The following is a 72,089-nucleotide window of genomic DNA, read 5'->3' as shown; positions in this document are numbered from 1 at the left end:
TGGAAATGCATTTCTTTCATATGTGTATATGAGTATGTTCCAGGAAGTCAGGTCATCAAAGGAATGACTGACAAGGGAAACCTACTATGTGGTACAGTGAGTGCACTGTATGTTTACAAATATCATGGGTCAGATGAAATCCCAGGATGCTTTAATTAGCTGTTAACATGGGATTGCTTTTGAAATCCAGTAGAGGAAGTGTGAAATTCCAAGTTGCTTTACATAGACTGAAATTCCTTTAAGCAGAAAGGATGGGACACATGTTCCCAAGTGGCAAAGCTGATCTCAAAGAGATCAAAAGCCCAGATTCATCCTCTTTACACTTTATAATATGAAAAGAGCTGATGTGGAATAAAAGTTGATTTGTTTAGCATTGTATCTCCTAAATGTCTCTTCTTTAAAAATTATTGAATCAGACTAAGTGATGTAGCTCACTTGTGCAATAGGTCAGAGATCGAGTTGTTGGAAGTCCACACCTGCATGTCTACAATCCCTTACCCCAAACCCCTGGGGCAGACATATTTCTGCATTCAGAAATTTTCTTTTAGAAAGGTAATATGGTGCATGTAATGCGGATTATGCAATATCTCCAGCTGGGTCTGGGGCAGCACCCTATAATCAAACATATTCATGTTTCTTCATTGCAATGTATGAATATTCACACTGAGTGGGATAAATAAAGATTCAAAATAATCTTCTTGAAATTAGTTCAGGTCTGGTTTTGCTGCCACATGAGTTATGAAAAGCCTTTCAGAGCTTTTTGTTCTCAGAGTTGCAGATGGGAGATTGTGGACCAGTATTTCTATACTCACTCAACCCTTCCAGTTACCTTGGGTGTCATAGTTTCTTAAGTTTGATTTCATTTGGATCACAATATATTGCTGTGATTAGACAGGCAAGTACTGTCAAATATGGCAATAAACTGGCTGATAGACCCATTCTTTTTTTCTTTCCCTTTCTTTTTCTTTCTTGTGCTGAGGATCAAACCCAGGACTTTATACATGCTAGGCAAGTGCTTTACCACTAAGCTACATCCCCAGCCCTGGCCTCATTCATTCATTCTTTCTTTTTGTTTAATCAAAAAAATATATGTATATATATATGTATATATACATATATACATACATATATATGTATATATAATATATAATATAAATATATATTAACAGATAATGAGCCAAGAACTATGCTTGGTGCCTAGGGATATGCTGAAAAAGAATCATGGTCTCCTCCCTACTAGGATTTATCATGAAATTATGCACAGGAGGCTGTCTCTTTTCCATGTACACACACATACACAGTTGCAGAATAATTCCAAGAAGTATATAAATAAGTGCTAAATTGAGTGTTCCAAAGAATATGTGCTTTAAGTCAGCAATGGCACATAGGTTTCAAATCACCTGCCAAATCCTATTGATTGGCAGTGGCTGTTTCTGGTGTATAGTGAGACTTCTGGGATAAGCCTGAGATTAGCTGCAAGAGTCTCTTTATTGATTATCAATTGTATGCCAGGGTGGCAGGAGAGTGGAAGGACAATAAGCATGCCATATATTTGCCATTTCTATAGATACAGGTAGTCAGAGTCCAAGAAAGATTTTTTTTTGAAGAGGGATAGTGTTTGTTGTTGCTGTTGTACAGTTATTAATATTATTTAATTGTTCCATGTCATTTAAAATCATAATCCTGTGGGATTTAGTTATTTTTTAAAATTGCAGAGCATCTTTTAGGAATTATGACCCATGGTTATAATTTAAAGACCCTTATGTAAATATAGCATCTTACTTTTTTCTGCATAATTTGATATAATTTTAGGTATAATAATATTTTTTTTCAGTGAAATTCAGTGTACTACCCTGGATTGTACTCATTGATTAGTCATTGAGAGTCTCTTCATCTTAACTTTTTTGTCTCATGAAATGCAGTGATGCTAATTAAATGTGAACCTCTCTTCTAAGAAACAATCATTCATTTTGCAGTTGTTACCTTAAGTATTATCTTCTTTTGTTCCTTTTTTTTTCTGTCTCCTCATTATTTCAGAAGCCCTGCTTGCATTTGTTGCATTGGAACAGGGGGGCTTTATAATCCTGCTGCTAACATCCTTTGGTTCCTTAGTCCACTTTCTGAAATGTTTACCGTAATTATGTTGAACACAGGATATTGGGGGAAAAAAAACCACAGTCCAATGTACTGGCTATAAGACATTTACATGTATAAATGTGGCAGATATTCCACTAAGAGCAAAGATGTAACTCTCCACATTGCTTCTCCTGTCTGCCTCACCTCAAACATTCTCCTATGACCTAATCTCAGAAAAACGTGTCAGATTTCTCCTTACTTTGGAGTTTGACCTCTTCCCATAAGAATTGGGCTTTGATATAAGATTTCTCTAGTTCTGCTGATAATATCCTGAGATCTTATTTGAGAGATATTTGTCTTGAAACTGTATACTCAGATTCGAGAGCAAAAAGATTCCTTTAGCCTTGTAAATTATTTCTGATTTCTCAGGTCTGTGGAAGATTCTGCAGTGATGCAATTGTATATCATTAACAAATACTGAGCTGAATATTTTTAAATGCATTCTGAAAAGTTCAAAGTTCCCTGCTGCTTGTGTGAAAGGTTAGGCCATCACATTTAAAATAAGACAAAATGGAATAATAGGAGAGCCACAGGCGTCTTTTATTTCTATATCTTGGGGAAGCAGCAGCAGGGATCAAACAGTTTAACTATGACAGTGCCCTCCTAACCTGCCATGTACCTCCTTGGGCATGGGAATGGACAATCCAAGGGACCTGAAAATGTGCTCATCCAGACTCTTTGAACATCAAACTGGGCAATTGCATCTGTACTCAGGGGAAGCTGATTCATGGCTGGCCACAGAATGGCAATGCGGGCAACCAAATGAAATGGATTATAAAATTTGATTGGTATAACAAATCCAAGTTAAAATGGCCCCTAGTGCACTTAATACTGATCTGGGGATAGTAATGAGATAGTGTAGAATTATAATTTATTTTTGCCAAAAAAACAGAATATTGACTCATTCACAAAGGAGTTTTAGAATAGATAAAACTGTCAATTTTTATCAGATATCAATTAACAAAGAGACTTTTAAATCAATATGATATATAAAGTATAGATACTTTTAAATCCATCCTAACTTAATGATAAAACTAGCAGATTTATGTAGAAAGTAAGAAATGACTGTTATTTGCAGTAAAAATAGTGCATAAATGAAAGTAAAACATAAATTATTTTAGTTTTGAGTTTATAGGAAATTCATTCAAAAAATTATATTGAACAATGTAAAACATATGCAGATACAAGAACATACAACTTCTATAAGATAAACACAAGGACCATAACTGATTTTACAAAAGAAAATCAAGTAAAACAAAGGTTTCAATTTAAGTTTTTATGTGGATTAAGGTATGTCATTTTCTTTTTTTGACTCATGCATTACATAAAAACAACCTCATGAATCTCAAGTGCTATCATTTGACTGAATGGTACAATCTGTTAATGCAGAGCATTTTAATATATTTTCCTTGCATCAGATTACATATGGTTTTATCAAGTATTGACTGTTACTGATGTGTTTGATGATGATGAAGACCATACTTGCACTCTATTTTGTATGGAGCTGTCAATTAGAATATTCTTTAAATATATTCACACATACGATTGTGTCAAAAGTCTGTAGTAGCCCCATAGTGTATCAACACCTAGAAAGTGCCCGTGGGAGCCCTAAGGATGTACTTGCACACTCCAAATGCAGAAAAATGTCAGTTTGCGCCAAGGCCACGCCTCCCACATGCCTCAGCCAGTCATTGCGCTGGGGCATGCCAAGTCAGGACTGTTTTCCCAAACCTTGGATCTCTGCTGAGAGCAGAATCCTCTATGCCAGCAGGCTCTTCCTCAGCACAGCAGGCTAGGAGGCTTCTACCCTGTTCTCCTTCCCTCAGGTTCACACTGCATGGTGGTCTGAGGGCTAGCCCAGTCTCTCCCTTGGTATCTGCATCTCGAAGGATCCAGGCAGACACAGTACTTTCAGTTTATTTTATTTTAGAATTCAATTATTTGTCAACCTCATTTTTGTCTACTCCAACAGACTGTAAATCATGAGGCTCTCAATAAATATTTAATGAATTTATGAATGAATATAAGACTTTTTGAAAGTGAACAAGATTCATAGTGAAATTCAATTATAATATGGTTTTGTCAACTGTATACCCCCAATTTTAACCAATTACTATTCTTATATGTTTTTGACCCTTCAGATTTAAATGATTTTCAAAATGAGTTACTCCTGTAACTAAGCAGGGGTAGGACTATACCTTGTATCTTGGTTGTCAACTAACTATTCATGCAACACACATGTTTGTGTAACAACCATGACTACTACTAGCTGGGGGAAGAAGAGGAAAGAAAAGGTATATAAACAGTACTTTTCCTCAGGATGCTTACCACCTCAGTTGACAAGCAACAAAACTTGCAAACAACTTAGACCAGTTTGTGAAGTGAAATGAGACAAAGAACCCTTTCACACATAGCCAAGGGTACTTGCAGATAAACAGACTGCTTGTGAGCAGATAAGCTCTAAACCTTGCTTACTTGGTTTTCCATGCTTGTAGACCTGTAGTTACCAATGTAGAATACTTTGTGTCTTGATCAGAGTGCCCCCTGTCATTGGCTATCTGCCCTTGCTATTCAAGGTTTTGCATGAATGCTGCTGCTGACCAGCAGCATTAGCATTACCTTAGAGCTTGTAGCAAATGTACCATGTCAGTCCTAACCCCAGGCCTACTCCATTAGAATCTTCATCTTTAACAAGTGATTCACATGCACATTAAAGGTCGAAAAGCAATGCCTTGGAATTTAATGCTTGGACTATTGACTGTCCTGTTGCTAGGGTGAGACTTAGAACTTAAAGGCCCACAATCACCAGGAATCTTGTCTAAGTAGCAAGACTTGTCAACAAAGCACTGGATCCCAAATCTGATAGATCAGCCCTTCATCACTAACTCTTTAAAAATTGTATTTATTTACTTTCTGTATCCTGTGTCACCACCAAAAAGGTTTAAGATAAATATATATATATGCATATATATACATATATATATGTGTATGCATATATATGTGTATATGTATGTATGTATATATATGTATATGTATGTATAGATGTATATGTATCTTAAAATTTTTGTTGGTAATACAGTATATATGTATATACACATACATATATGTATATATTTAACATATATACACACTTTGTTATATATAATTATATAAATATATATAAATAGTAATTATATATATAAATAGTAATAATAATAAGAAAAATAATGATAGTATTGGAAATAAAGATGAAGAGAAAATAAGCATTAGGAACAGTAGCCATAAATAGGATGGTATACAAAATCCATGCAGAGAGTTCTAGTACTTGTGTTTTCTTTTGGAGACTGGGGCTATAGCTCGGTATTAGAGCGTGTGCCTTGCACATGTGAGGCACTGGATTCAATCCTTAGCACCACATAAAAATAAATAAAGGTATTGTGTCCATCTACAACTAAAAAAATATTAAAAAACAAACAAAACTTGTTGAGGGGTTGGGGTTGTAGCTCAGCAGTAGAGCCCTCGCCTAGCACATGGGAGGTGCTGGGTTCGATCCTTAGCACCACATAAGAATAAATAAATAAAATAAAGGTATTGTGTCCAACTACAATAAATAAATAAATATATAAATGAATAAAATTGTTGAGGATTGTCCACATTATATTAGCCAATGCTAACTGCATAGTATCCCCTATGATACAAGTTCTCAAAACTTTGTGTCAAAAACATCTTTGTCTGATTTGAAGAGCTTCAGTGTTTTTTTTTTTAAATGATAATAAAATTTGTAGAAATCACCATGTTTCTTTTTTCCTTAACAGCCAGGAAATATGGGGCCAAATTTTGTGGCAGTTATGGAACTATTTTAACCTCTAAAACTGGAATATTTTTTCTTCTTTCTTTGAATACTTTAAATAATTTATTATAATTGTATATGTGATCTATATTGTAAACAAGTTCAATTCCATTTTAGAAAAGATGTTTTAATGAATAGTAATTATTATGTCACCACATAATCAGTCAACACATTTTGTTTTCATTCTAAGTAATGTTGAAAGGAATGGACAAATACTTTTCTGCACCACTAGGAAAAATAGGTTGCTTATTTCCTCTTAATCAAACTCTGATTCTGCTGGTTTGAGTATCTGGGACATATCCAGGCAAAGGTGAATTCTGCAGGTAAACAATTTAATTTTATTTTCCAAAGTATTTGCCCTTAAAATTTTTGAATTAAAGGTACAACATGTATCAACACTTTAGGATTTATGGTCACGTGAATTAGTTGTGAAAGGGATGTATAGCCTTTTTCTGTATGTTTTTTATTTGAATAATTTGTAGTACGTACATAGTAAATTTTAAGTAAACTGGCTTTATTTTATTCCAACTACCATTACATTGTAACAATCTTTTTCAACTGTAGAGTTTTAATTAAATTTGGTAACATTTTACTAAAATTCCAGCTTTAACATTGTTTTTGTGTGTTCTATGATATTTAGTTTTCTTGAAAATTGTAAATAAAACTGTAAGCCAAGTCTATATGGACGTCTCACCACTGTTATTACTTCCAAGGTTGAACAGCATTTATTTTGTAATTGATGGTTGTCAGCCTGTAATTTCTTGCCTTGTTATACCTTCAGCATTTTACAGTTTTCATTAATTTCTGTGGTATTTACACCCTGCCCTATCATTGCATTTTTTTAATTGATGAAGTACGATGATATTTCTTTAAGTATGTTTCACTGAATGAGAGGTTCTCAATCTTGGCTGCACAGTAAAAATACCCAGGGAGCTTTTAAAAATCCAATTGTCATTGCCACCCCCAGGTGAATTAAGTCAGAATCTCTTGGGTCAGGACCCAGGTTTTGGAATTTTTCTGAAACCTCCCCAACGTAATCCAACCTGCAGCCAGGTTTGAGAACCCCTTGATAGGACAGAAAAGCACATCTCTTGAATGCCATTCCTGATGACCTCTGTAGATTTTGCAAAGATTCCCTGTCTTGGGATTCATGCCCATTTGGTGTGTTCTTGTCTTGCTTCCTTAGTCAATTTCCCAGTAGAAATAGCTCAATACAGTGGAGAAGATAGGGAAGTATTTGTGGCAAGTTTTGCCTAACAAAGTCACCATCAAACTTATTACACTATGAACTATTCCAAATCTTGAGTCATAATTGATTTGTGTCTGAAGTTCATGATAAATGCTATTTGTGAAATGCCTAATTGAACTAGCCACTCAAATAATTTGGTCTCCTATTAAAAAATCATGTATGTGAACCCACAGAGCATGTATGTATGTGTACACACAGACACAGACACAGACAAACACACACACACACACACACTCATACACACTCACACAAATTCCTTGAGCCCAGAAGAATTAGCTAGTCTATGTTGGTGTTAGGAGCTCTCAAACTGAAGGCAGGAACCTGAACTTTCTCCCTTGCTCTATATCTGCTTCTGCCTGAAAATTCTGTCATTTTTATTGTGGAGACAGTTAAAAAATGTAAAATCAAGTAAGATTGATTTTTCCTCTTTTCACCGCCCACATTTTTTTTAAAGTGCAGAATCTTGGGATAAATATCCTTAAGTAAGAAAGTTTAAGTGCCTATTCTGACAGTTGCAAATAATTTTATACAACAGTCAGACAGACAAATTGTGCTGATTGTCTGTATTTCTTTAAAAAGAGAGAGAGAGAGAGAGAGAGAGAGAGAGAGAGAAAGTCTGGCCTGGAGACTAGAGTAAATCACAAAAGTGATCTCAAGTGAACAGAGATGGATTTCTGGAATACGGTGTGCAATGAAACCACTGACCTCTTATACATGGGTTCATGTCTTTTTCTACAGAAACAGATGGGTAATAGCATAATGCCGAAATCATGCTCTACATAATATGGACCTAGTGATTGCAGACCTGATTGCTTGCCATATGGTTGCTGAAGGGTTGAAGAGAAAATGGGATGATATGCAAACCCTTAAAAGCAACATTTTTATTGAATGGCCATTACATTAAAACCCAAACTCTGCAAATGAAGGCAAGAACTGTGGTGAATAATGATGAAATAACAAAGCAATAAAAGCCGCAGCAGCATTGTATGTATTTTGTTTTCGATATGCAAACTCAGGGCAGACTTATTTTTGTCACTTTGCCTAGCATTATTATAAGCATTAGGGGGGAAGGTGGTGGGACACAAACACCTTCAGGGCAGAGATACTCTGTGTAGGGCATTGCTGCATTCACTAGGTCAGAGAGAGAAGAAAATCACTTGTCCCATAGGAACTGATTTTGACTTTGAAGCTACTTACAATATATGACTAACCTCTGTGAAGTTCAGTATATAAGCAAGAAGCTAGCAGTAAAAATCTGTTTGAGAGTCTAGAGTGATAATGCAAAATGAAGAAGCATGTTTACCTTTTCCTTTGCATTTCCTCATGCAGATTTTCCTGCTGCCTCTCTGTTGGCAAGCAGGTGTATGGGATAAGGTGGATGCTGTTTCCCAGAGTGTATTACAGTTTAGTTGAGCAGCTGGGATCTGTTTTTGCTTGGAGTTTTGTTTTCAGAGTGTTGCTGGGAACAGATAGGTTTTTTTTTTTTCTTTAAAGATTTTTTTATTAGCTTGCTTCAGATTTGCATACACTTCATTTCCTGTGTCTTTAATGAATGTCTTTCAATCATGCAAAATCATAAGAGTTTGTGCTCTCAGAAATGGAACTCAAATACATTAAACTAAACCTACTCAGAGGGTGTGGAGGGTAATGAAGTGAGAGGTAAAAACTCAGTCATTCAGTGCAAAGTCTGAAGCACTGAATTTTATTTTAGTGTGTAAGAGCTACTGATCAGCACCAATATTCAAACAGTATATATTATTATGCTAACAAATCTAAAGGACTTGGGGAATTTATATTCCCTAATGTCTACCTATGAAAGTTCATTCTTTAAGATGTGTGTGTGTGTGTGTGTGTGTATTTTAAAGCCTACAAATGGCACCTTACTATGAATTAACTTTCTTATTAAACACTATGTAATTTTTTTCAATTCCTAGGGGTTAAACCATATGATTAGTGAGTATTCTGTGCAGTGTGCTTTTATTTTCTTCATATCTTATTTCTTCTGAGCAAGTCCACTGCTTTAATTCATATTTCCAGAAGCAGACAAATCCCCTGAGAGCTTTTAATATGGACCAAATTCAAGTTGGCCAGGATTTGGGGTCTTTTATAAACATTGTACTTGCCCATTGTTTATAAAAAGTTTATTTGGAGGAAGAGGTTGACTTTGGCTTATATGAGATTTGGGGATACTCTTTAATTTACCTTGCTTCTGGTCCGTAATTGTTAAGGATAATTAAGAGTTATTTGGTTAAGTGGGAACTGTTTATATCCACTCTCAAGCAGAGTAATGAATAGCTTAGTTCAGGGGTTCTCAAACTGGAGGGTCAGTCAAAACACAAGTCACTGCACCCAAATTCCAGAATTTCTGATTCAGTAGATCTCAGTTGGATTGTGATTTGCATTTCGAATAATTTCCTAGTTATTGTTTATGGGGTTACTTCCTGAGATCACATTTTGGGAAACATTGTGTTTTCAGAGCCTTGTGGCCAAGCAGAAATCTTAGCACAATAAAATCTTATTGATTTGAGCATGGAAAGAATTTTAGAATGTTTTCTAAATAATGGCTTGCACACCTTTGGCAGCTAAGGAAGACACAAGAAGCAAGAACACACCTTTGTCCAGAGTACAGGCAGAGGGATCGGTGAAAGACTATTTGTCCCTGATGAGATATACAACTTTCTACTTTTCATCCCTGTTAAAAGCAATCAGGAAGGTCTGCCTCCTGTGAAAATATGCATCACTTTGGTTTGGTAGCTGAGACCTACACACCTTCAGAATTCCATTTGCTTTTGCTGGAAGAATAAGAATTTCTATAGCAGTGTTCAAAGAACTCCCATCCACGTAAATGAATCCCAGAATTGTTCAGCATTTCATCAGCCTCATTGCTTTTATTACTTTCTGTGGCCTAAAAACATATGACAAGCGTAGTATAGTATTTAAGACATTTTATGTATGGCCAGTTTTTTTTTTCTTTTCCTTCAGTGATGAGAAACATTTTCTTCCTGCCTAGAAAGCTGATTTTTATATAGCTTGACTAGTGACATATCTCCTGTGTGGCAGAAATAAGTTTTGCATAACTTTTAAGCGCCCAGGCTGACCTATTTAACAGACACCCAGTGCTACATAATGTATTTAGGTCAAGTATTGTGTCTGAGCGTCTCATCACTCTTGTACTAGTCTTGCTTTCCATGAAAACCTCAGGAATATCATAGATAACAAATATAGGCTGAGGGATGTGGCCTGATATCAAAATGTAATAAATCTCAATATAACATAATTATCACGTTACCTGATTGTACTACCAAGTTAAAAAGGCTTCTAAGATTTTAATGAAATATTTGCCTTACTGGTTTTACTTTCAAGTGTTCCCAATGCTACTATTAGCAGTTTCTATGATGGAGAGAACCTGAAAAGAATCAAGTGAAGTTAAAATGCTTTTTTATGCCTTTTACTATATGAAATACTTACTTGTCTTTAAAGATTAAAGGAAAAGGTGGTCTGCTATAATTTTGGGGGGTAACTTTTTACTTGAGAAGTTGAATGATGAAGTTTTGACACATGTTGCTCAGGGTTGGTTTCTTTTCTTGTAGAAATTTCTTGTGTAGAGGTTGAAGCCTGAATACGGGCAATGTCATTATCCTACCATGTTGCAAGAGGAACTATCAATCTTAGAACAATACTTCATTGCTTCTGAGATTCTTAAATTGTGTAAAGTAAATGTGGATTTGAAATGAAATTCAAACATGATTTTAAAGATGCTGTTAATAATATTTATCAAATATATTTGTTCTTCCTGTCTAAATGGAGAAAATTGATTTTTTTCATTTTATAAAAAAATTGATGCTAATGATAGCCCCCTTTTATTTTTGTACCCATGCCCCACTTTCCCTTCTTTAAGATCACAAAACAATGCTTGAGTTTTAGGTCACCCCATATCTGGAAGGGATGCGAAAAAGCCTTCTAACTAAATTCTTTAGCTCGGTGTGTAATATGCTGTCATTCCCATATTATTGCTTACAAAACTAAGATCTTCTTACTAAGAGCATAAATCCATGATGTACTGTAGGTTAAAAATCGACTTTCCTGCCTAGTCGTGCAGGAATATCTTGGCTGCTGTACCCAGGCTGTAAAATCAGTGGGTCTCAACCCTGGCTGAGCATTAGAGTCACCTGGGGAGCTTTTGAAAAAATACCAGTGCATAGGCCCCACCCCAGCCCATTAAGTCAGAATCTCCAGGGATGGGGCCTGGGCAAGGATTTTTTTTTTTAAAGCTCCCCAGATGATTCTAATTGTGCAGCCAGGGTTGAGAACCTCTGTTTTAAATTAAACAACATCCACGTTTGTCCTTTAGTGTTCACAGCACTAGTCACAAATGGCCAAATGAAAACTAATTGTACACGTGGAGGGAAAGAACGTCCATGTTATGAAATTCCTGTTTGTAACCCCCATACACAGAGAGCAAGGCACTTTGCTGAGACTTGATAGCAGAAGCTCAAGTGAGAGTGATGAGCATGAAAATGGACAGCCCTGGGTGTCTGCCCCCTGCTGTTGACTTCCCACAAGAACCAGTGACATGGGTGAATGCTCAAAGCCTGGCAGGTTACAGACCCACTCTGTTCCTTCCTCATCTCTAAAATGGGGATCCTAAGAAGATGACTATGAGAATTAAATTTAAAACACAACATCTGACATACTGGAGGCGTGAAAAAAGTGTTTTAAGATAAAGAATTAAGAACCACAGTTCTTCCTTGAGGCCAGATAGCAAAGCAGTCACTTTGTCATGGGTTTTGTTTATATCTACAAAGTGGAGAGATTCAGCAAATATCAGTAGGTGTATTATGTATCTTAAAACCAAGCATAAGTGATCTTTAAATTATCTGTGATTTGGATTGCATGTTTTCTGCTACCTCAGATATTTAAAATATGAATTCCTCCCCTTCCCTTCCTATTACTGTTCTTTGTAGATGAATGTAGTGTTAACACTGCCCGTTAATATATTGCAATAACTGAGAAAAGGCCTTTGGTGGTGGAGTTGGAGTCCATAGCCAAGAGCTTCCCTTTGAGAGTGGTGGTCAGGACAGGGTGGGTGAGGTCCCATGCGAGGTGGGCCAAGTGCGCTCCGGGCCACCTGTCCACTCTCTGGCTCATCTTTCTTTGGTTTTATAAACATCTACATTTGTTTCTGTTCATATGTCAGACAGTAAGTACATATTTACTCTATTGTTTTCTTTAAGCATGATTTTTTTTGCTATTTTAATTATTCAAAACTATCATTTTTCAACTCTTAACAGCTAACCATTTATAACTTGCATATTTGACTTATTGGTAATTTATCATCTTTTATTTTTAAATTACTAGTAAATTTTCTGGCTCTTTCAGAATAAAAGAGATTTAGCAAATCTTATTGACTTTATTCTGTTATTTTGTGCATGTGAACATGTGTGTGTGTACACGAGTGTGTGTACTTCAGCTTCTGCAATGATCTATATTCAATGTCCTTGGTTTAAAGTCCACCACTGAATTGGTAGATTTTGTTCCTTTTATTAAAACATTAAAATGCATCTAAATATTTTCTTTAAAGACTTTTAGTTTTACAATCCCAACATTTTCTTACAAATAGACATGCTCCTTGTCATTTAGATAATTTACAGTAATGTTCCCTTTATAATTTTTTTTTGCACATGTGATGCTCCGGAACCCAGAGCTTCCTTCCCTCATGCTAAACATGCACTTTACCACTGAGCTACCTCCAAGCTCCTCTATGATCTTATTATTTGGAGAAGAGCGGCATTTAAATGAAATAGGTAGTACACATTTTGACATAGGCAGATTCAGAAGCATTTCCTAAACGAGGGACTTACTTTTGTCTTTCTGCATCAGAAATGACCCCAGTCTGAGAATCTGGATATTAATTATATGATACTAGTACATTAAACTGTGCCACCTCAAAATAAAAACCCCAAAAACAAAACAACTGGAACTGCCCTTAAAGAGGAAAAGCATTCCACACTGTGTTTCTTCTTTCTAGTCCCTTTGTCCTGCTCCCAGGGCTGCATCTAGAAGTCTTCATTTTGATTAACAGCCTTTCTCGGGAAGTGGGAGGCAGAGACTAAGAAGCTAAACTCTCTTTGAAGTGTGTGCTAAATGATTCACAACAGTGTGAATGAATCAATTTCTGCGAGCATTCCCAACCTTTTAAATATGTAGTCTGCCAAATCTTTGTTGGATTACATTCAATTAAAAAAAAAATAAAAAGCACCTTTCTCCACTATACCTCTCTCCAGACAACCCACGAGTATACAAGCCATTTGTAGCTCAGCTTCATTATGCGTGCCCCAGAGATAGTGTTTTGGGAGAAACACTGAATATTAATTTGTCTTTGCATTTAAATACATTACAGTCTGCCTCATTCATTGTCATCATTGCCATTACTATTAGACTTTATTTTAGTGGTCCCAATTGTTTATATTAAGAAACTGCCAGAAATAAGTGGAATTGAGTTTTAGCTTACCCTATTTGATGCACCGTTATGAAACTATGAAGAGGGATTACCTCATCCCAAGTGGAAGTGAAAATACTTTTTTGTCTTTCTTCATTGCTTTGAGGCAAAATAAATTAGTAACAAATATGATTACATTTAGCTAATTGTCCACTTAGGCAAAGGTTATTCAAAAAAGGTCATTTTACTCTTTGCACAATTAACACCCTGTAACTCATGAGAGTCCATTCTCAGAGTGGGTCTGAGAACCAAGACTGATCTCCAAACGGTATTATAATCTCACATACGGGAGGTATCAGTTCAGGGGAAGTTGGTGGCTATATTTCAAGGACAGTAACAACACTCAGGGGTTACACTTTATTCTGATGACTTGGTGATATTCTCCCCAGTACATTTCAAAATGCACACCATTGTTTTTGAAGGAATTTGGCGTTTTCCTTGTGCCTGATTTAGGAACAGTTAAGCCCACATTGCCTAAAGCTACACATTTTCAAGCTCAAATTCATTATCTCCATTCCCCTTTCCCTGCCAAACAAACAAAATTTCCCTTTTTAGGTTTTTGTCTCTCCTTTAGTGCTATCACTGCAATCCAGTCATCTACACGGCAAAAGATGGGTAGGGAAAGGGAGAATGCAGAGCACTTTCAGAGGTAGTTCAATGCTAGTATGCCTTTCTTAGAAGTTTTTTAAGGTCTGTTTCTTCAGTGGATCACTACATTAGTGTTACTACAGTGCTTGCTAAACCCAGGGACTCCTGGTCTGCCCTTGGGTCTGAATCCAAGATGGTGGAAGTGGGCCCCAGGAATCTATCATCAGGCTCACCCACCAGGCTAAACCTTCTCAAGTTTGAGAACACTGCTGTAGAGGTTAATCTTCTTTTTGGCCTCTTTTATTCATTTTTTAATGAATGACACATTCTATTGTACAAGCGAGGTGTTCATTTAGAATATGAATTTGTTACCAAACTATAAAGTAGAAAGATAAGATCGGCTTCCAGGTAGTTACTAATTTGGGGAAGAAGGAGAAAGATTGGATAGTAGATGAGTTTATTTTATTTTATTATTTTTTTTAAATGAGATGGGTTCTTGCTGTGTTGCCCAGGCTGATCTTGAACTCTGGGACTCAAGTGACTCTCCTGTCTCAGCGTCCTGAGTAGGTGGAACTACAGGGGTGCTGCCACATTCAGGCTAGAAGCAAATTGTTTTTAAGAAACTCTCATGGAAACTAATAGAATCTCATTAACAAAAAAAAGAAAGAAAGAAAGGAAGGAAGGAAGAAGGAAGGAAGGAAGGAAGGAAGGAAGAAAGAAAGAAAGAAAGAAAGGAAGGAAGGAAGGAAGGAAGGAAGGAAGGAAGGAAGGAAGGAAGGAAGGAAGGAAGGAAGAACACAAGCCATATTAGTTTATGAAGATTTGTGGTTTGGGCACTACATTCTCATGTTTTATCCTAGATTTTATTCTCTCCTTTTCTCTTCTGTCATGCATTATAGAACTATTAAGAGGTTGTCTGAGAATTTATAGTCTGAAAGTTTACTTGATCTTTTTTTAATTTTCTTTTTGTGGCAATCATTACTTTAGGGAGAAGCAGGAATTTTTGGAGAGAAGCATCAGCAGGAAATTTGACTTAGATTTAAGTGACATTTAGTGTCCCTAATAGTATGGCAGGGAATACCAATGTATTATATGAGAATTCAAGACATCATGGTACTGGGTTGGGGTGCCAAAGAAATCTGATTATTATGTCTAACAGAGACACTTATTTACATTTTTAAAAATTCCTAGTATTTCAAAATATTATTCTTCCTCACCACTTCACAGTTTATAAAGATACAGAAGTAAATTTAGGGTTTGCTTTTGTTGAGGCATAGCAGAGTTATCTCCCAATGGGTAGGAAATGGATGTTAATGATTTACTAAGCTGTGATGTTCAAAGGGGATTTGGATAGCAAAAACTACAGTGTCTGGTGGTTACTGAACAAGTATATTCTTTCTTTCCACATCCACCTGAAGTGGAGGCTTCATTTTATCTCCTGTGCAGGCTAGAGTGGTTGAATTACAAGCTCTCCCCTCCCATGCAATGCTATACAGATTTTAATTATTTTCAGTTAACCCCCAGAAGACCAGAAAAGCACAATTCCTTGTAGATGCGCTTCATGTGTGCACTGATTCTTTTCTGGGTGAGTCAGGTAAAGCTTCTGTCGCCTGTTAGCGACATGGCCCATCCTTCCTGCAGGGGACAAGAAAGCATGGAACCAGGTGGTGTTCGTGAGACAAGGATGCACTGAAGAGGATCGAGGGAGAGAGGAAGCAGGGCAGAGCATGTGGTCTCAGCTAGAGTCTGGCTACTGCTTTCCATACACATTTGATCTCCCTCATGCCAGTTGAGGTGGGTTTTGTTGAACCCACTCCTCCCAGGCCAGGTAGTGTCTGTGTGGGTTGTGGAGGGGACAGCTTTAGTCTCCACTGTGAAGTGGATTCTACTGGTTTAGGGACTTTCCTCCAGAAAAGGGAGCAAGTGGGGAGACCCTTACCAGCTAGCTTTCCCAGCAGCTGGGGTACAGCTGCACCCAGGTAAAGGAGTCTGGGTAGAGTGCTAATAACATCTCCTTCAGTCTTTTGTCTCTGGCTTTTCAATCCATGCTTCCCACTGCAGTCATTAGGGCCATCATTCTATTCAGAAACCATCAATGACCCCTTACTGTCTAGAGAACACAATCCCAATTATCCATTTTTTTTAAATTTCCAATCTTTCTCTGATCTTGCTGCTCTTTTCTCCTTTGGTAATCAAAGCACCTTGGTCTTGTGCATCTTGCATGAAACCCTCCCTTCTTCTCTACCTGGCTAACTTTTTATCATTCCCTCCTTCTTCTTATACTTTCTTCTTCATGCCTTCAAGTTCACCAACAAAACTGTGATTGAGTCCCCATGCTGACACATTCACACGTGAATTAATTATCTGAATAAATTATTTAACCTCTTCCATTCTCTGTCTCTTTGCCTATGGAAGGAGCTGTTCAGCTGATAAATTCAAATTCGAATTGCATTATGTCTTAAAGCTGTAGAAAATCCTCCCCCACATACCCACTTATGAAGAGGCTGCTTACAGAGTCCCTGAGCTCCTTTATTTTGTGAACTTCCTCACATTTATTGTGTTGGTGGTTTGGCATTTATCATAACCGCACTTGAATTTTGAAACATTGTTACTTTCGGGCACACCATCTTCTTCACTACACCCTAAGCTTTCCAAAGGCAGCCACTATTGCTTAACCAGCCGGCATCATGGCTAATAGGAGAGGTCTTCCATGGAGTTTGGAAAACTAATATGCCTTTTTTAAAAAAATAAAAAAGCACATGAAAAATCTGGGCTATAATTGTATGTTAAGAAGGTAAATTTGAAGCTTGTTATGATTAGAGTTGAAAAATCCACCTAAGTTTAGGTTCACAGTTAAAACAGAAATTTGGAATATAGTGATATACAATGAACAGTGATCCAAAACTCTCTGGGAAAGAGAACTCTATTAAAGTGAAGGACCTTTAATCCAAACATATAGGCAACAAATGATTCTGTTTACCAGTATACTAGACAAGAGGTTGAGATTCCAAAATATAGTTATGCTCCAATTTATTATTTGCTTTTTTTGGGGTACTTATCAAGTAAGAACCAAATAAAATATACTTTAAAAATATTTTCAGATTCCTTAAACATTTGGATTTTGTATTATGTACTCTTTTTCAAGACTGGAATATTTAGTTAGGATATCTGACTGGAACTGTATATCAAAATACTCAGAATCAGCAGGTTCACGACAAAAGGTAGTGCTACTGGGAGTTATTTATTATGTTCCTAGTTGATGGAGTTCATTTTTTAAGTATATCCCATCATGCCCTAAGGGTATTTATAGACCAAACTTCTTAGCAAGTCTGGCTTTCATGATTTCACTCTATGTGCTAGGCTTCTACAAGTGGCTATTGAATACCAGCCAGGATGATTCACTTTTTATCTTGAGATGGAAAACTCCTTATAATATGGTTCTATCTTGAGGTATCTGCTTTCTGCTACTGGTTAAATACCAGTGACACATAAGGTAGTAAGGATGCTTTGAATGCTTTAAGATGAATAGTTCAGGACTTTTAAAAAGCCCGAAACTCTGGGTTGTAATGAAAAAAATTCAAGTGGACCATTTCACAATAAACTGACGTTACTTATTTTTCTCCACTACCTTCCACCTACAATCCTAGATACAGAGATGGGCAGGGAAAAAAATTGTAAAAGACCTAGAGGAATACCTAATTACCCTCATGATTTCTACTATAGTTAGCATTTATCTCCTTTTAAAATAACTGATGGTTTATGTGATTTTCTCAGCTGAAACTTAGGAGATGAGAAAAGATAGGATATTTGGAATGTCATATACAGGGAAGCATTGCTGTCAAACATATTATTGAGGCTGGAAAAAATGAAATTGAAACAAAGAACACCTGCTACTTTAACTCATTAAAAAAAAAACCATAATGTTCTTTACTTGCTGACTGGAAATATTGTATTTTCAGAGAAGAGAACGTGCTAATCTAAATGGGAGAAAATATAATGATTCACTATGCAATGATAGGAAATAAAAAATATTTTAAATTGGATATTTGAGTTTGTGGAGGGGTAGGTGCTTTGTATAAAAATGATTTTGTTCATCGGTTGGTGAGTATTTCTTGCAAATTGCAGCAAAGAGTAAAATCGGCTTGTCACTAAAGATTTTTTTTATTGACATCTTTAGCTTGTCTTCATGCCAGTAATTAAATTGCTAATTATGTGTTTCTGTTACTGTGGTCATGCTTTTATTACATAATTGCTTCAAGTTTAGCTCAAATCACTAACAATATTTATTTAACCTTTTTGTGCATTAGATAAATTTTAATATATAAAAGCTTTGGAATGAGTTCCTTGACTCTGTTTTGATTAGCAAAATCAAAGGAATTCTAACCTTCCTTATAGTTACATGGGTTGTTGCTCATGTTTTCAATGAAATTACTGATAATTATTAATTTGAGCAATAGCAATCATTGAAAGACCAATTGAAACAGAAGGAAAAAATACAAAGGAAACCTATCAAAAACCTTAGTGTCCATTCCAGAAAAATTAAATGATCTTGCTTGAGGTAACTTGAAATATAAAATTAAGAATGCGGGTCTTAATATATGTCCAAATTTAAAAAAACATATATTTGATTGTTGTGAGTAATTCAGTTACCAAGCTTCCTCCTCCCCTTTGAATGTGGGCATAATTTTTGTCACTGTTTCAATATATTCATGATTTTTTCTCATTTGTTTATTTTATGCAAACCATAAGAGACGTTTTTCTCAGCGAAGATTGCCTCTTTATTTTATTTTGAAATATTTGTATATTTATTTCATTAAATGAGATAATGCTTTTTCTTATTAACATAATTTCCAGTACATTAAACATATTTCTCCACAGACAGAAGAGAGGAATCAAATTAAATGACAGCTAAATCACTTGCAGCAATTTCAACTGTTAAAAGAAATAAGTGTCTCTGTTTTCTTTGTGATCACAAGATGTGCTGTAAAGGGAAATGAAATACTAAAGAAAGAACGGAAAACATAAAGAAATAATGACTGACTTATTGCAGTAATACCATTGAGAGAAGAAAAATTCACTACAAATAAAAGGAAAATAATATAGTGGGTTTGAAAGTTACCAAAATTCATTTCTTATTGATGAGTTCAGTGGAAGCCTAATACTAAGTAAACTGATGAAAAAAAATCAATGCAATAAACTATGAATGATGAAAGTTGAAATAAATACTTTGTGTATGGCAGACCATTATTCTAAATGTCTTTAATTTTTTAATAATTCATGTCTTTATGTTTATAAAAAAGGAGGAATTATTGCTTAGTGGACTCAAAATGCATGTAAAAAGCATCTACTTGAATCCCACATTTAGTAATAAGACCAAATGATATTGGCGACCTTCTGATTTTTAGTATCATGTCCTGATTTTGACATAAATGCATCAAGGGGAGGTGAGCTTGACTTTAAAAATGTTGTTGGCAAAGGACGCTGGTACATTTATACAGCATACTTAACTCTATGGGGGACAAACTGATTTCCAATTTTTTGTACCACATAAAAAGGAAAATTCAGAATATGTATTATATGTACGCGTGCTTATAATATGCTTGTGACTATTCTGGGGGACCAGGAGGGAATGTGATGACACTTCTTGGTAAAATCAACACTGCACTTTTCACGTGTGTGTGCATGCACGTATAATTTTTTACACAGGTCAGGTTGTTAATATATTCAGATCAGATCATATCGGTTACCTAAGTCTGAATATTTGCAGGTGGACTCATCCACTAATTTTCTCTATTCATATTAAATGATATATAGTTTTAAAATGGAAACTAGTTAATTTAATCAATTCAATCAGAAGCAGTCAATTTGGTAGAGGCAAGGGGATCATTCCAGCTATTTTTTTTTCTGAATTGACTCTGACTGAATTAACCTTCTAATACAACTGATCCTATAGCACTCTCTTCTCAAATGCCATCTTATTCTTTCCCTTTTCCCCAGTCCATCTGCACCCTCAGCCTTCTCTCCTCCCTCCATCCCTTAGGCTCTCTCCTAGGTGCTTCTAAACTTTTGACTTCTTCACTTTTTTGACCAACACCTAAGGAAGCTTTCCACTAGCCTCTCTTTCCAGTAACCGTCCTTCTCCCACCACACACATTTGCCTTACTGGGAGGAAAAATTCTAAAGTTTTTTTTTTTTTTTTTTTTTTTTTTTAATTACAGACACTGAAGACTGTTGCCTTGCTGAAAACCTCTGACTGATGCTCTAGAACAGGACACTTAAGGTAATAATGGTGAACTTTTTTCCCCACTTCTAGAAACCTTTTCTTCCCAAATGTTTGCAGTTCCCTACTTGGAATAAACTTTCAGATCCTCTCTAAGACTGTTTTCTCCACAGTATGGAAACTTTGCAAGGGTATATGGGAGCCACAAGGCAAGAAGATTTCTGGAAGATTGGGAGGACTGAATTTGGGGGTCAATGACTATGTTCAGGAAAACTTTTGTGTGCCCACTTTGGAAAAACTTATCTTTCACTCAGGATGCAGGGGATCAGGCAAAAGTACAGGCCATATGCAAGAGATTTTGAATTATGCATTAAGCTGATAATGCTCCAGAATGCAAGCTTGAGTCAGTAAATAACTAGGCTGGTTGGTGGAGGGTGTTCACCTTATTGGGGCAGGGGGTACCACACAGGGAGAGAGCTAGAAGAAGGCTAGGGGAAGGGTGAAAGGGGGTTGCAGCCTTTTGGCTTGCTCTGATGAAAAAGCAGGAAGAGTAAGTTAATATTGAAACTATTGTCTAGTGCCTATTTGCTTTTAAATTGATTTAGCCAAGGTAACAAGACTATCTCCCCTGCCCTGTCTGTGCAAGTTTGCACTTGTGGTGGAGGGAACTCTTCCGTAGAATCTTATGTAAAGAAATTCTGTCCAGGAGAGAAATTGGTTTGAATCTTTTGATGGGGTCCATAAAGGGACTCTTTAAAAGGCAAGATTTTTTAAATGATGAAATTTGGCAACATTTGTAAGAGGACACTTAAGGTTTTGTTTGACCAGGTTTGCTTTCCTAATTAATATGTAGTAGAAAAACAGTAGAAGTTAAGCCAGTGGAAGAAGCAGAAGGATTAAAAGAATGTTATAAATTATCTCCCTGCCACATGACACAGCACTACCCAGTGCTAATGAGAACTGATTCTTTAATATTTGCATTGCTACTTCTGATTTAGTAAAAAGTATCAATGAATGTGACCATCTTTCATGAGAAATGAACATGTATAGGCAGGCACATATGTGTGCACACATATACGTGATATTAAAAAAAAAAAAAGCCCAGTTATATCCTCCAAGCAAATGCAATATATCTGAGGCTGAGGAACCTATAAAGTGGACAGCTGAACATTTGCCTACTTCCCCCCCCCCAAAAAAAAAAAACAAACAAACAGGAATTCCACGAGCATTTCATTGCTTTTCTAATTTTAGACATAACTTTTAGCCTCTGGTTGCACATTGTTTTTGCATAGTCTCTGCAGCAGGGAGAAGGCGTTTGTGAGGCCAGTTCTATGTGCACACACACATATATACAGCAACAGATTAAAAATGGGTCTGGAAAAACACCCTTCTCCTTGGAGAGTCATATCAAGCAGTGTTTAAATTAAATAATTTGCAGAGTGGAGGGAATAAAGCTTTTGTAGCAGTATCTGGAGGTTATCTTCCCTTGGGAAATTCTTGCCATTTAGTACAATCTGGTGCATGCCAATGAGACACATGCCTACATACACACATTAGTAGATGGATTTTATTTCACTGCTAAATTATATTTATTTCTTTGGGTTACCTGTCATTTTGTGTTCAGGTAGAGGAGAAAAAAAAAAAGAGGCAAACTTTCCTGGGAAAGGTTGAGGCCATTAAGATCCAAACAAAAGCAAGGAGAGGTAGTTAGGGATCAGGCGTGAGAGAAGGCTGGCTTCTAACATGCAGCTGGTTTTCCCATAGCTCCTCCAGGGACATGGCTGGGATTGGGAGAATGTGTAAGCTCAGGCCAATGTTTGATTTTGCTCCCAGCCCATTGACTGATGGTGACAGAGAAGCCTTGCAATGATGAGGTAATGTGAGTGGGTAAGCCACAAGTAGCTGAAATTGGGTGATTTCTTGCTACTTTCTCTGCACAAGCATTATCTATTCTGCATGGGATATTGAGGAGAGGTTTTCCAGTGAACTCATTCCTTGATAGCCATGTCTCCTTAGTCTGATCAGCTCACCTGTGCCTTAGTGGAGAGAACAGGGTAATGAATGAAATGTTAACTAGGAGAGAGGATGGCAGGGGCTGGAGGAGGATGGGAGGTAGAGGATATCTACCCATGTACAAAAAATGCTGAAAGGTCCTGGTTTTGACAATTGGTAAGACTCAAGTGAGAATAGTTATTAAATCAATTATTAAACGTGATTATAGTCAGAAGTACTAGAGTTTAAACATGAATTTTGTAGGGTGTACACAATTCATCCCATGGCAAATGGACTTCAAAATGTTTGGTAGAATGATACATTTTTTCACACATTTTTTGCTGACTCATTTAGACATTTAGTCTCTCAATTATATTTCAGTATTATATTTTGTCCCTCATTCTCTGCTACATTTTTACTAATAACTGAACAACATAATGTATCACAATTATTGTAGGGGATTGGGTTTTATTATCTTAAGAAGTAGGATTGGAGAGAGAAAAGCTTACTTAACAAGATAAGTAAGTTTTAATCTGAGTATTTTTAAAAAGGAAGTCATCTCCCCCCACCACCACACTTTTGGCACAGTTTTATCATAAAGATTGAAAGAATAGGTTTGCTTCAGCTCCACCATATTCAGACTGACCACAGCAAATGATGTAGCCACATCTGACTCTGCTTCTGTAGATTATAGATCTACATCGCCCAATGGAGGATTGAGATGATACCTGTCAAATGTTTTAAATGGTGCCTGGCTCACGTTTAGTGATCAGTGAATATTATTTATCTAATATCCATCATAACCACAGATACTCATGGAATGCTACATTGTCCTGGTGCTGGACAAAATATAATACTGAATTTCATTTGTTAACAGACTTATTTCCTGCTTTTTGAGGTGGAGTTAGGAGCAGGTTTTTTAAATTATTATTTTTTTTAAGTGGACCTTGATAGAGACTTGATCTCATACAGGTTTTAATGTCCTCTCCTGTCTTCCTCTACCCACAGATCCATGTGCAAAAAGTAGAGTGAAGGGAAAGTTAAGAAGAGTAGCTGAGTTCTTCTGATAGATAGATTATGGTCTCTTAGGAACCTAGTTTTTTTTTTTTTTCCCCTTCGGTGATGACTCTTACTTTGTGCATCAAGAGGTGCACAGACCTAGTTTTGTCCTGTGGTCTTGCCAGTCACTGGCTCCTCCTGTGTCCACTGGAGATAGTTTCAGTCTCCTAGTCTGAGAGGTCCCAACACATCAAGCACTACTGGAAATTCAGGACTGGGCTACCAGATCAGGGTTACCCACAAAGCCTGTCAAAATGTGTAAAGATACAAAGACAGACCCATTGTTTGATTAGGCAAAGTGTTGACAGCACCCCTAGATATGCTGTATATAAGTAATCACCATGTACCAGCCAACATGTTTCTTAAGTCTCTCAAGACTCAACTTCAACTACTTTAGGAATAGGCTAGTGACCAAGAAAACAAAAGTATTATTTTTAAAATGACATTTCCTCATGGAACTTTTGACCTCATAAAATCCTGTGAAAATGTACACCAAGACCTTGCCCTTTGATTTTTCAAAGGTTGGAGAAGTAGCAATACACTTTGAAATGAATATTAAGAAAAGGTACTTGAGCTATGTGAAAATAATGGTACTAACAACTGATGTGTATTAGGCATTTTACTTGTGGGACACACCATGGTAGACTATTTGTGGTTCTCATCTAATTCAATCCTCTCCCTAAATCTATAAGACAGTCACATCATGGGATGAACAGTGAAGAAAAAGGATTTCCAGGATTCAAATCCAAGTATTTGGGTTCCATTGCAGTCCACGGCAGTGATGATGTAATATTTGAATGACAATGAGAATCACCTAAAACAATTTAAAATAAAACTGACATATTTCATACTGTATCTCTATTCCAGAGGTATTCAAAATATAAACCTTAAAAAACATAAAATGGTGAAAATATAACACAGGAAATAACTTATTTTTGCAATTGTCAGTTTGGAAAGACCTTTTTAAGGGCACAAAGACTTGCAGGACATGCACACTATATATAAAGTTTAAAATGAAGTAGGAAATAAATAAATAACACAACAGAAAAATGGCAGTAGAATATGATTGGGCAATTCATGGCTAATAGACATGAAATAAAACTAAAAATGAAAATTTGAAGTGTCCCATTTCTTACATATATGATTGTAAACTTTAAATTATGAAAAAATAGCTAGACTTGGTGGCACATACCTGTAATACCAGGAATTTGGGAGGTTGAGGCAGGAGGATCACAAGTTCAAAGCCAGCCTCAGCAACTTAGCACGGCCATGAGTGACTTAGTGAGACCCTGTCTCAAAATTAAAAAATGAAAAGGGCTGGGGATGTGGCTTAGTGGTTAAGAGCTCCTGGGATCAATCCCTGGAACAACAACAACAACAAAAAAAGACAAACAATATTTAACTTTGGTGATTTGTGTAGAAATGGTCCTTGTTGTACTTCTGTAAGTGAGAGTAGAAAATGACATAGGATTTTGGAAGGGCAACTTTTCAGTACCTTCAAAAATTTTATATGTATAGATCTTTGATACAGAAATTCCATTTCTAGACCTTTATATTGTGAAACCACTTGCATGTAACTGGAGGTAAAGTATAAGGATGTCCATAAAATACTGAATTTTTTGTTTTTGTTTTTATAATAGTAAAAGCAAGAAAAAGGCTAAAATAATTTGATTATTTATGGTATGAAATACTATATGGCCATTAAAAATAATAAGGAAATAACTTTAGATGGATCTAGATATCAAACAATATTGTATGAAGTGAAAAAGTAAAACAAAAAATTTATGACTAGCTGTGTGTAGTCTAATTTTGATATGTAAAACATACAAATTAATTAAAAATAAACACATAGAGGAACTAAAAGGATATACAAAGGGTTATATCTACAATAAGTTATTAGCTCTGTGAAGGACTGAGAATATGTATGTCAAGAGCATTTTTTTTCATGTTTTAAACTTGTATTGATATCTAAGGTGTTGGTTTTTAGTCTTAGGTATATATCAAATTTTCATTAAAAATTTTTAATTTGACCCCCCCCCCCCAAGTTACTAAAAATATTATTGATTTGAGAAATGTTACATAAACAGATGGATCACAGATGGTGGTTTATAGGTGATAGATTTTCTTTTAGCTTTTTCATATTTTAATTGCCAAATATTCAATAGTGTGTGCCCATTGCTCAACTCAGATGTAGTGAATAAAAATCCCAAGGATTGGACCCCAGGGTTCTGCTCTGTAAAATGTTCCTGAGGTAGGCTCGCAGTTAGCTGGCTTTCAGAACTGCAAAGCAGACACAGCTTCATAAGTGTTCAAGGCAACATGGACCTTTGCATTTGAAGGTGCCTAGGAAGAGTGATTTCAGTTAGACTGTGCTTGAAGGTGAATTTTAGAGTACACAATTGTTTCCTCTTCATTGTATGAATACTGATTCAGTGTTCCTTTTTGATTTCTAGATTGTGTCTGCTGTGGGATGCTATTTCTCTGGTAAGTTTTCCACACTTGTGGGATCTCCTATACCTCATGCTGCTATTTATTATAGTCACTGTGTCTGGTTTGTGCTTTAATCCCAAACTCCATGCATTTAATGATTTACAGAATAACCAGTGGGATGGTGCTTAGCAAAGACCCAAAGCTGATTCTCCACCTCTCCTTGCACCTCTCCTTATTTTCCTTTTGTTAGGAACATGCCACAGAGCTTTCAGGTTATGAGCTCTTAGAAAAAGAGACACGATTGCTTTTCATATATGGTGCCTTCTTTTCCTGTATCTATCAGTGGAAAGGAAGGGCCAGATGTGTGTGTTTTTAAAAAAGAACCTTGAATTAATCTGCATAACTTTGAACAATCATGTCTGCTTGCTTCATGTCTTTCTGACATGCCAGTATGCACACCAAATGCTTGTCCACTTAACAATGAAACACTTATTTTTGCATTTCCAGATCTATTGATATTTGCTCAGAATGCAGTTTCCCCTTGTAAGAGCTGTGGAATGGAATTCATGTCTCTTTTCTGCTCAATAGTTATGTATTATCCTGTTTTGCCTTCTGCCTCTTACGTATTTTGTTTGGAGGTCAGATTGGGGGGTGAACCATTATATCCTCTGATGGCTACAAAAGCTATACTCTTTGCAGGAAAATATAAAATATATATTTGTGGTTTGTCTGTATCTTGAGGGTCTTTCTGATATTCCATATTTTGGAAGCCCAATGAAGCTAAAGTTCCTAACCCTTACATTATAACATATACTCCTGGTTAAGTTTGTCTTGCTGCAAAAGTAGCTACAAGAATGAGAATTGTTATAAAGTGAGCAAAAGCTCTTTGATAATTAGGATTCATCTACAACTAGAGCATTTTATTAATTACACATTGTAATCACATGGATAGTCACAAAACCAATCGTGCAAGTCTGTATTTAGAGATTTGTAGACAGAAGACTTAACGTAAACATAGAAATGTTAAACCTACTCAACTGTGACCTGCAAAGAAGATAACAAGAAGGATTCTGTTCTCTGTATGATTTGTGAACAATGCTAAGTAAATATTCATCATTAATATATAATAACTGTTGCTTTTGGCAGTTCACTTTTCATTTAATTTGATAATGTGTCCAGTAAATGAAGTGGTACAGGCTACAGTGTTTTACCAACACAATTGCATATTTTCAATCATTGTTAAATGAAGGCAGCTCAAGGCAAAGCTTTAACCCCCACTAGTTTTTTGTGTGATAAAAAGAGAAGGCGCTATCAATCTTTATTGTCTGTCTCGCTTACTGTAATTGCATTCAATAGTCCACTGATTCTGTTGTCTGTGCTAATGTCAGGAACAGAGGAGAGCCAGATGCTCAGACTTGATCATATGCATCCAGTGGCCACTTTGATAAGTTGGCAGCAAGTCATTGGGTTTGATGATAAATTGTTAACGCTATAGATTATGAACAGCTGAACACTGCAAGTGTACATGGAGGAAACTTCTTACCTTGTTTTAAATCTGGCATCATGATGCTAGCTAAAGGGCATGTCATGTATTATTCAAATGCATCTTGCACTGGAGATGTGCCAATGACTCATTGTATCCCTATGAATACTAAAAGCAACAACAACAAAAACCCACAGTGATTTGAACATGACATTAATGGTCCCAGGATTATGAAAAGCATTTTGAAATACTGTTTAATAGTTTTGATTATCTAATTCAACCAGAAGAAAGCTTCTGAGTTGTATTCACATTTAATCCACATTAAATCATGCTCTTCCTGGTCATTTCTGTTAAATTAGTCGATAATGAGGATGTTTTCTAAAAACAAACTGGTTTTTCATTAGTTAAAACCCATGGCTGCTTTCTTGTGAAGGGACATGAATTGGAGCTGGGGCCCAAGCCATTTGTTGAAATTTTTTGCCAAGATTTTGTTTCCTAAGGTTTCTGCTGCTTCTGAGAGGGATGTGTGATAGGCTATTTGTATGGAGTATACAATAGATCTACTTCGACTGAGCCCTGTGACAGTTATAGAAGTTCGTAGTTGTGGTTCTTAAGTTATTGGACATCTATTAAAGTTGCTTTAAGAAGCTGAGATAACCATGAACTGTATAGCCATCTTGTTTTAGAGCATGCTGAGCTGTTGATCCCATTTTCAATGGAGAATTCCAAGTGCAGCCCTTTGAAGACCTTTTCCTTATCACTGGAGAACTTAGTCTTGAAATGTCTGATCATTACATAGTTTGGTTAGGGTGAAATAAACACATATAAGAAATACTGTTGTATTTATGGATTGGGACTAAAAAAGTTCTCTTGCCCAGCTGGATTTTTTCTTATTAGTTAATGAAAATTTTGTAATGCATTGTGTATTACCCTTTGCCTGTATTGCTAGGGGATTCAAAACACAACCACCAGTCACTTTTGTAGCTGAGTTTTCAGCTATGATTTTTTTCTTTTCCCATTTCTCCTTCATTTTTTTCTTGTTCTTTTATCTTGCTTTTCTCATCTCTCTCTTATTGGCAGGATGGGTACATAAGGAACTGGCTAGTAGAGAAAGGAAGGGAAGAAAAATCTTCCATGAAGTATTAAGGGCAGAGCCCAAGGAAGGTTTAACTGTGTCACTAAGATAAAGGCCAAAGTCTGTGGTTCTGACCTGAGAGAGATTCTTACTAACATTGGGAAAATCATGTACACTGCAATTAGGGCCTTTCCTTATTTTTAAAAAAATGAAGTGAGTATAATAAAATTGTTGAATTCATAAGACTTCGGTAAGGATTAAATGAATTTGTCTAAAATAAGCATTTAATAAAGTTGACAGCTGTGATGGTGAAAACATTTTATGTGAGCTCTGGAATGTAAAGGTAGCATAATTCTTGACCCAAATGTTTGAGTTTACTTCTGAAGGCATCTGAAATTAAACCTAACTCTTAAAATAATCTCACCATGATTTGGTACATCACAACCTAAATCCTACTTTAAGCATGCTGATGTGTGGGAGTCTTTGTTTCCTATTTGATTATTTGAGGTGAACTCTGTACTTTGCAAAAGGTTTTTAACTTTACAAAGTTCATCACTTTAGCATTCTTTGTAGTATGGGGTTTTTCTGTAAGAATGAATCATTAAAAATTTAAATGAATACAAGATTTGCAAGAGTGAAGTGTTGGTCTAAAGTAAGATGAGGCTTCGCCAATTCAACCCATGAAAGACTTCAGCCCAGATGGGCAGGCCCTCCTCTGGGTTTGTGATATCATTGCTAATCTTTTGCTGATTGTTCCACACTTGCTTTCCTTAGACTCCATGGCTTCTCCTTTCCAGTTAGTCTCTGATTGGTTTCTACATTAGAGTACCCAGGGCTTAGCTTGAGGTTCCTGGGGCTTGCTCACTTACCCCCTTTCCCTTGGTGACTTCAACTGGTCCCAAGGGTTTAAATGTCATCTATAGACTGGTAGCTGCCAAACTTCTGTCTCCAATGGGACCCCTCTCCTGCAACTACAGATTCCCACCTCCAACTGCCTATTTGACATCTTACCTGAGGTGCGTAATCAACATCTGAAACTTAACTTGGTTCCTAGCCCCCTCTCCTTCCCCATTCATCCACATTTCGTTAAGTATTGCCACCACATAAACTTGCTCTCACCGAAAACTTGGTTGTCATCCTTGATTCCTCTCTTTTCTCACCCACCACATGTATCCATTGGAAAGTCCAGCTGAGTATCTCTCTTGAATGTATTTCAGTTTGTCTGCTTCTTTCTCCAGTGAAGCCTCTGTGCCTAAGCCACCGGCCACTCTTGCTTGCAGCACTGCAAAGAGCCTCCTGCTGCTTCTTCTCTTGTTTTGCTTACAACCCATGCCCCATACAACACCAAAAGGAATATTTAAAAAACACAAATGGCTTCCATCATAATTAGGATAAACACCAGAGTTTTCATCATGTAAGATGAGGTCTTGCTTTTCCAAAATCTCCTCTTAGGTACCCTGCAATTCGCTGCTGTATTGCAGACACTTAGGTTGCTCTCACCCAGGTCTTTGCATAGATACATTGCCTACTTGGAACCCTCTTTCCCTAGGTTTTTACAGGACTGGCTGCTGCTTGTCATTTAGATCCCTGAAATGCCATCTCACAGAGGTTTTCCCTAGGTCGACCTCACCTAGGTTTCTCCTATCCCTGCACTGAATTTTCTTCAAAGCTTATTGCTGTCTGATTACCTTCTTCATTATTTGTTTATTTTCAGCATTCCATTATTAACCTGTGAGCTTCCTGAGGACAGAAATATCCTGATCTGGTTTACCCCTGAGCACTGCGTTCTTAGCATATTGGCTAAGACTAGGCTAGACTGGGATCATGTTCACTAGTGAATGCTGCCACCGCTACCCACTGCTTTGGCATTTCACCCTAGTTGCTTTGCTCTTGTGTGGCTCAGTTTTCCTGTGTGAGAGTGGGGACTACATTAGCGTCTGCTTGCACCTTTGTGGGGAATAAAAGATATGAAACCTGGCAACTCTTTGTGATAAGTCTGGCCTGCAATAGACTAAGTGTTTTTCTCCTTGATTAGAATTCTTCTATATAATAGATATTCAATGAAAAGATACAAAATATTTTCACACTTTGTTGAACATTTTTGAATTTTATCTAATATTGATTTACCAAAAGATCTTCTAATGAACTTGTTCTCAGAAGCATGATTAAGTTATTTATAGTGTTCAACACCATGACCTATTGACGGTCATGTTATTTAAATGTGTAAGTTGACATATTAAATCTTGAGACATTAGTCAATTTTTTTTTTCTAAATTGTCTCACTCATCATGAATAGTGAAATTACTTGGCAGTTTTCCTTAATATAATTTTGAAGGTTGACAACTACTTTCTTAGGTATGGTGGTATTTGGAAATGGGAAGATATGGTTGAGCAAGATGAAAAAAACCCAAAAAACTAATCTGTAATTTCTAATATTTTTCTGTATGTTTGTACTCCCAGGCTTCTCTTTATACTGTAATGCATATTTTAATATTAGCTTTCTATGTTGATACCAAAAACAGAAACAAAGGCTTGTGGAAGGTGGTTGATGTGAGAAGTAATCCTAGGGAAATCATTAATGTTGTTATTGGAAGCTGCATTCTTTTTTTAAACTGATTTTTTTTAGTGTTTTCTGAATGTATGTAAAATATAATTCATCTTTAAAATTATATGCTAATTCCTTGATAAGCTTATTTATTAGCTTTTCTTGGGCAGAATCTTTAGGATTTTCCTATGTATGTAGTTGTTTTTTCTGGATTAACATCATTTTACATCCTTTTATTCATTTCTTTCCAATTTTGGAGTTTTTCATTCCCTCTTCTCTTATTGCACCCCAGAGAACCTCTGGTGAAATGAAGTGCTGAGAGCAGAAGAACCAGCAGAAGACTGGCTCTCAGTCTTGGGGAAAGTGTTCAATTGTACCAGCAAATATTATGCTAATTGAGAGATTTCAGTTGATTCTGTCCATCAGATTGAGGGAGTCCCTCCTCTTTCTAGCTTTATTTCTTTTCTTTTTCTTTCTTCCTTCTTTTTAAAATCATGAATGGATTTGACATTTTGCCATTCTCCCTATCCCCCATATCTGTTGGGAAGATCCTATGGTTTTTCTACCTTATTCTGTCAACTGAGCCCATTTTGTCCCATCAAAATGGGACATTCCTAAAAACTTAGATGTGGAACATTCCTAAAAACTTAAACTGAGCAACAAATATGCCACTTATGGTAACTTTGAAATAGTATGTTCATAGAATTGAAAACTTGGACTTAATGGGTTAATACAGTTCACTGACTTATTTTCAAATATGAAATCAACTTGGATATATTATTTATAATGCATCATAACTACTTGGTTATGATTATCTTTCCAAATATAGTCTGGATTTGATTTGCTAATATTTTGTTATGGATATTTGTGTCTATATTCATAAGTAGTATCAGTGTATAGTTTTTGGTTTTGTTTTTTGATTGATTAATTGATTGCTTTTTCCTGGGAATAACCTTGCCAGGTTTTGATATTGGAGTTAAGGTGGCTCATGAGATAAGTTAGAGAGTGATCCTCTTTATTTTTACAAAGCATTTTTATAAGATAGTTATAATTTCTCTTTTAGATGTTTGATAGTACTCACCAGTGAAACTCACTGGGTTTGGAATTTTCTTTGTGGGAAAGTTTCAATAGTAAGTTGACTTTAATTAGTTAATAAAGTATCTCTGCTGACTTTCTATTTCTTCTGTGTCATTTTTGGCAAATTAATAAATAATTCATTTCTTATGCTCATAAATATAAATATAAACATTTACATTTACATTTGTACATAAGATTTTCTTAATATCCTTTTATTGTCTTTGGGATCTGTAGTGATAGCCCCAGTTTGATGTCCAACATTTTTAACTTCCATTATCTCAGTTTCTTGATAAGTTTTGATTCAAGTTTACCAATTTTATTAATCTTTTAAAAATCAAAATCTGTTCTTGTTTATTTTTTATTTTGCTTGTTTCCTAATTTTTCTGCTTTTATTGTTTTTATTACCATCCATCTTCTTCATAGAAACTTAGATAACTAATTTTATAACTTTTTGCCTTTTTCTAATATATACATATAAATCTATATATTTCACTTTAACTAATACCTTGTTTGCATCCAACAATTGTTGGTATGTTGAATAATCCTTAATAGCAGGTTGAATATTTTCTGATTTCTCTATAATCTCTTCTTTCAAACATAGTTTAAATAAGTGGCTATTTAAATTTCAAATGTTTGGGAGTTTTCCAGCTACTTTATTCTTATTGATTCCAGATTACAATTCCATTATCATTGGAAAATAGTATTTTATAAATAAATTTAATACTTTAAAATTCATTTGGATTTATTTATGGCCTGTTGCATACTTGGAAAGAATGTATATTTTGTAGTTGTGGAATGTACTATTCTATAAACATCATTTAGGACAGCTGTGGAAGTATTCTATATCTCTACTGAATTTTGTCTATTTGTTTTCTTAATTTTTTGAAAGATGTGTGTCAACATCTACAGGTAAGACCCTCCATTTTTCTATTCTTCTATTTCTGTCAGTTTTAGTTTTTGGCATTTATAGCTCTGTTATTAGGTACATAAACATTTATAGTTGTCATGTCTTTCTGATAAATTGTACCTTTGTTTATTTTTAAATGTCCCCTTTTATTTGTAGTAATACTTAATGATTTGAAATCTATTTTGCATGATATTATTATAGCTACACCAACTTCCTTCTACTTACTATTTGCCTGACATAATTTTTTTATCCATTTCTTATATTTAGAGCATATCGTATGTATATGTATTTGTATGCCTTGGTTACAGTTCACCCTGACAGTTTCTGCCTTTTAATTATTTGGCACACTCATACATTGCTGGTGGGACTGCAAATTGGTGCAGCCAATATGGAAAGGAACATGGAGATTCCTTGGAAAACTGGGAATGGAACCACAATGTGACCCAGCTATTCCACTCCTTGGTCTATACCCAAAGGAAGGGAGGGGGATGGGGGTAGGAAAGACAGTGGAATGAGATGGACATCATTATCCTAAGTACATGTATGAAGACACAAAGGATGTGACTGTACAACCAGAGATATGAAAAATTGTGCTCTATATGTGAAATATGAATTGTAATGCATTCTTCTGTCATACCCAACAATAACAAAAAAAAAAAAAAGGGCTAGGGATGTGACTCAGTGGTTAAGTGCATCCCTGCTACCAAAACAAAACAAAAACAAAAACAACACTCTCCCTCAAAAACAACAACAACAAAAAAACTTAATGTCAACAATAAATTTAAGCAAATTATCCTACCCATCCTAAATGGCAAAATACTATTTTTCTTTGTGGAGTTTTACAGGAGCTATATATATTAACCCATGACATAAGTAAAACTTGTATCAGCTATTTCATCTAAAGCTATTTATCTGAAGTTCTTGAAAGGTTACTCCTGCTTTTTCTTGCATCTGCTGACAATTAGTTATATTGAATTCTTATTTTCTTTTTCTTTCATCTTTTTTTTTCCTTCAGTATTTGGGGGACTGAACCCAGGGGCACTCTGTCACTGAGCTTCATCCCCATTTTTTTTTTTTTTTTTGTGACAGTGTATCACTAAATTACCCAGACTGGCCTTGAACTTGCCATCTTCCTGCCTCAGCCTCCTAAATTGCTAGGATTACAAGTGTGGATCACTGCACTGGGCTCAAATTCTTATTTTCATATGTGTTTTATAATGATAAAAATGAGCTCTTATTCTTAATTTAGCCCTATCTCAGTAATCCTTTGCAATCTGGATTGAGACTGTATGTCTACAGAACATTTTTTTGCATCATTTCTGCTAGATGTCCCAAGGTACAGCCTGATCTGTGCAGAGTTATTTGCTAATTTCATGGTTTAGGAATTCCAAAATCATGGGACCCAAATCATACCACATTATTTCACCATACTTCTCCAGAGAATTTTAAATTTTTTTTTACCCCATCCCCACCCCCTCCATCTGAGCTCAGAAAGAAGTTTTATCTTCTTGTATCAGTTAGCAGATTTTTTTCTGATCCTCTACTGAAGGTCTGATTTTCATTATGGTACAGGGCAGAGGTTGCCTCTATTCCAGTCTTTTTCTTCTGAAGTTTAGGACTCTTTCCGAGAGTGATCAAAACAAAGTTCCTGGATTAACAATGAAGAGCTCAAATGCACAGTTCCATGAAACTCTTCCTAGGGTAATGCGTGAGATTTTTGCTGTGGTTTTCAGTTATTTCTTCAGTGCTGGCTCTTGGAATTTAGTTGATTTTCTTACTGAGTTATATATTAAGATGTTTGCTATGTTTTATCCAGCATTTTTAGATATTTTTAGCAGAGAGAAATTTTGGGTTATCTTGTCTGACAAACTGATGGAATTGGAAGTCTCATTATGTCTTTTCTTGTAGAGTTCCTGTTTCTTCTTTTTAAATATTTGAGTTTAAAATCTTAATCAATTAAAAATAAGTGAAAGAGTGGCCAAAACTATAGCTATTGTTTAAATCTTGAGGTTTCTGATACATAAAAAAGCATACTGGAAATACATGAGCTATTTTCAGTATTTCAAAATTTCTGGTCTAAATTATTTAATATGAACAAAACTGCTGTGCATGCTAAAGAGCATGCCCTATCTCTTTGCTCTTCACTAAAATCATATTATCTCAGTGTGATAACAATGACTATGTGATGTTGAAAGAAATTCTAGCTCTTAATGACATCTGAGGCTGACATTCTTGTTTCACCAACACTAATGACAGTGTTTTACATATTCCCAGTATTCGTAATGGTGAGGATGTAACACAATTTCTTTCTTAATATTTCTCCAATTTTCTCACTACTTTGTTTAATAATTTAGCCTAATATTGTGTACTTGCTACTTTATTTTATTATTACTCTCTTCTTTATACTACATTCCTCTTTTTTTTGACAAAAAACATCCAAATTTTGTGAAAAATAAATAAACATGATACCACTGGGGAAGATGAAATTAAAATAGATAGGGACAGTGTAAATATTTGGATGTACTGCATGTAGCTTTCTGAACCTAAAAATGTGGGCTGGCTATCCTGATTACCAAAATTCTCTCAGGGACCTTGGACCACTTTGTTTCTATTCTAGAGCTAAATAAGGTGACAGGTTCTAATTACATTATTGTGCTACATGTCCTTGATGAAATTCTGATAGTCACACCTATGAAGAACACAAAGTATTTGCACACTGTAAAATTTTGTTCTAGAACCAGAAGGCAAAACAATGGAGGACCTTTATATAAAATCAGCCTTGATCTTAAGCATATGGATTTACTTAGCAATTAGTTCATAGACCTGAAGTATAATTAGAAGGCTAATTTGCTAATTTGCTAATCATTTCTCTCCACTACATACATAATCGTAAATGCGTAAGTCTTCCACTTTGGAAAGGGTCTTAAAGGTTAACTACTTTTTTGAAGGTTAAATTCCCTCTATATTCTTCCAGCCAAGTACTCTTCAAATCTGAAATTTGGTGTTTGATCCATAGCTACATAACCCAGTGATGTCAACTCTTTTGACTTTTGGAGATCAATTGCACCTTCTGGGAGAGTCAATAACCACCTTTAGTAGGATTCTTTGCCTCTTTCTCTGAAACTTCATGCTTCTGAATCTAAGTCAGCTGTTCCATATAGTACAGGACAGTTGGGACCCAAAGCCTGGTGCTTTACTGCCCACCCCCACCACAGCTGCCAGCTTTAAGTATTTAGTTATCTCATAATTTTATCAGAAATTTATTTTCAATCAATATTTTATTCACTTTGAATGAAATTCTAGTGAATATTCTTTTCTTGTTGCAGATAAAAATTATCTTTAAAAAAATACCTTAAATACCTGCCTACCTATACTGTCTGTCCCTACCAATTTGAAATAAATAGCTTACTAATTGGCATGTCTTACAAATTTGTGGTGAGAATTAGTAAGATATTTTAGATTATAAAAATGCTAAGAATGGGAAATGTTATTCATGATGGGTGAGATTTGCATAGGTGTAACCATTGCAAGGAGATCAGCTGACAGAATGAAGTCATTTGCTTGCATGTTAGGGAGTGACAAAGTATTATCAAGTAAATACTCTTATATTATATTCACATAAATAGAGAATCAATCGTTCAGAACAAGTTGCCAGATATCTGCCCTTTATTGCCTTGATAAGTAGACATATAAGACTAATCTACATTACTACATTCACTTTCTAAATAGAAAGCCCTCCCGATCCTTCCAACATTAAATGAGTGACTTCTGTAAGTCAGACACTTTGCTGCCCCACACAGCTGCTCCTGTGATTTAAACAAGGACTTAGGGAAGAGACCAGTTTCTAGAATGAACTAATTTCCCTTTGTAAATTCTGGTGTTTTGTTGTTGTTGTTTGTTTTTGTTTTCTTCCAAGTACTGAGGAGATTGAACCCAGGCTGCTCTACCAGTGATCTATATCCCCAGATCCTTTTTATTTTTGAGACAGGGTCTCACTATGCTACCTGGAAACTTGTAATTCTCCTTCCACAGCCTGTTCTGCAAATTATTTTATTACAGAAAGAACAGACACTAACAAAAGTTTAAAATTGATCAATTTCTGAATGGCACCATCGGATTTTACTACTCATGATTATTTTTATTCAGGGTTGTGCCACATTATTAATACTTGTCTCTTAACTAAAGGAGACATTTGCCTTTTTTTTAAATTTTTCCTCCATCTCAACGGTGTTCCTCTGTCCCTTGTCTGAGCTTTCATTTATTCATCCATCCTTTCCCTCATTTTTGATTGGTATTGATGGAAATATCTTTAGATCTTTTTTTAAAAATAGACAGTGTTTACCAGTTAATAGCCACGATAATGAAGCAAACTCTCCCTGGTTTTTGAGATGACTCAGTGTCTATGAGAGTCACATGGCTATTTTACTTCCGTTCCTTGACAGGTTTTTCATAGTTCTTTTTATAGCTAATATATTGTTCTGGAATCACATTGTCTTCAAATATGGGGGTGGGGGGAGGAAGAGAATGAGAATATGAGTATCTGGGACTCTTGCCATGCCCTGTGACAATTAAGTTTTGATAATGCAATTGGTGAGCTATTAAGAAAATGTGACTTGATAAGAAAAGGATAGATTTAAAAGAGAAGAAAAATACTTGGAGGGCTGATCTTTCAGGAAACGCAAAACATTACAGAAATACAATTACATTTATCTTTATGTACCCATATGTTCCTGTTGGTGGCCGTTAAGGTGGTTGGGGCATTGGACTATTTTTTACAATATTTGGAATGTTGTCCTCAGTGAATTGCACTGACATTTTTCACAGAGATAGGGATCTGAATAAATACTGTATCTGCCCACTTATGTAGCCCTGTGTATATTTTTGATTGAAAACAATCCTGTTATAAAAAACTTGTCCACTCCACTAAATCAATTTGAGTGTATTTATAGCCATGGGAATTATTTAATGTTGTTTGATAATTTCTTGTTTTGTTTATACTGAAAAATCATTAACTAAGAAGCAGAGAAAACAAAAAAGTGGTTTGTTAAATTCATTTTACCTACTGTTCTTTCTTTTTTTTTCCTGTATTTTCTTCAAATTAATCAATTAAAATGCACAGATGTTCAATTAAAACTATAAAAATTTTCCATGGCTACAGCTGTTTTGAAGCTGCATTGTTGAAAATTTAACATATCTGGTAATGATTCCCTCTCAGAAGAAATTAAATTAATGACTCTTTGCTAGATTATTTTCCATTTGATAAATTAAACAAAATTAGAAAAAAAGCCTGAGACTGACTCTGCCTGCTACATTTATTAATTAGCATGATAGACTAGCAGATATTGATATGAAAAGGCAACAAAATGGAAAATGTTTCTTATTTTTCAAGTAAAATACCTTCAGGACTGCAGTTTATCTTACAACAAATGGTTATGTGCTATAAATTATTAAAATTTCACCTGTAAATAGCAGACAAGTGACAAATTTCACCATCTCACATAATAGCAATGGCAGGGATGTGATTTTGCAAGGTTGGAATAATGCTTTTCTCCACATTTTTGTCCACCTCAGGCATGATAGCCAGTGACCCTTAAATAATAAGTAGAGAAACAGGATCATTTTTTTTCTCAACCATGTTGCTTAGTCTTCAGGAGAATCTGCTATGTTTTTTCTTACTCCCAACTTATGATTTAATTTTTATAAATATCTTCCTAATTTCTTTTTCCTTATACCAAAACTAGTAGGTGAGAGAGGACGAGAGACAGATGGACAAACTTTAGTGAGTTCAAAATTCATGGACATATCAGACAGATGGAAACTCAGGCAGGGTCTCTCCCTGACAATTATGAAACAAAATTCCTTCTGCCCTGGGAAACCTCAGCTTTGCTCTTTGGCTTTCAACTGATTGGATGAGGCCCACCCATGGTAAGGAGAAGGAAACCTGCTTTCCTTAAAGTCTGCTGATGGTAAATGTTAATCACGTCTGTAAAATGCCTTCTTAGTAACATTTAAACTGGCATTTGACCAAACAACTGGGAATCATAGCCCAGCTGAGTTGACACAAAAATGAACCATCAGATTCATTATGGAAATTTTAGAAAATAGAGATGAACTGAAAGTGGATATTAGAAAAGCACTTGTAATCAAGCTCCTTCAAATGACCCCTGCTACTGTTTCAATGTCTATCTCTAGAGTCTTCCTCTAATGTATATATAGCTTTTCTTGAGAATAAAGTGTTTATCCTGTTTTAAAACACTTTATTCACTTAAGAGTATTACACACCTTCTCACTTCATTAAAATGATTTCTTTTGCAACTCATATTTAATACCTGCAATATAATGAGTTGAAGGGTTTGTTGAATCCTTAGGTTTTTAATTTTATAAGGACATTGTATCTTTTCACACTTATCTTTTGAATATATTACTGCATGCACATTTGTTAGTTAAAAATATTCACATCTTAAAACTTCTGTCTTCACTGCTAAATTGCCTTCTAGAAATGTATCAGTTTATATTCCCAAAGGCAATATTCCAGAGGTCTGATTCCTCCCTCCCCTATAATGTAAGGTGTTAGAAAAAAATCCAATCTGAAAGATAAAAAGACTTCTTGTTGTTTTCATTTGAATTTCTTTGATTTCTATTGATGTTGAATGACTATCTTGTCTACTGATATTTGTAGTTCTTTGTGAATTATTCACTTTGTCCAATTTCCAACAAAATGCTTGTTGTTTTCTTTCTCTAAAAATTGTATGCAATTTTTATGTATGTACATATGTATTATATATATATATATATATATATATATATATATATATATATATATAATCATTTTGTTTATCCTATATTTACAGTATTTTCCCTAGTTTAATATTTGTTTTTCAATTTTGTTTAACATTTTTTGAAATACTTAACGTTTTAAATCTTCAATTCTGAGTAGCCCATTCTGTTTTTTCCATTATGTGATGATTTTGGGTCAGACCTTCCAGCTTCTCCTATTCTAGAATAATACCTCTTCTAGTGCCATTAAAGTTCCTTCCTACCCCTATCCCTCTCTAGGTCTGAAATTCAATTTTAAGTGTGGTGTGAGGTAGGGATTATTTTTCAGAGTATAATTTTGTTTAAAATGTGACCTTTCTGTCCACCTTTATTCCTGAGAGGGACAACAAGCAGAAGATTTAAAATGTTAGGAATGAGCCAGTTATAAATTTCACTTCTGATAAGCCCTATAAAAACTCAGTAGACCCAAGGTGACAATGGTGCTGCCACATTGTTCTAAAAGCAGGATGAGATATAACAATAGCCTGAGGTTTCCACTGTGTAACGTGTTGTTTATGTGATGTATGCAGGCATGCAAGAGACAATGCCTACAGAATGACAATCAGGATCCTGGGAACCATTTCCACCATGGCTCTGTGATGTCACTAGTGACAGTATTTTGTAGACATGGAAATTGACAATGCCTGCATCTTTTATCAAGGCTCACTCTAACTCAAGTGATACTGGACTGCAGTGTTTTAAATACAGAGTAGAAATTTATATGTCATAAACAAATCACAACAGACTGCCTCTTGTCCATGGACACATTCTTCCAGTTACCAAATCTTGTTACTAGTGACTGGTTTGAGTCAGGAGGTTATGACAGGACACACTAACATGTATCATCTGTGGTTGAATTTTAACTGTCTCTGTACTTTTTTGACCCCACAGGATATGTCTTTTATTTGTATTTTACACAACACCAAATTATTGGATAAACCATTAATAAGCAAATACATTGACTGAGATGAATCTTAGCCTATTTTTTGTTTTCCCTATCTTAAAAACTCTTATCACTCTTATCATCACTAAATGTGGGGCAGAAAACAGTGATGTGAAATTTCAAGCGAGCCATTTACCTATGATTTTTTTTGTAATTGTCAGAAGTACACAGGGCTTAATAATTTGCCATTACATTTCATATTCGTGCCTATTTATTTTAGATTAGGGGGTCTTTCTGAGATTACCGTTTCAGGAAAATCTCAAAGTTGATTTTGAATGTGGCAGAATTCTTCATTAAAATTTGTTTTTTATTTTGTAATTATGAATTACACCGTTTTAGGACAAGATTTCTAGGAAATTAGGCTTAGTATTTTACATTTTATTGAGCTCCCCGGGAGTTTTATATAGCCATTAAAGCCTGAGAATCACTAGATTACTGCATTTGGGTTTAGATTGAGTATATTTGGAAATATGTTCTCTTGAATATAACTAAAAGATATGTAAAAGTGCCTAGCATAGTGTCAGGCTCAGAGTAGGCTTTGGGTAAATGTGTGTTACTTATTTAATCTGGGTACTACAAACCTTTAGCAAACTCATGTGTGCTTGGTCTGTCCCATATTTTTTTGGTTATTTCTAAGGAAACTTCCAACTAATGACATATATTGTACAGCACCTGCTTTGTATCACTGATCTCCACGAGCTTAACATTTAGAGGACAGTGTTTATTGACTTTTCAGTGTGGACAGCTCATCATTCTGTTAAAGATTCAATATTCTGAATTTTCCAGCAACATAAACATCCACAAGTACAACTCACATTATCTCACAGAATCACCGTATATTTGCACAGCTGTTAAATGTTGTCTTTAAAATTTTTTGAATAGTTCAGGTGTATGGAATTATTCAAATTATGTAAATATTCAGAGGTTTATACCAAAATAAGAAGATGCCACCTTGTGGTACAAAGAAAAGAATCTTTAGTATGTGTATAATATGTGGTTGACAAATCTTTTGAATAATATGTGGTTGGCAAACCTATTTGAATAAATAGGAAAAGCTGCTAAAATGCTCATGTTCACATCCAAGTGTTTTAATTCAGTCACTATGTCACAATTAGAAAGATCACGTGGGGAAAATTATGTGAAAGTGTGTTGTTTTATGAAAGCAGGGGTCTATTGAGCAGTTACAATAGCCACATAGAATTAAAAGGGAACATTTCAGTGATGCTTAATATAATAAACTCAGGATATTTATTTTAAAATTACAGTCGTGTTGCATTTTTAAAAGAACGATTGCTACATTTTGTTCCTTTATGTCAAAAGTAAGTTTTTACTATGATTAAATTGGAATAAACTTAAAGGTAAATCCTGTACCTGAATAACATTTATGTGTATTACAATGATGTTTTGTTAAAAAGATAAAGTTTACTTGACATGATTTATGAACTATGGCATTTACCTAGATAGATGGGTGGCTTACATCAAATTATCCTAGAAATTATGAAACCATGTACTCCACATTTTGTGTTTTACAGGTGTGTAAACTGAGCTATAGAGAGCCTCGTTCAGTGACTTGTGCAGTAACTCCCATCTGCTGGGCAGTTGGTTTTCTTTATTTTGTGCTCCGACCTCCTCAGGCTGTATTTGAATTGGTCTCTTGTATTGAGAAGCTTTGTTTCTCAGGAAAAGAATGGAAGAGAATACATTTCTCCCCTCTGAACCTTTCATTAAATGTTTATTCTGTTGCATTTCTCCATAAGCATTTTTATATTACCATTTTCTCCTCTTATTAGAATACTTAATATAGTTCCAAATAGTGCATAATTGAAAACAGTTTATCATATCCACTTTTATTTATTGGTATAATAGTATCCCTGCGATCTGGTGGCAGGAAACTACTGCACTATTTTATTGTAATTTATCCCATTTTAAATGTTCATTTGGGTCTATGAAATTGCATAATACTTTTTAGAAATACATTTTCAGAGCACATATTGGGAAAAAACCCTGAATATCAGAATTGAATTAGGAAATTTGCAGAAATAACACTGTGATATCCTACATCTGAACTTAAATGTACTAATCAGCCAATCATTTCAAAGATTTTGAAAGTGTATGCATATGTGTGTATGCACCAAAGTAATAAAAGACTTGCTGTAAACATTTGTCCATGACCAGTGGCAAAGGAAAGTACTGGCGATTTTTGTTATTGAGATTTTGCAACAGCAAGGAAGTATATTGTGAGCAGATTTAACAGGGAAATACCACAAGATTATTTAAACGAGGTCTTGAGGAATAGAATTAAGGTAATTAGGTGGCATAGGAAGGGAGAGATACATTATAGGCAGAAAGAATAAGGACCTTGCCTATTTCTCTGTGGGACTTTGTGATTAGAAATTTGTTTGGAGATGGGAGTCCTTCTATAAGGGTAGGATTATTGGACAGCAAGTGATGATCTGAAACTATTTAGCTGTTTTCCAAATTTAATGGGAAGTCACAGGTAACTTTTGATTAAGAAGGTAACATACGTAAACTGGCATTATAGGTGAAAATGATACAGAAAAGGGTATTGTTGTGAAAAATAGCTAAAGTGAAATGTATGTGTGTTAACTTCCCTTAATTGAACAGATAATCTTTCAATTCTTAGGTATACTTTGACTTTTAAGTATCACAGAATAAAATATTTCTATTATCTTTATTTGGAAACTTTCCTCCTCTTGTAGTATTGGCCACAAAGAACTAGTGGAAATAGCTGCACATTCACTCACTGCGACAGTGAGTATCTCATTCTTCCTGTGCTTATGGATAGTGTTAATAGGAGCTCAGTTAGCATCGCCCTGAATAGGCCTCAAGATCCTGGAGAATACCTTTCTTGAAATGTCCCTGTGATGGGCAGAACAATGGTCCCTTGAAAGGTGTTCTCTCATCCCCAGATCCTGGACGATAGGAGAAGTAAGTTTGCAGATGAAATTGAGATTGGCAGTCACCAGACCTGGAAACAGGAAGATTATTGTAGAGCCTCCAGACTAAGCATATAAGTTATGTATTATCTGAGTGAGGCCAAGTTAAAACCATCAGTCCTTAAAAGAGGGAGACAGAAGAGGAGGTTGGAAAGATAAAATTTGAGGAGTCACATTGGGCAAGAGACAAGGATAATGGGCAACCAGAAGCTGGAAAACACAGGAAACTGGTTCTCTTCTGGTAGCTTCAGAAAGGGGTCGAGCCCTCCATGCACCTTACTTTTAGCCCGGTGAGGCCTGCATCAGACTTCTGACCTACAAAACTATAAGACTTCTGACCTACAAAACTATAAGAGAACAACAATTTTTGGGTTGTTGTGTTTAGCCCTTGAGTTTGTGGTAATTTGTCATAGCAACAATAGAAAACTAATATAGTCAAAACCAGAAAACAAAGAAATAATCATGGTGGTGATAAAGAATCTTCCTCTTTGTTTCTCCTCTCCCACCCCCTGAATCTTGTAGTTACTCTGTGTGGAATGCCTACTCTCTGTAAGGCACTGTGTTCATTGCTTTACATTATCTAGGCTCTTCAGTTTTTATTTGACTTTGTTAGTGCATGTGATTAATACTTTGTGGGATTTGCTCAGAGCCTTGCAGTTTTTGTGTGACAGGGGCCAGGTTTAAAGTGTTTTCTCTGAACACAAAGCCTCATCTTCATTGTAGGACTGATTGAGTGGCAGTAGAACTGGGGGCTTAGCATGTGGATCAGACCACTTGGTTGGAATTCTGGCTTCTCATTTTTATGGGTTGGACATCCTCACTCACACTAAATCTTCAACGTATCTTGGCTTTCATGATTGTTACCATTAGATTCATAGTTGACACCATAAGAGAAATTGCTGTCATAGGAAAATGTGGTTCAAGGGACTATGACCTATTATCTTTATTTGGAAACTTTCCTCCTCTTGTAGTATTGGCCACAAAGAACTAGTGGAAAATCCATAATTCCTTTGCATCTGTTCAGCTTTTCCCCAGCACCATTTCATAGGATGACTGTCATTTTTATTATGTAGATTTATTAATTTTTTATGTAGATAATTTTATTATGTAGATTTATTTATTTATAAACATAAACTTCTCAAATTTCATTTCATCCCTGAATTTTGTCTTTTGTTGAATGACTCTCCACCTCATTAAAGAGTGAGCTTGAAACTCATTAGTTCACGCATTTACTTGGCATCTACTCACATGCACATACATTTTCAAGTGATTGGGGACTCTTTCAGGCTTGATTAAAATATTTGCAGTTACAAGGCATACAGTCAGATGATTTGATCTGTATTTGATAATATGTTGAGCTTCCCCTCATGAGTTACTAGCTTACCAATTTTTTAAAAATTTCATACATGACTTCTTCAAATGAAAGGAAACTCTGCCTTTAGACTAGACAGCTCAATCTACATTATTAACTATTAAATTCTCATGTTACCATTATTTTAATTATAATAGTTGAATTATCCATGTTCTCAAACTCTTCATGATCTGTTCAAGGCTGAGAAAGTTGTGTTTAACTCTATTACGACACCTTGGTTTCTGTCCATATTATCATTTCTTATGTCCTTGCAAATTTTGGCTTAATGTGTCTGAATGTTGCATTATTTGACTAATAAGTTTTACATTTGCTTTCATACCTTCATTGTTATAACTTTCCCCAATATAAGATCAGCTCTCTTTTATCCCATTTCATGCTTTTTATCTTAAATTGTACATTGTCTAAAGTTAATATTGTCACCTCTACTTAAATTTAGTTTGTATTTGCTTGAGAAATCTCTACTCATTCTTTTATTTTTAACATATACATGTACTTCCAAATTAAAGCTATCATAGCAGTAGCACATAGGGTTTGTCTTCCGATTCAATCTGGTAGTCCTCTAGCTATTTCCTACTTTTTCCAAACTGATAAATTTAGTCTTGTCTCTTTATTTTTGTGGTTATCTCCCTCTTTATGTTTTCTTTACTTTCCTTCCATTTTTTGTGTGTTTTTAAAACATCTTTTTCCTGATTTTTGTTTTGTTTTGTTTTAATGGACTATGCTTTCATCTTCTCTAGTGATTAGAAAAGGAAGCATCTTGATAGTTTTCTTACTCATTTTTCAAAACATTTAGCCTCTCTTTTTGTGATATTAAAGTTAAAACCAAAAGAAGATCTTTTCTCTATGTGTAAGGAAATGTATTTCCATTCCTCCCCCCTTCCATTTATTCATATCAAAAGTGATGCTGGACTCAGAGGGATAATAAAATCATTTTTTGCTTCTGACCTATCCTTTTACAAGAATTACTGACATTTGCATTCGGATTTGAAAATATACTTACAAAGTTTAGTCCTAAGACTTATGTGTAATAATTTCATGGTTATCACTAGGTATTATATTCTAGCTTTCTTATTTCTCTAGTTTTTAATTTTAATTCTAGTTTTAGTAGTCTTTTTCACCTCAAATTGGTCTTTCTTTATGGAACGCTGAGGGTATCACCTTTCTGAAGTTTTTTTTCTTTTTGTTTGGCCATGTTGAACCACAGTTTCTTGAAGCTTATGTGCATTCAGTCAATGAGAACTTCCTTCAGAATCTTTGTTTTCCGTTTTTCCTCTTGGCACCTTTCTCCACATACTATCCAGTAAGCCAATATGTGTATTGTCCTTCCCAACTAACTACCCAAATTGATGGACTGAATTGAAACTACAACCTTTTAGATACAGTGAGAGCAGTACTTGGATAGAACCCAGGGCCTCTGCATGCTAGTAAGGTGCTCTACCACAGAGCTACTTTCCCAGCTGCCCCCTCCCCCTTTTTGTGGTGCCAGAGATCAGTTCCAGGGTCTTGTGCATGCTAGGCAAGCACCCTACCACTGAGCTACTCATCCAGTCCCCAATACATCACATTGTCAGCTTTCTCCCCTCTTTTGTGGATATACCATCTCCCCAGATGTAATGTGCTGTAATTATTCCCTCAGCCTTTTTTTCCCTCAGTTATGATTTTCCAGGAGTGTTTCTATCTAAATAACATAGAACTATAAGTGGATGGGAAAGAAGTTTAATATCGGTCTGTTTGCAAACCAGCACCCATTTTGAACATAATGGCTGCTCAGATTCCTGTATGATATCAGGGTCCAAATCTCGGAGTTGAGCTGTTCTTTAGACCATGGAATCAGGAAAACAAACAAAAACTACTGCTCTTCCAAAGACGTGAACTGTTCTGTTTTATAAGATGATGTCTGGATAGACTAACTATTTTCTCACTCCTGACCTATGGGCCTAATGATCACTTTAAATTTTTCCCAGATTTCTAGCTCTTCGTTCTCAGTTTTCTGTGTTAAAGTTTTCCATTTTCATGTGTATGTTGTTGATAATTGGGAGAGGCAATGCCAGGGGATGGTGGCCAGAAGCCACTTTATACCAGAAGTCTTCTGTTAACTATATTGAATTATTATAAATAATGAGTACATTTGTCAGGAGTACTTTCACTTACTCATTCCAACAATCCCTACCACCAGTTTTCCTAAGGATCAATTAAATTAACACCTACTGTACATCAGACATTTAAAAAATTATACTCATAACTTAATAAAATAACTAATACCCCCCATTTTTTTCCTCCAGAATATTGTGATGAAGGCTATAACATAGGAAGTGTGAAAGGTCACCAGAGTCCAGCATGATTTTTTGTCTTGAGAAACTGGAAAAGCAACACAGAGAATATGAAACTTTAGTGAATCTTGTGGTATCAATAAATATTCAGAAGCTAGATAGGGAAGTCAGGCCATTCTTTGCAGAAGGAAAGCTTTGGAACATAAACTAATGTAGCATGAGATCTGGAGGTGGTGGTGGTATTTAGGTAATTAAGTTGAAGAGGTTTGTAAGCCCTTATTTTTGGATAGTGGACTGGAGTGCAGAAAGTCAGATGGTGGGAAGATCAGATCCTAGAGCCGTTAAAATCATCTCTGCCAGTCAAGATGGAGGAGTGAAGTCAAATAGCTGCATCTGGGATGGAGAAGTGGCAGGTTTACAAGATCAAGGATGAGGGAGGAAGAATGCGTAGTTTGAAGATTAGTTTTTCTGACCTGCTGATGTTCAGCTGTATGTGATAAAATGGTCAAAGTAATTGGTATGTAAAAAAAAAACCATATCTATTTTCAGCACCTGTAGATCCCCCTTTTGCCTGCTTTGGGTTATCACTCGTGTTTGGGTTGTGATCAAATAAGCCAGTCCATTTTAACATGCTCTTTGTGTGCCTGTACTATCTTTCTTATTGTGCCAAAGAGTCACATTTCTAGTGATGAGAAAATGAAAACATAAATGAATTTGACATATCTTGAGGAATCCCTGTTAGGTATAGCTGAGTAATGAATCCTATTTTTGTGATTTCCAATCAAATATTCTTTTCACTAGAATTATCTGCTTTTTTGCTCATGAAAAAAAAAATCATGTAACTATCTGAAAACTCACAGTAATTTACAAGTTATTTTGTATCTTTGTTATAGTTGTAATAAGTCCTACTTCCAATGAATATATTTCTTTTATATATTTCATATGGGTGTGATTAAAACATATCATAAGAGAGACAAAGTAGAAATATTACCCTAAAGTTTCTGAGAAACTAACAATCTATTCAGAGATCCAAATGGTGTTATCCAAGTGAAAATATTATTTATCCCCCAAAGGAATTTCTACCTATTACCCACAATTCAGTGAGATAGATTTGCTTCTCATGTTTGAGTTTTCCCCCAAATCGTTTATCTTTTATTCAACTGAAAAAAATAGATATATTCTTAAACTATTACTGACAAATTTTCTACTAATGGAAGAATCAACAGTAAAACAATAAAAGTCCTAATACACACTAGATTTGCTGGAACAACATAAAGTACCCATCTTATAAACTGATGATATGAAACATTTGTTTCTGAACTGAGAATTGAATCTCCATTTGCTTTAGTCAAATAATTTTTAGAGAGGTACTAGAAATAAAAATATACACATACACATCTATATAAAGCCAAGTTTAATAACTTTGTGGTATTATTACAAGAAATGACATTCTTCTCATATTTTTACTGCAGGGGTAAATTTTTTTTTTTTTTTTTTTGGAAAATACTTAAGAGTGAACTGAGATATTCACTCCAGAGACTAATGCTAAAATGTTTAGTGATGCACTTGTATTAATTTAAAAACATAACTTGTTAACCATTATATAGTATTTGTTTCCAAACATTTGAAAAACTCTAATAAAGATTCTAACACAATTGTAATCAGCCACAATCAATATGCAGAGGCTGGTTTTCATTTTCCACTTTGCATTGAGAGGCAATTCTTAAAGTACTGAAGACCAAGCTGTACTTGAAAATGGCTGAGATTTACTTGTGCTTAGATCTCTTCTATTCCTCCTCAACGTTCAAGACATGCTTTCATTTGATAAGGAGGCTTTGGAAGCAGAATTTTAACATGTAGCTGTGTGCATTTAGGCATGCAAATAGACACACTGTATATTATTTTGCTTTTACAGTAATTATTTTCATTTATGAAATTCTAAATTCAATGTTAAATATTGAATATTTTGGTTAAGTGACAGCTTGTGCTAGCTTTAGGATATTCCTGCTTGATAATTATTCATGAGAAGAACAGCTGAAAACAAACTAGTTATACACCTTGGCAAATTACTGTGATTGTAATTCTGTGAAATTTCCCCATGGCCATGTGACTTTATTATAAGTACTCTAACAGTGCAGATGTCCAGAATGTTCTCGTTGTCACAAATGTTATTCCTATATTCAAAGTTTTTGAGTCACTCTTTACTACCTCAGTGGAAACGTGACAAAGGAGATGAGACATGCAATATGTATGATAGAACATATGTAGCTCTTTTTGGTGCCTGGCCTCCCTGGGTTTGGAGTGGGCATGGTGCTTACATACTTGGTTCTTCTGAAATATAGAAGCACTGGCATTTTTGCGAGATCCGAATATGATGGCAACATTTCCTATTAAATGTTTACAGAAAGGAAAAAAATAGCCCTAATTTATTATCCTTCCAAAAAAAAAATTCACCCGAAAATCAAATGTTATATCCCTACTCTCCTTCTCCCTTTTAGTTCCTTCCCCATATGGTTCCTGAAATGTTCCTCCATTTAAATGGATTTTAAAGCTCATTCCTTATAGTTCCTAGAGCATTCATTGCTTTTGAGAGAAAAAAAAAGAAAAACATTTTAGCATGTGCTATTTTTGTTATTCTAATTAGCAAAAACAGCTGGTCCTGTGCAGCTCAGACTGTAGTCTTTTTCAACACATTGTTCAGATTTTTTTTTTCCTTCTTCTTCTTCTGTCAAGCTACAGGCTACCACCTCTCCTCTTCCCACACAAATCAACCCCCAAAACACCTGCACACACAACCTTAAATATCACCTACATCTGCCATGAAAAGAAGAGGGAACCAGCTTCTCCTTCCTAGTGGCTGGGCAGGGCACCATGCCCCGAATTATGCAGAAGGTGAGCGGAAGTCATTCTCCAGGTTCTCACCTCCTCACCGACTTTCCACTCACCAAGCATTTTCCCTGTGTCTCTAAAGTGCAGCTATCTTACAGGTTTTTGTGTCGTTTCCTTTCTTTTTCTCAACCCCTTCTGGTGCATAGGAGTAGCCTCTTGTAGAAGGAGGGATTGAAAAATTGGATAATCAAACCTTACTCACAATTTGGTATCTATCAAAGGCATGTGACTGCCAATGATCATTGGAGCTGATCAAAGTCACACTCTGTTGCCATGACAACGAATCCCCATCTTGTTTATATGGAGGGGTACGCACCACAGGAGAATAATGTTCAGACAAATTAAATTTGTGTTGTTGAGAAATTAACATGCAGGATGGTTAGGAGTGAGTTGAATGGGTGTTTATCAGTGTGTGATTTTTTTTTTTTTAAGGGAAGAGGTGGTGACAAAATGACACCTAGAGGGTGTCATTGTGGGAGTCCAGGTGAACAATGAATGTTTAAACAGCACATTTCATAGAAGAGGTCCAGAGATGAGGTAGTCCTCTTTATTTATTTATTTAGTTTATGACTGATGAGTTTCAATATTTTATTAAAATAGCAATTTAACCACAATGAACCAAGAATACCTTAATTTGGTTCCCTCACTCCCAAATATACAGCACAACACAGTAGTGATTTCAAATATCCTTGATCATGATAAACAACAGAAAGAGATGAGGTAGTCCTGTCTGTTTGACTGCATCATTGACATATTTTATGAGTCACTCCAAGTTCTTCAACTCTTTTTCCCTTTTTCAAAATTTAAAAGGAATTACAAGAGCATGTGTCTTGTAAGTTTTATACTCATTTATCCATTGAATTGGAAACAATTCTTGGCACCTTTAATCTGCTAGGCAAAATATAGTAAGATTAGTATATTTTAATTTTCAAGGATTCAAGACCTGCCCTAGCTACTTTTTGGACTTCTAAGGTATCATTTTGTTATGAAGATGGTAAGTGTTAAAAATTATTTCCCATGATTTTTTTTTTTTGATGGGGCACCTCTTGCTGTTTTAAATTTTTCATAACCAGTTGAAGTCTCTTCAAAACACATACAATAGTCCTGGGCAATTTTAACATTTTTTCATATTCAAACACAAGTTCCCATTGTCCCTTCTCCAGGTACAGGTTTCATGACATTTTCTCTCTCCCTGGCTCCTTCTCACTCCACCCAACCTCCAGGTCAAATGCTTGCACCATAATCCTCTTTCAGCATGGAACTATCAGTTCTCTCAGGAATCATTTACTCTTATTTTCTGAGATAAACAAGATTATCATATGTCCAAATATCAGTTTCTTTCAGGTGCTCTCATTAGTTTGGCCTTCTGCCTCTTTATTCTCCTTGTTATTATTCCCAATATGAATTCCACAAATATTTGAAGTGACTGCCTTTTAGGGGCAGTGCTGACATTCAGGATGCAACCCCAGTCCAGGGGTTCCTTACTGTGATAAAGGAGAGAAACCAGTGCTCACTGACCGCCTCTTGATATGGTACACCTCTAATCCTACCACAACTGGAGGAGGTGAGTAATACCCCCAGCAGTCCATGGAGGAAACCCAGTCATGGAGTGGCTGGGAAACTTGCTTCAAGACATGCAATGGCAGGCCACCTCTGAACTTGGAACACCCTGCTCTGAGATGTAAATTTATTTTGTTTTTGTTCCAGGCCACCTTGGGTGATAACACAGATACACACATACCTGTAAAATAGCACACAAGATGCCCACTCATATAAATGAGTGTTACCTGCGCGTTAATGGCAAAGGCAGCTGCAGAAGTGAAAGCAAAAAAAAAAAAAAAAAAAAGGTCTCTGTAAGCCAGAATGATCAGGAATAATTCTGAGGAGAAGGTGGTATTTGACAAGGGCCCTGAAAGGTGCAGTACTATTTAGGTGAAGATCTGTTACCTCTGTGGACCACACGTGTTGGTTGGTGTTCAGGACATTTAGGATGCATGCTCGAAACAGAGACAAACTCTTTGTGTTTGTATTTCTCGTGGCTTCCACAAGATTAATGCTCTTGTGTATTTTCCAGCTGGGGTCTAGCTTTATTTATTTATTTGAAAATACCTAAATTGTTTCTTAAAACTAGCACCCCTAGACTGGGATATAGTGGCTAATATCTCCCTAGTTTATCGAGCTAGAAGGCCCTTGGGGATCACAACTTTTGTGAGTCAAATTAAATCCATGAAGAACTAGTACAGCCAACCTCATGCGCCATTTTCTGTTGAACGTGCCAGTCACAGATACTGGTAATTTCAGAAGAAGCCAGTAATCACTGCTTGATTGTTTACTTCAAGCCTTTCTTCTACCAAACTTTGATGACCTGTGAATGTTTCAGTGAGTCTCTCTTCAGACTGCTGGAGGTGTTGTTAATAACAAAGAAGAGTTAGGAAATATCCAGTAGAGAGGACTGAGTCAAGAACCAAGGGATCCTGGGTCTCTGTTCCAACCACTTTACTCTGTAAGCCTGTAAGGCAATGTCTCCTACTTCATCAGTTCTTCATCTTTACACAAAGAATGATGAGGCTGTTCCCATCACCAGAGTATTAGCAAAGAAGTATTGAGTACTTCCTCTGACATTTTTAACTTAGTTGATATTAATTTGCTACAACACCTTTATGGAAAAAAAGTCATTTTCATAATAAAACTATCTTGCTACCCTGGAAGAGGTCCCATCTGTGTTCCTCTCCTTGGGGGAAACAAAGGCTGCACAGTTTCTGTCTGCCTCCCCTTTGTGTCCATGGAAACTGTCCTAACCTAAGCGACCTGTGAGCTGTGCAATACCTGCACACTGACCCGTTCTCCCACAGGAAGGTTCTTTTTGTGTGTTGACCAAGACTTCAAGGAAAATACATTTGAATTTTTTTTCCCTTGGAGTCATCCTTCCTCCACTCCTTGCCCTTCCTCTGACAATATAAAGCTGCTAAATTTAGGGAACAGAATTCTTTAACCAAACATATTAATCAATCATGTGATTTGCTGTCTAACTGTGTTTAAACTGCTTGATTTGTGTATTTGGTGAAGAGGAAAAAAAAAATTCTGGTCAGCGCCTTCCAGGAAGTGAGTTAATCAACTGGCAAATGATGCCTGGCTTGTTATTAGAGCTGACAGGTTATCTGATTATTATAAGAGAAGTTTCCCCACCATATTCCAAACCACCATCTGAGTATTTTCAGGAGGGTTTAACCTTGTCTAAGAAACTGGGAGAATGTATCCTACTGCTTCACTTAACAACCTGATGCACATGTTGGAGAATTTTGAAAACATTCCCATAAAAATCTACTAGAGGCTGTTGCCAGGGGTCATTGAGATGTCACAGAGATCTGGCAACCGGTTAGCGCTACCCCTGCCCAGACCCTACCCACTGCTCCAGAGAGCTCTGTAGGATTTTGAGGTTTCAAAATGGACTTCAGGCTGGGTGGTGAGGGAGATTCAGAACAGGGAGCCCTAGGTCAGCTTCCCTGTGTGTTATTTGAGCATATAGACTGTGCAGGGGGTTAATGATAAAATCGTGAACTTAGCACATGTCTTTGGCATTGTGTTGTTCCCTTCCACAGTGGGTTGTCAAATTAACAAGGGCATCAGGCCCTTCTCTCTTCATACCAGGAGATCTGCCACAAATTTCAGCTTAATCAACTTTCACTCACTTGGTACATATTGGGGTTCCAGTATAATTGTGCAATTGTTCAGGAATTGTTAAATAGGTTTTGTGTGGAAATGAAGTTTCCTGAAATACATTTGCATCATCAGAATCTAAGCTTCTGTTCCTGGGCTATTCTGTCATCCCTTAAGTTTCTGAGGGGCTTTTTCTCACAGTGCTATTTTTATCCGGTATAGAGGAACAAATTCATAAAAGAAATCTCAGTTTGTTCAAGCCTGATATTATGTGTATAATGACTGGATTCGACAATGAACTGACTTTTGAATTTTAGTGAGTGGTAAATGAACGGATTGGAAACCACTGCTTTTAGAAATGGGCTCCTTCTGTTCCTCTATTCTAAATTTCATACAGGAAGGGAAGTTATTTTGCAGGTATAGTTCTTTTGCCTGGAGGTTGATTTTAATTTACTTGTAATGGTGGTTTCTTTTCCCTCTTTCCATTAAAGTGTTCTTTCTATTCAAGTCTAGAGTGTTGGAAAAGTGTAGCAAGTATTTAGATCCTTTGTGATTTACAAGTTTTATGTATATATTCAACCAGTAGTAAGCCAGCAAATATTCCCTTTCCCAGGCATGGAGAAATATTGTTTAAAGGTAAATGAAAATGTCAGTAAGGGCTTAATGAACTTCATGAAGCCTTGGGAAAACAGGAGACCAGGGATAGCTTTAATGGCTTTCCTCCCCTCCCTTCCTCTCTCTTCCCCTCTTCTCCCCTCCCTTTTTCTCTCTCCTTCTCTCTTTTTTACATGCCAAAAAACAAAAAACAACCACCACCCAAAACAACAAAAACAAAAAGATAAAATATCAAACATAATAGAGCAAAAATAGAAGATTCAGGCTTAATTATCAGGGTAACAACGTAGACAGACAAGACTGGCACAGATATCTCACACACACATATACACACACTCACATATACACACACTCACACATACTCTTACCCTTCTCTACAAACCCTCTAGAGGCAGCACCTTCTCCAATGGTTCTCTGTGGTATTTGGAAGATTAACTTTTCCCAGCACTTTGGTAAAGCAAAAGAGGCCTCCCTTTATTTCCTTCTTGCAGATTTCTGATAAGAAAGGAATATTCCTTGTACCTTAAAAGAAGGAAAAGTTCACATTCACCATTTGTGTTCGAGTTCTCATTAAAAAAAAAACATAGGAAAGTTAGTATTACTTCTTCTTTCTCAAACTCTCAAATTCAGTTAATAGTAATGTGCCAACATTAGATTCTTAATTTTTTAAAATTCTTTGTAGTTGTTTACATAGAATCCTCATCCATTCCCCTATTGGGAGGTAGTGCCAGTTAGCAGAAAGAATGGGAGATAAAGAAAGTGGGTTTGGATTTTAGTCCTCTGCTCCTTAAAACTGTATCACCTTCACTTATTTCATCTGTGAAATGGACTAATATTTCATGGACTTCTGGTCCATAGAAACTGGGAAAAGATAAGACTTTAATGTTCCTTCTACATGTACATACAATTTTTATCATGGGTCACTAATATTCTCAGATTTAGCCAAGAGTCAAGAGTTTCCAAGTGCTATAATAAAATTATACTTCATGCTGAAAATCAAACAAGACAGAATTGGGGAAAATTCTAATTGTTTTTCCACTTTAAAAAGTATTTGAAAGTTTTAGGAAGACAAAAGTGGACTTTTTTGGACAATTGCTAAATGATTATAAACCCCAGGTTAACCTGTGTGTTGCCAGTTTCCTGGGTAGGCTGCTGATGTCCATTTATCTCTTTCTGACTTCCTGGTAGTGTATGTAGAATGGAGCCTCCTCATTCATTTCTGCAGTTATTACAGCTAGCTTTTGACTATCCTAGGATGGACTTGCTGTATTTTTGATGTACCGATCAACTGGACTAAGGATTTAGAATTACTTGCTCAATTTATGTTATATTCTTTCATTTTTGTCCCTACTTATGAAATCTACAACTCAGCTGGACACCTAAAAGACAAGATACCTAATTACTGTTCCAGTTAATAGGACTGCATAAGAAATTATCCCCAAATTCACTGGCATAAAACAATTATTTATTAGGTTCATAGATCCTATGGGTTGGGAATTCAGACAGAGCTTGACAGGAACATCTTTTCCTCCATTCACAATGTCTGTGGCCTTGTCTGGAAAACTTGAAAGACTGTGGCTAGAATCACTTGAAGTACATTACCTGATATTTCTTCAGCTGATGCTGAGGGCAGGAGGAAGCCTAGTTGGGCCTAGTTGACCAGGTCACTTACACAGGACCTCTTCAGGTAGGCCACCTTCAGGTGGCTGATGGAAGACAACTGGGCAGAAGCTCTCTTGATTTGACTTAGCCACATACTGTCCCTTGCAGCCACTCAATTGATCTGAACAGTCTTAAGTCTCCCCAGGGAGGAGGAAATGGACTCCATCTCTTTTTGGGGAGTGAAAAGACTCTGAAAGAGCATGTAGGACTTCAAATACTGCAGTAGTCACTTCTGGAAAAGTGACTACAATTTACTACAATTACCTACCAGACAACATTGAGAAGTTGTAAAGCATAGACAGCTAAGTAAATATCCAAAGCGAAAAATAACTCCTACTGAGTAGGTGTCTCGTTTCTATTTATGAGGGAGAGCTATTTCTCTTGTGAAGAACGGAAGAAGAAATAGTTGTAAGCACAGCGTCATTTGTAACAATTTAACTAGATGGCTGGTGAATTCTAAAGAAACACTCCCAAATTAAAAATGAATACTAAAACTACATTGTAGAAATCAAATTTAAATACTTTTGGATGAATTGTTCTGGATAATTCCGGACTGCAGCATTACTCGCATGAGCTGGATGTTCCAATTGCTGATTTTTCTTCTTCTAGGTCCCCTGGATTAAAGATGGTAGTGGTAAGTGGAGAGAAATGTTGTGGCCGCACCTCTAGTCAGTCTTCTGACCATCTACTCATTCTTGAGTGTTCAGTGAGAACAGAAACAATCTTTGGGTCACTGACTCATTCATTCATGCTTCCATTCTGCATGAGTTTGTCCAATACTCACTATGTAAAAGTCATGCTAATTGTTTTTTGCTCTGTCAAATACACAGATTAGTATTAATCATATCTGTTTTCAATAATAAAAGCTATCATTTATTGAGTACTTAGTATGTATCTAGCATTCTGCTAGCACTATATGGATTATGTTTTCCATCTTTCTGGCATGAATTAAAGTACATACTCTTGTCACCCATTTTACAGTTCAGCAAACAATTTAGGAAAAAATGATTCCTTGTTTAATTTTGTCCAGCTCTTTAGTAAGACATCTTGGTGTCACACTTTGATTTGTTGAACTGAGAAGCCTCCTCTTTTCCTGTGAGATACACTGCTTCTTTCAAGAGATGGTCTTTGTGTGTGTGTGTGTGTGAGAGAGAGAGAGAGAGAGCAGGGATAGATAAGGTACATTTATAAATAATAGTAGCATAAGGTGAAATTTGGTAAGTATCATTTAAAAAGCTATGCGAGTTGGAAAGCCCACCTTTATTGTGGGATAATTAATGGAGAGCATCATGGAAGAGGTGGCATTTGATTTAGAACTTGAAGAACTAATAGTATTTTACTATGTGGTGGTGCAGATAAAGATGATAATCCAGATACTGGGAAAATGTAACTAGAGAGGGAAGAACATGGGGGCATTTGGGGAACAAAATTAAACATCATGCACATTAGAGGAATCCATGTGTAGGAGGGTGATTAATGGGTTAGAAGGCTGGAACTATGGGTTGAGTTCTTATCAGGAAAGATCATTTATGGCAGCTAAGTTGCAGGTATTCGAGAGAGGAGTGATATGGACAATATGAGCAACAGGAAAAGGAATTCAGCTGGGCCACTCAGGATAGACTGAGAGGGTTTTGGGAGATGCTAGGAGTTTTGCAATAATCTGGAATATATTGATGAGGGCAAAGATGGTATTGGTGACAGGATCTACCAAGAATGAAATGTGTTGACATTTCTATAAAAAGCTCACTGCAAATCTGGAGCAAAGAGATGAGCCGTTTGTTATTATGTGTATGGTTTTCACCAACTGACCAATTATTCAACTAAAATGTATTTGCTGTCTACCTGTATATATACCTACCTACTTACCTATCTAATCTATATATGAGCTTTATTAAATCATACTCTTCAGGGACTCTCCTGAGCACCTGCATCTAATTTGGAAATGTGTTGTCATGGCTCCTGTTGAGACTGGTCTACATTTGGATGTTCATTTTCTATTCCGTTTATTTCGATTAAAGGCTTTGCTATTAGACTCCTTACAAGTCATACCCCATGAATATGAAGTCAGAAAATAATATTAGCAGCCCTGAAAGTACTGAATTGCTGGTCAGTGTTGTTAGGAGCAAGAGGAATAAAGGTTTAACAGTGCATATTGTAAGCAATTTGGTAGAAAAGGTTTATCCAATTTTTGCCCTTGAATTAGTTGAGTTTTTTTTTTTTTTTTTAAGAAAAGGAAATGATGTGCCTGGTTCATTCTGTTAACATTTCCCTGTCCCTGTGCCCCTCAAGGTAGGTCTGTGCACATGGAGAGGTTAATATTAATATTGCCTTTTTACAGCTAAATTATCTGGCTCTAGAACCATTCACAGATTCTATTAAAGACCCCTATGGAGGATTGCTTCTTCAAATAGGCATTTTAATTCACCCGGGTACAATAAGGTGTTACCTTCCTTTCATTAATAAAATGGGAACTCATAAAGAAAACCAGATTATCTTGAATTTATGATCAAGTAATTTTGTTTCTCTTAGCCTGGATAATAATTGTGAAACATCATTTTCCCCTTCTTTCCTTTTCCCTTCATACACTTCGACATTCTTAATTTCTCATGTTTATTTATCTTTTTTATTTTAATTTGACAGGGAAAGCTATCTAGGACCCCAGGAGGCAAACGCTGTGACTTAAGAATTGGTCCTTTCCATCTTCAATTTAATGAAATAATAAGCCAGTAATTGATTTATATTTATATTTACATTTGCCTTACAAATTCTGGGATTTTTGTCACCTTTATTGTAATTCCTTAAGTAGTCACTAAATTACTTCCAATGGACTCCATTTCCCCCTTACTTACCCAGTGACTGAAGTCTTTTATTTTAGTCTTGGGGGCTTTGTTCTTCTCTCTAGTTTTCCATGTCATTTGTTTTAACCTCAATTTTTAGTTTTCATTGCAACTTATAATTGTATATTTTTTTAACCTTAAACTCTGCTCATTTTTAACAGGTGATTTGCTTAAACAATCTGCATTGCTGTATTTCTACTTTCTACGTGATCGCATCTCAGGTATCCTAAGGAGAACAGGCTTCTTGTATTCTTACCAACGTAAGAATAAATACAGCAAAATACAGCATTTGAAAGTAAGCCAGCTCGGCTTCTGAGCATTTCAGTTAACTTTGACAAAACCCTTTTACCTAAATTGTGATCTTCCTGGGTCTGCCTGCATTCAAGTACTTGTTGCTTTATTCTGTTTATTAAAGAACATATTTTTTGTTAATAATACAAAGAAGATTAGCTATGCTTGTTAAAAGGAAAATTGAGGAAAGAAGAATCTGTTAGGTGCAAGAAAATGACATCAGAAATGACAGTTGATTGTGTGATAATTTAGGAAAATGGAAAACACTGAAAAATGTACATCTGCATGAATGTTGGTGAATGTAATCTCTAGAGCACCTACTATGTGTCAGGTGTTTTTCCATATGTCATCTAATTTAATTCCATAAATAAAGTATTGATGCTCCCATTTTAAAGATGGTCAAATTCAAGCTCGGGTAAATTGTCAAAATTGCCACAGCTAGGACGTGGTATCCCCAGAATTGTTTCCTGGTACCCTGACTTTCAAAGCTATGATGTTGTTCTGTGTCACTATGCTGTCTTGGCGTGTGGCAGCAGTGTTCATGAGCTGTCGTCTTCCAAGGAAATGATAAGTTCTGTTCTGTGACTTCTGCTTAAGAAAAACAAAACAAAACAAACAAACAAACAAAAAAACAATGTGTCTTGAAAGAATTCCATTAAAATTACATATATATTTTTGGGTGTTAAGAAATGAACACTTAAACTATTTTAAAAATTAATTATGTGGAACACCTGAGTCCACATGAGGAGAGAGAAATTAACATAATCCTGGTATCCCAGTTTCAGGAAACTTGACTTCTGGATTGGGTTTCCTCAAATTGAAACCCAGTAAAAGACCACCATGAGATACCAGCATGCATTCATCCATTGATTCGCTTCACTTAAGGGTGTTGAATGACTATTGTACACACGGAAATATGGCCATGGCTCCTGAGAATTCTATTAGGTTGTGAAAACAAAGCAAAATGCAAAAAGTTTTAAAAACTTAATTTCAGTATAATTTGAATAGATGCTACAAACATGCCCCTCCCCCTCCATGTCATCCTTCACATTGTCACCTAATCTGCTGTTGTCACTTCCTGGTTTCAAGCCTCTGACAAATGCCATTGTGTGTTCAGTGACTCTGGGTCCTTCAGAGCCTGTTACCTTCCTGCCTTTTCAGTCTCATGTGGAGCTGTCCCCACCCCTCCCTGGAGCTCAGCCATCCTGTCCTGCTTATCCTTCCTTCTTCAGGACAGTTGCTTTTCCATTTCTTTTTTCTTTCTTTCTTTCTTTCTTTCTTTCTTTCTTTCTTTCTTTCTTTCTTTTTTTTTTGGTTTGCTTGAGTATATTGAACATCTTTCTAAAATAAACTGAGAAAGCCATTCTAATTCAATGGAAGAGATGCTGAAAGATTCAAGATTAACATCCATTATTAGCAATGTTAAATTGAGGGAAAGATCCATGAATTGTGCTCATAGAATTCTGCCCCCATGGGAGATGGAAGGGTCAAGCCAAAAGCCATCAATGGGAAAGATGAAGAAAGATGGGCTCTCAGAGCAGGGGTTTCTGGCTAGAAGCTGTTCCTTGCTCACAGTGTCAATTTTTTTCTCCCAGTCCCCTCAGGCTGATTCTCTAGGCTAAGATGGTGGAGATGGTGTTTGCTGTAGTAGAGAAAGAAAGTGGCAGGCTGAACCCAGGGGTAGTGCTGAAAAGCTTCCCGAGTCACGCTTGGCTCAGGCTTCTCCAGGGAAGTTGCTTTTCCATTTTCAGACCTGGGCTCTTGCTGCTTCCTCTGGGTGTATCCTGACCTCTCTCATTCAGGAGGTGCAACTCTGTCCATCTTTCAGGATTCCAACTCAGATGGTATCCCTCCTCTGCCATTTTTTCCCTCCAATAACTTGCTCCTCTCTAGGAGGAATGAAAAACAGCTCATCTTCCCATAGTACTTCATGTTACAGCATGTTATAATAATGCGATTAAAATATTGCTGTTTGATTGTCTCTGACTAGAGTACAAACCCCTTCTAGAACATGACTTTTATTCATTTTCGTAGTTTTGGTCCCAGCACACCAGCTGTCTGTAAAGGTTGGTGAAAGGCATAGACAGAGGAAGTGAGTAGGTGAGTGCTATGGTAAGAGGGAAAATTTTTTCGGGAGCTGTGGGGGAGGCTTCCCAGAGCAGGTCTGTGTAAGTGGGGCTTGAAGATTAGGACTTCGATACTTAGCTCTGTGCAGGTCTCAGGGTGGTTGGAGAAAAGGCACCATGAGCACAGAAAACTGCATGTAAGAAGGCTGGAGAGGATATGGCCTGTTTGCAAACAGCAAATCAACTAAGGTCTTTAAAGTTTGGCATGTACAAGAATGGAGATGGGGCTGGGTGCAGTGGTGCATGCCTGTAATTCCAGTGGCTCAGGAGACTGAGACAGGAGGATCTTGAGTTCAAAGCCAGCCACAGCAAAAGGGGGGCACTAAGCAACTCACTGAGACCCTGTCTAAATAAAATACAAAATAGGGCTGGGTACGTGGCTCAGTTAAAAAAAAAAAAAATTCAATATGGAGATGGGACAGTGTTTGGAAAGGTTCGGAACACAAGATGGTATCATGGAGGGTGTGGGAACTTCACTCTCTTGTAGAGATTTTTGGGAAGCTATGGGATGTGTGGCTGTCACCCAGGGGGATAAGCTTGCACTTAGAGGGCTATTAAGAGAGACTGGATCTTTCAGTGTGGTCACAGAGCCCTGTGTACAGAGTTGGTGCAGGGTATGCATGATCTTGCTAGGTTCTTGAGTCTGTACCAAAAGTGTCTGGCTCAGCTTGCTCCTCAGGCTCTTAGTACACATTTTTCTGATGCTGTCTGTTTGGATCTCTGACAATCCGATTTTATTCCCTGAACACTTTCCCTTGTTCATCAGCTTTGGCAATCTTGGTGTCTTTGCTATCTTTTAAAGAAAATTCCACTTTGGGAATTCTACTTTTTCTGCTGTTTCTGCCTGAACACATTGCCTCCTAGCCTCTGCTCAGGGACTTTTCCCCCAAGGACCTCATCTAAACTAGCACCCATCTCAGCTGCCTTCTCATTTTCTACCCTGCTTTATTTGTCCTTAGTGCTGTCTTATTTGTGCCTGTTTTTACTGTCCTATAAAGTACTTTATTTTGTTGACTATTATATTCCAGCACCCAGGACTATGCCTGGCATATATTAGGTGTGCAGTACACATGTATTTAATTTTTTAGTGAATAAATGAATGTTAAAAATCCCCTTGGCACTGTCATAAGGTCTGATGGGCAGCCTCTTGGCCAGTATTGTCCAAACATTTTCACTGCAAAGCATAGAAAATAAATAATGTTTGCCTGGTGCAAGATGGATATTGGTGGAGCTTTGGAGATGTCTATATGGTGCTTGATGAAAAACAAAGGAAAAAAAAAATATATATATTCATTTGTTGTAAGAAAAATAAAAGCAAGTCCCAAAGAACATATTAAATATTGAATTTTTATAAAAGCTCTAGAACAAAAATCTTGTATCAGAATTATGTAACCTTCATTGCGTTTTGGCTGAGCTATGGCCTGTTTGCCCTTCACCAGCAGGTGCTCCCCGTTGTCTTTTCCCATTCTGCCTAGATCTCAGTTCTGCCTTTGGGCAGAACTTGCTGGCAGCACATCATCCCTACCTCCATACCATACCTCCTTCACTGGGGTGGTTTGTAGGACCACGGCCCTTGCTATGATGCTAAGGGGTGCAGAATATGAGTTGTTTGCCTTCGCCAACATGATAGAGTAGTAAGGAAGGAATGTTTGTGAAAGTTTTGGCTTGTTGGAGGCCTCCTTGCTTAACCGCAGCTGAGCAGCACCATCTGCTTGGGAACAGCCAATTTGTTGTTTGTTTTACACTGAGTTTATTAAAGTTACCCAAGGGAGAGAAGGAAGGGCCTTATTTGGAAGCTTGTTTCCTTGAAAATCTGTATGATTTAGTGGAAAGAATGTTAGAAAAAATTTCCCCAAACCCAGGTTCTAGTCTCATCTATAAGAGACTTATGATCTTATAAATTGTGGATTCCTTGGAGTTTTGGTGACTATAACTCCAAAAACAGAATGATGTATTTCCTGGGTGTCTCAGGGCTATTGTGGAATTACATCAAATTATAGAGTGGCAAACTATTGAGTGTACTATCCACTTAATATGCTAAGAAGGTGCCATATAACCTACTATGTTAAATAAGTATGGTGGTGGTCATTGGCTTTAAGTTATCTAAAGGTTTGTACATCAGACTCTCAAAGCTACAGAGTTCCGTTGAGTGAAAATTTGATCTCCCATTGTAGACCATCCATTCGGGTTTTTCAAAGATAATTCCTGTGTATGTGAGTGCATACCTAGATCAGTCCCTAAAAACATTTGTCCAGGCCAGGCCTCCTTAGTGGCTTCAAAATCCACTACATCTTTTACCCTTTAAAAATAAACAATTCCGGCTGGGGATACAGCTCAGTGCTTGCCTAGCACATGCATGTCCCTAGGTTCAATCCCCAGCACTGAAAAAAATTAAAACAAAAAATAAATAAATAAAAAATAAAGACTCCCAAGTAAGATACATGTTTCTATTTTAGACCTGACAACTTGTTAAGTTATATGTTCCTAAAATGAACTCACTGGCATCCAGATTTGTCTACAAGCCTTGAAATGAAGATTTAGTTATACGCTGATTAACATGGTCTTATTAAAAGTTACTGAGACCTTATTGAGACTATTTGTACATGTTTCTCTTTTATTATAAATATTTAAAATATATAATTCAAATTGTTCCCTCTCTTACTCTAAACTCAAGGCACAAGTGGGGACTTTGTCAGTTGTCTTCTTAAATGTACCTATGTTTTCCAAAGGTGATTCGGTCTTATCTGGTGAAATAAGCTTTAGGTCAGTTCTCGGTGGCAAGGTGTACTGTTCCCCATTAAGCACTGCAGTAATTTTGGATATCCTTAATTTTTTAATCTTAAGAAGCATCAGAGTCATCACAAATATACTGTCTTTTCCAAGTGTAATATTGATGATTTGTTTCCATCATTTTGATAAACATGTTGAGGAGTTCTTTACTGTTGTCGCTTCTTATTCTAATGTCTCAATGTCCCTGTGTTTCAGGAACATTTTTTTCCTTCTTTTTGTCCCGGTGAAATCTTTTTTTTTCTTACATCTACTGCATAAGCATTGAGAGGAAAATAAATGTTTTTAAAAAATTATCTTAAATTACTCACATTTTCTTTAAACACAAATATTTTCAACTTGGTGTTTTGAGTTTCAGGTGAAGAGTGTAAGAGAGACTGTAGAAAACATTACTTTGGGGGAAAGATCCTATTTTGGATCCACAGATTGAAAATCAGATTTTTCCTAGGATTTTGCAGCATATGGAAATTGACATCCTCTGAAATTTGGAGACACTAAAATAGAAAGTGAGGCCAGATTTATTTTCCCTTTTAGTAATCTGGCTCTATTACCTTGAATAAACTAGTCTTTAGTGAATTATTTTTCTTATACTAAAAGTTAAATAAGCTCATTTTAGAAAATATGAAAAAAATCAGAAATATATAAATAAGAAAATAGAATATAAAGAGTATTTCTAAACCCAGACATAACTAGAGTGTGTTTTAAAATATTTCTTTATGGGATTTTTTTCCCCCTGCTTCTCAGATCTATATGTTTTTTTTAATATCAGGCCTTGATCAGTTTATGCCCTTATATTTTGATTTTGCTTCTATGAGTATTTCCAAATGAATAAACTGAAAAAAAATCATATAGTCAATGGTACATTAGAAGACTGTATATTATTCTTCATGCAAACATGGTATAATTAATTTTACTACTCTTATCATTAGAAAGGGACTTTTTTTTACTATTAATAACCCATAAATGAACATTCCCATACATAAATTATTTTTATTTCTAATTGTTTCCTTGGAAACATAAGACATTTTGTGTTTCTTCTATCAATTTGATTTTTTTTAACATCTTCAATATTAGCTTTTATCAAGGCAAGTTTTTACTCATTAGAATGTTAGAAACATTAGTTTCCCTTAGTTAGAAACACTGATTAGAATATTTTTTCAAAGTTTTTCTAGCTATTCTTTATGCACTAAATATCCACAGAGTCCCTCCTCTGGGCTGGAATGCTAGGCAGGGTAGATAGAGTCTCCTTTCTCACCAGACACACAGCACAAGTTCAGAGAAGACTTTAGACTTCTTAAACCCAACTCTAAAATCACTTTGCAAGCTAAGAAAAAATGCAGAGATTTTAATTATAGTAGCACAAAACCCATAAAATAGAGAATTGTTATTCTTCCCAGTAGAGTACATGCCAACTGTAGGCACCACACATCTATGAATGTATTCTGAGTTTCAGGAAAACTGTAGTATTCTTCATTTGTCCCTGTGTATTTTTTTAATTGTAGCTGTCTCTAGGGATTTCAGGTTTTTCTTTCATGTTGAGGAACATCTCTTTTTCTTTTTTCTCCTTTTCTGTTATCGTATGTATAGAAGAAAACTATTTTTTTTTGTATATTTAGTTTATATTTGGCCACCTCCTGGAGCTCTGTTTTTAATTCCACTTGGAAACAATCTTACTTTGCAACTGAGCTCTGTCCAGGCCACCCCACCAGTCATGTGAAGCTGATGAGTTACACAGTCTCACCTGAGTGTGAGAGGGGCAATATAATCATCTTAAGTAAGTAGTTACTAAGATTTAATGAAGCAGGGTGTGGTGAGGCACATCTGTAATTCCAGTGGCTTGGGAAGCTGAGGCAGGAGAATCATGAGTTCAAAGCCAGCCTCAGCAAATTGAGGTGCTAAGCAACTCAGTGAGACCCTGTCTCTAATTAAAATACAAAATAGGGCTGGGGAGGTCCCTCAGTGGTTGAGTGCCCCTGAGTTCAATCCCCAGTTCCAAACAAAAATTTTTTTTCATGTTTTCATTAAAAATTTAATTTCATCAAAGAACTTGGTGCAATTTTTGGCTTGTGATAGCATGATAGTAAGCATTCAGTAAATGGCAGCTTGCTATTGCCATTTCCTTAAATTTTTTAACTCATCACTGCTTTATTTCAGTTTAGTCTAATCACTATACTTACCCATAACTAGTAGTTTTTTTTATAAACTTAGGTATTTAATTTTTTGTAGGATAAACTTTATTATTGATATTATTTTTATTATTATAACTACATAGTAAGTTTCACCTACTATTTTTTTATTCCATTTACATTTTAAATTCTCATTATGTCATTGAAACTGCTGCTTTGTTTTTATTGTGATCATATAATATTGAAGGATATATATTTTTCTTCTCAATTTCTTTGTCCTTTTGTGGTAGCTAAGTTTCTACTAGCAGTATACATTAAAAATTATTTTCCCTAATTAAAGTTTTTTGTTTGCTTTTCAAAATAGTGCCGCATGTTCATATTTTGTCTTAGTTATCATATTCGATATTGTTTCTCATATTTGCATAAAATGTTCCTATGCCTCCTGGAATCCTTTTGCTTTATGGATTCTTTTTTTCTTCTTTCCTTTCTTCAGCTTTTTTCTTTCCAAAGTTACTTATATGTTCTATAGTTTTTTTTTTAAACACACATAACTACCTTTATATTGAAATAAAACTTCTTAAGCCTATATTTCTCTAATTACCACTATAGGGAGAAAAAAAAAATCTGACTTCGTTTAATTACTGTGTAATACAAGAAATTACTTTCTTTCTACTACTTTCTTTTCTTTAAATCACTTCCAGTGGGTGTTAATACAATCTAGAATGTTAGATCCAGATCACAAACGTTAAGTAAGGATTTTCTGTAAATATTATGATTCTCTTGCAAGAACACATTTTATAAGGTATTTTAAAACTATTAATTCATCTTCATAATATACTTTAAACATTTTGGATTTAACATTGTGTTTACCAAATTTATTTTTGCAATAATACTTTGCTGTTTTCCTTTTAAACAGTTTGTAGTGTTCTCTGTTAGCTTGAACATACTTTTGAAGAGCTTCTTTTAAGAAAATGCCACGTGGATCTTATACTTTGTGAGCTCTTGCGTATCTGAGATCATCTCTTTATGGGCTTTGTAGATGTACCACAGCTGGTTTTATACAGAATTCTTGGGTCCCAGGCTTTTTCCCACAAAATTGTGTAGAAGATGTTTCATTGACACCTAGGACTTAATGAAGCCCAAGAAATATAAGACCATCTTGTCTTTTCACTTTATTTTAAGTAAGCTTTCTTTTCAGTACAGATTGGATATTAGTATTTTTTAATCTTCCTGCCACCCTTCCTGTGTGTGTGTGTGTGTGTGTGTGTGTGTGTGCGTGTTGAAAAACAAGGTCTTGCTAAGTTTCCCAGGCTGACCTTGAACTTGTGATCCTCTTGTTTTAGCTTCCAAGTAGCTTGCATTATAAGCATGTATCACCTTGCCCAGCTGGTTGCTCATTTTTATTATTATAACTACATAGTAAATTTCACCTACTATATTTTTATTCCATTTACATTTTAAATTCTCATTATGTCATTGAAACTGCTGCTTTGTTTAGCTGCTTTAGGTGGGCTCTTTATTTTCTTTCTTCTTAGAACTTTCCTCTTTTAACTGATTGTTTTTGTTATCCTTTCCTCTACCCTCTGAAAGTGTACCTTGTATGAGCTTCTATGTCACTGATTGAATTTTTTAAGCATAATCTATGCAACATCTTTAATGTGGATTCATTTATAGTAGTAGAATTCTAGATTATTTTAAATCTTTCCTTAAATCACTTCATTTCTTTATCACCTACACATGCATCTCAACTTATTCTTTTGTAGACCAGTTTGCTTGCTGCTAATTTTGTCATTCATCTCTTGCTTCTGAGGGAGTTGTCTGAAATCTTATTACAAACACTGTCGAAGCTGGATACCATGGCACATGCCTGTAATCCCAGAGATTTAGGAGGCTGAGGCAGAAGGAATTCAAGTTTGAGGCCAGCATCATCAACTTAGCAAGGTACTATGCAATTTAGCAAGATCCTATCCTAAATTAAAAAATAAAGAGGGCTGGGGATGTGGCTGAGTGCTAGAGTGACCCTGGGTTTAATTCCTAATACCAAAACAAAGACACCCCCCACCACCACCAAAGAGAGAGAGAGAGAGAGAGAGAGAGAGAGAGAGAGAGAGAGAGAGAGAGAGAGAGAGAGAAAGAAACACTGTCCGTAACTTTTCTCCCACCTTCCACATTTAATTAAGAAAAAAGCTGTGGTCTGTGTGTTTCTCCTTTGCTTCTTGTGTGCTGTTATCCTGTGCTTTTATGCCGGATGATAAACTGCTCTTTTGCAGTTAGTTGGTTTATCCAAGAATGAGGTGTGTTTTGTCTAGGCCAAGTTTTGGAAATGGACCATTCTGGCCTATTAAATTCCTCTTGGAACCTCTCACTGTTTTTTGTTGTTGTTGTTGTTGTTGTTGTTATTAGAATCTTCCTTTCAAGTTTTAAACCAATTACTAAATGTCCAGTGTCAACTACTCATCTAACAGGTGACATTGTTTTGAACTAGGGAGAGACTTTCTATTCTATTTTGTTGTTTCACTTGGAATCATGTAAAGCCTCATGTGGATTTTCTCATTCTGTAAGTAATATGTAAAATCTGCAAAGTCCAAGCAGCATCTCTTCCAAGGTCTTCTCGAAGCAGACACCTCTGTCTTGGAGTCAACATGTGAATGCCTGTTTTACTTATGCATATGGGGCCTTGTTAAAATTATAGCCTAGGAGAAAACATATAACAGAAGAATATGACAGGTTGAGAATGGGGTGGCACAGTGATGATGGATTAGCTCTGGTTATCTCATAAAGCAGCTTCTACCCAGTTCCTGGTTCTGTGGTCAGGAGCTTATGCTGCTGGGAAGGGGAACAGAGTAGAGGCTAGAAGAACTTCCAACTCTCCCCCCTTAAACTCCCTGTCTTATCTCAGGGCTCCATTCATTCTCTGATTAAATGAAGTTTTTCCTGGAGTATATCAGGCTATCTATTAATATTTCTGGTTTCCACTGCTATTGCAATTCATTTCCATCTGCATTTCAAGGGTATGAAGAGAAGGGTAAGTCAGATCCCTCAGTACCCTCTGTAAAAACACAGAAGCACAAGATGGTCAGTAAAGAGAAGCACTCCACAGACTGAGGATGAGACAGTGAGCAGTGACTGACCTTCAATAGGAAGTGGTTAATAGTGGACCAAACCCCAGGCTTCTCTGAGATCCAGAGGTGGTGGGGGGGGGGGGGCGGGCGGATCTCACCACCATCCAGGTGAGAACATTGGATACAGTTTTTGTGTTTATATTAAACATCTCTTGGACTCATTGTGCATAACAAACAAAAGGGCTGTATAAAGGGAATTGCTAAGGTGCGTTCAGAAGCCAAGAATCTGGGATTTGGGGTTAGCTGATGATATATAGAAGATCTTTGCAATTCTATTTATTAACCTGCTTATTCCCCAAATCAAATCATCTGTTCATTGAGGTCTCAGCTGTGTATTGAGAATAGCATTTCAGGAAAACTGTCTTTCAATGCTCAAGTTTTGAGCATCCCAAGGGAGCCATCTTTAAAGATATCTCTCATTCAAGCATGCAGCTTTTGAATTCATATTCTTGTCTTTGTTCAGAATGGCACAGCTGCTTCTGCAACTGCAGGAAACTTTCCAACTTGAGTGAGGTCTGTCACTGTCATTTTATGGCAGACTGAATCTAACGGTGATTTTTAGTTCCTGAAATAATTAAACATTGCCTGCTCTTGTACATCTTCATTCTAGGGCTCCTTTTTCAAAGCACGGTTGGGACCACTACATTTCATTGCTTGGACTCCCTTCTTGGTAGAAATCTAGAGGCAACTTAGTGTCTTCCAATCTTGACATGGGCCACACTTAACTGGTAGGAAACATGGAACTAAATCCAGAACCAGGAAGAAGATCTGAAGAGTAGTGTATAGCTAAGGGTTAGTAACAATAACCAGAGAGAAGGGATTAGTTCACTCTCAACTTACCTATCCTACTCCACACAGGTGGGCCTCTGAGCCTTGGACTGAGGACCAGAGGACTGTTTAACAAACTGGAAGTTCTGCTCAGGAGTCACTCAGATTACCAAGCCTACAGTTCAGGATGTATGGCCCAGGAGGCTCAAAAAAAAAAAAAAAAAAAAAAATCTTGTCAAGATAGGCAATCTCTGATGACACAATGACATACCATTAAAGTTTATGGAAAATAAGACTTTGGATGAGTCATTTTGAAAGTTCCGCATTTGGCAGAAACACTTTGCTTTGCAGTCAATAACCTTATGATTAAAGTAAGGTCTTTGTTCAATAAGAGTGCTGGCTGAACACTTTATAGTTCCAAATGCCCTACCATTTATTCTGAATTAGCTTGTTCACACTTTAATGGATAAAAATTTCCATTTTAGGTTTTTATATATGATTATGCATTGCAGTTAAAGCCTCTTTTTGGGAAAGGTTTTACAATGTGATTTTATTTGTTTGCTAGTAAAATTTATTACCGTAATACTTTTACCATCCTCATTTAATCCTCAGACTTCTCTTTAAAAAAAGTCAATTCACCATTATGTTAGCTACTCACACTGGGGTGGGTGGGGGCAGTTTCACAGTATATACATTCTTATTGGCTTTGTTTTATTCTGAGGACAGTGAAGTCAGTTTTTAGAGAAATAAATCATTTAGCCATATTAAGATTTGAAAGGGTTATAAATGGTTTATTTTCAGCCTTTATTGTAAAAATAGGAAAAGGGGAAAAAACACCCCACACTATCATTTAAACATGTCAATTCTTCAAAATAGTGTTTGGGGAAAGCCATTTCTTTTTCCTCTTTTGAGGCAGTAAGTTTTGGTGAAAAAGTTATGTCTGGCATATTTCCTCTTGAGTTTTTCTCTTATAGTCAGTTTTAATATGAACATTTCAGAAACAAAATATATTTCTAGAGAGTATACTAGCAAATAAACACCTTGGCATCTGTATAGTCTAAATTAATATTCATTCATATAATATGTATGGCTAGATGGATTTCTCTGAATTCATTTGTTTTAAAGTTTAAAATATTTCTGAAAATTCCAGAAATAAAGCATTATAGTCCATTTTCACTTTTTTTTCTAGAACCTCATATTAAGATCCATTTTAGTTGTTGGTATTTTTGTCTTTGGATGTATATTCATTCACATGCATATGTGAATTTATTTGTTTTACTATTCAGAGCATAATTTAAACTGTGATGTCACTGAATAGGTCAAATGCTCTCAGGACACAAATGCTCCTATGAAACCCTACTGTACAATGAGGTAATGAAAATCCAGAAGAAATGGACCCATCTCTATTGACTGTTTAGTCATTGGTTTTGTAGGACAGTGAAGATTAATGTAAATTTTCAGTTCTTTAGAATTTTTTGTTATGCAAGGATTGATGAATCTGTTCATGCCATAAAGTTGGCTTAGAAGAGAATAGAAATAGTAATTTAAATACTGTTCATTCTCTGGGAAAAGTATAGTCTTAAATCCCACACAGGAAAAAATTTTAAATTCTTAATAGAAGCATAATTTTTATTTTCATGTTGTCAATGCACACTAGGTATTTTAAACTAAAGTTTGTATGATTGTGCTTGAAGATATAGTTAATATGAAAGGTGCTATAAAAATAAAATCAAATGCTACATACTACTGCATATCCCTATAT

The 72,089-nt window shown here is 36.0% G+C and overlaps 1 long non-coding RNA gene across 1 annotated transcript; it reads left to right on the top strand.

The window, feature by feature from the left end:
• Positions 1-20,518: 20,518 nt before the first annotated feature.
• LOC124077861 (uncharacterized) lies at positions 20,519-60,653 on the top strand. The gene is made up of 3 exons (XR_006846748.2): positions 20,519-20,581; positions 26,026-26,056; positions 59,269-60,653. It is a non-coding gene; the product is annotated as an uncharacterized LOC124077861 (long non-coding RNA).
• The last annotated feature ends 11,436 nt before the right edge of the window (positions 60,654-72,089 follow it).

The sequence above is a fragment of the Marmota monax genome, unplaced genomic scaffold (genome assembly GCF_021218885.2).
Source record: "Marmota monax isolate L192 unplaced genomic scaffold, Marmota_monax_Labrador192_F-V1.1 WCK01_AAM20220418_F8-fsc00015, whole genome shotgun sequence".
Classification (NCBI taxonomy): domain Eukaryota; kingdom Metazoa; phylum Chordata; class Mammalia; order Rodentia; family Sciuridae; genus Marmota; species Marmota monax.
The sequence above is the reverse complement of the archived record's forward strand: the minus strand, read 5'-3'. Positions and strand labels throughout refer to the sequence as shown.